A 72,089-nucleotide genomic window follows, 5' to 3' on the forward strand; every position below is an offset into this window, starting at 1 on the left:
CTTGACAGTTGGTCCACACATGCTTTGAGTACACGTCCTGGTAATCCGTCTGGTCCAGAGGCTTTGTGAATGTTGACCTGTTTAAAGGTTTTGTTCACATCGGCTACCTAGAGCGTGGTCACACAGTTATCCAAAACAGCTGGTGCTCTTGTGCATGCTTCAGTGTTGCTTGCCTCGAAGCGAGCACAAAAGGCATTTAGCTCGTCTGGTAGGCTCGCATCACTGGGTAGCTTGCGTCTGGGTTTCCCTTTTTAGTCCGTAATAGTTTACAAGCCCTGCCACATCTGACGAATGTCAGAGCCGGTGTAGTAGGATTCAATCTTAATCCTGTATTGACGCTTTGCTTGTTTGATGGTTCGTCTGAGGGCATAGCGGGATTTCTTATAAGCGTATTGATTAGTCTCCCTCTCCTTGAAAGCGGCAGCTCTAGCCTTTAGCTCGATGCGGATGTTGCCTGTAATCCATGGCTTCTGTTTGGGATATGTACATACAGTCACTGTGGGAAAGACGTCGTCAATGTACTTATTGATGAAGCCAATGACTGAGGTGGTATATTCCTCAATGCCATTGGATGAATCCCGGAACATTTTCCAGTCTGTGCTAACAAAACAGTCCTGTAGTGTAGCATCCGCGTCATCTGACCACTTCCGTATTGAGCGAGTCACTGGTACTTCCTGCTTTAGTTTTTGCTTGTAAGCAGGAATCAGGAGGATAGAATTGTGGTCAGATTTGCCAAATGGAGGGTGGGGGAGAGCTTTGTATGCATTTCTGGCGTAAAGGTGGTCTAGGATTTGTTTTCCCTGGTTGAACATGTGACATGCTGGTAAAATTGTGGTGAAACTGATTTAAGTTTGCCTGCATTAAAGTCCCCGCCACTAGGAGCGCCGCTTCTGGGTGAGCATTTTCTTCTTTGTTTATGGCCTTATAGAGTTGGTTGAGAGCGGTCTTAGTGCCAGCTTCGCTTTGTGGTGGTAAATAGACGGCTACAAATAATACAGATGAGAACTCTCTTGGTAGATAGTGTGGTCGACAACTTATCATAAGGTACTCTATATCAGGCGAACAATACCTCGAGACTTCTTTAATATTATAGTAGACACCAGCTGTTATTGACAAAAAGACACACACCCCCACCCCTCGTCTTACCAGAGGTAGCGTCTCTGTTCTGCCGGGGCATGGAAAATCCCGCCAGCTCTATATTGTCTGTTTCTTCATTCAGCCACGTCTCGGTGAAAAATAAGATGTTACAGTTTTTAATGTCCCGTTGGTAGGATAATCTTAATAATAGGTCATCAATTTATTTTCTAACGATTGCACATTAGCAAGGGGAATGGAAGGCATTGGGAGTTTACTCGCTCACCTCCGGCTTCTCAGAAGGATCACCGATCTGCGTCCCCTTTACGGGCATCTTTTCTTCACGCAAAAGGCGTGGATCTGGGCCTGTTCCAGTGAAAGCAGGATATCCTTCTCGTCGGACTCGTTAAAGGAAAAAGTTTATTCCAGTCCGTGGTGAGTAATCACTTTTCTGATGTCCAGAAGTTCTTTTCGGTCATATGAGACGGTAGCAGCAACATTATGTACACAATAAGTTAAAACAATTGCACAATTGGTTGGGAGAATATAAAATGTCAGCCATGTTCTTCGGCACCATCTTAATAACATCTGGTACACTGTTGTACACTGGTCTATATGTGTGTGCGTGTCTATGCTGCATCACTCCAGCCTTTAGCAGCACCTCCTAGTACAATATAGTTCAGTGCAACACACACACACACACACACACACACACACACACACACACACACACACACACACACACACACACACACACACACACACACACACACACACAAACACAAACACACACACACACACACACACACACACACACACACACACACACACACACACACACACACACACACACACACACACACACACACACACACACACACACACACACACACACACACACACACACACACACACACACAGAGGGTGCCACTGCTGACACACAGCCACTTAGTCCCTCAGGCCCTATTCCCTTTTGGAACATCACAGACATTTTTGTCGCACCATATGTTTGGGCAAATATAAGCGCTATCCTGTACTATTTTAAAGAGGGAAGAGAGATGAAAACATTTCGCCCGGAAGCCTCTCAGCCTTATGCCAGTTGGATTAGTCATCAAGTCACTTGCAAACAGTGAGATGAAGGATCTTAAAAACCCTACTTTACACTCTTAGCAGGACAATCAGTTCCCCCCTCCATCACTTCCCCCCTCCCTCCCGGGTAAGAAGACCAAGAGATAGAGATAAGTAAATTACATAAAACAGACACATGCCATTCTGATCCCACTCGAATTGTGGATTACCTCTTTGATTAATCACACACAGTTTAATCTGACGACTGAAATTATAGTTCCTCTTTCAGCAGGGGAAATACGCTTATTTGATACGAGGTAACGGAATTATTCGTTTTTCTTCTCTCCCTCGGCTATTCTTCATTGCTAGCGGATTGTAACTCAATTATCTTTCTGTCAGACGATTATCCCCAGGCTTAATTTAATCTTCATTACTCCCAAGTCATATTTCAATTAAACATGCTATCATAGTGTTAACACATACTTAAACCTGTTATTCCTTCCGTTAATTTCCCACTCAATGGTGCTGAGGGGGTAACAGATGTCATAATTATGCACTTATTAAACATATTTCACACAGTGGAGTGCCGGGCGGTGGCCCTAGAACATTCATCTAATGACAACATGCTTTAGTTGTGATCTATAATACACCGCCTGCTTAGCAACCTGCTTGGGCCCCTAGCTGCTTAACGGTGACACACAGATGTCAGCGGCCAAGGTAAGGAAGGTAATGCATTAGTAGATTACTCAGCACACTCATTTCACCTCGTGGAGAGGCAAGGTCGAAGCCTCTCTAGATCAATGTCTCTACATCGAGAAGGATGCCAACACAGAGCCAGGTGGTTCCCCCAGGGGGTTAGAGAGGGGTACAACACCCCCTTGGCACTGACAGGAGGGGTAATGTGCCAGTCACTCTGCCAGTGTGAATGCTACCAGTTAGCTACAGACAGTGTGATTACAGTCTGACTATTTACTGTTAGAACATGGATCCCTCTCTGGAACAGTATTAGGATCGATCCCTGCTTCACCTGGAAACATCTGGACAGGGGAAAAGGAACATGTCAGTCATTGATAATAAGACATTTTAATTGTATTTCTTTTTATTTTACCTTTATTTAACCAGGTAGGCCAGTTGAGAACAAGTTCTCATTTACAACTGCAACCTGGCCAAGATAAAGCAAAGCAGTGCGACAAAAACAACAACACAGAGTTACACATAAACAAACGTACTGTCAATAACACAAAAGAAAAGAAAAATAGAAAAATCTATGTACAGTGTGTGCAAATGTAGAAGAGTACGGAGGTAGGCAATAAATAGGCCATAGTGGCGAAATAATTATAATTTAGCATTAATACTGGAATGATAGATGTACAGATGATGGTGTTCAAGTAGAGATACTGTGGTGCAAAAGAGCAAGAGGGTAAGTAATAATATGGGGATGAGGTAGTCGGGTGTGCTATTTACAGATTGGCTGTGTACAGGTACAGTGATCGGTAAGCTGCTCAGACAGCTGATGCTTAAAGATAGAGAGGGAGATATAAGACTCCAGCTTCAGAGATTTTTGAAATTCGTTCCAGTCATTGGCAGCAGTGAATTGGAAGGAAAGGCGGCCAAAGAGGTGTTGGCTTTGGGGATGACCAGTGAAATATACCTGCTGGAGCGTGTGCTACAGGTGGGTGTTGCTATGGTGACCAGGGAGCTGTGAAAAGAAGGGGCTTTACCTAGCAAAGACTTGTTCGAGGCTAGCTCCAGGCTAACTGGTGCTTGCTTCGGGATAGAGATGTTAGACAGGAGTAGCCACACGGATAGCAGCTAGCTAGCCGCGATGATCCGGAGTAAAAGTTTCAAAACTTGCGGTAGGAATCCGGAGATGTGGTAGAGAAAAGCAGTCTGATATGCTCTGGGTAGATATCGCGCTGTGCAGGCTGGCAGGAGTTGCCCGTGCTGAGGCTGGCAGTCCGAGTTAATGGTGATGACCACTAGCAGTGGCTAACTGACTACTAGCTAGTAGCTAGTTAGCTGGCTTCTGAAGGGGTTTCCGGTTCAAAAGTGTAAAAATAGCAGATCCATACCACATTGGGTGAGGCGGGTTGCAGGAGAGTATGTTCAGTCCGTAGATGGATAATGAGATTAAAAATAATAAAAATATATACGAAGAAAAACGATATATACAAGGGACGGGACAAGACATTCAAAACAGACAACCCACTGCTACGCCATCTTGGAACACATCGTAGTGACATCAAGATAACAAGAGATCTCAAGATAACAAGAGATCTGCTGGTGTAGGTCTCAAGTCTGTTATTCAAAGATTACTTATTGACAGCATCTGCTATTAAATCCTTGATCTTCATTCAGATTATCTATTTACATCTATTATTTTCCTCAGGATAAGAAACTGTAATCTTTCCGTAATCTTAGTAGATTGAAAAAAACATGTTAAGCATTAAGTTAAAAGACTGAGCATGTAAACATATTGCTTTTGACAACAACAAAATCTTCATCTTTTGAAGGATATCGACTGGCATCAAACTCCAACCCTACGTATCTTTTGCTACAATCCATGAAACACACACAGCTAGGGATCCTCCTCTGCATCTCACCCAGCATGATGACCCACCAGCACTGTTGCCAGTTATTGAGCCTCTGACTAAGAGGAGACAATAGATTACCAATACCTCTGTCTGAGACACAAACAAACAACAAACAAACACAAATAAATAAATAAGCAGCAACGGTGCTCAAAAAGCAGAATGCTTTACAAATAAAGAAAATGTCTGTGAAGCCCACAGATAGGAAATGTGTGGGACAGGAAGGAAATGTGCTGCACAGACCTCAGCGCCAACAGACCTGCCAACCAACCAGCCAACAGACCCACACACAGCGGAACAGCTCCAAGGCAAGCCTCTCAGACATTATAAGTGGAAAAACATGAAATGTATAATCGCTAAAATATTATACAAATTACAGTAACAAATTAAATTGCAATATTAAAGGTTAATATATTGTGAGATAGATATGTGGATAACACATCACTAGTTGAGATATAAAAGTGGAAGAATTCACAAGGCATCACAGTCACAGTTCCAGGGTTTCTCTTGGCCCTCACACACTCTGCCGGACACTCTAACAACAGTATTAACCAGGTTATGGATGCTGTGTGCCGTTTAACCAAATCTGGGAAGTATTTGAAGTTGAGCTTTGTAATCTTTACAATCTCTAAGGGAAATCCTGCGACTCATTTTTACAATCAACAGTAATATGAATCCTGTGTGAGAGAGGCCCGGGGGAATTGGCTGCTCTGGAGGAGATTGTATACAGGCTGAGAGTTAAAGGAGTAGGACAGGATGACATACACACACACACACACACACACACACACACACACACACACACACACACACACACACACACACACACACACACACACACACACACACACACACACACACACACACACACACACACACACACACACACACACACACACACACACACACACACACACACACAATAGAAGCCTGTTTGGGAAAGACCTGAGCAAAGACAACCAGGCTCAATAGCATACTGATGAGATCCATGATAATTTAGATAGAGAGAGAGAGAGAGAGAGAGAGAGAGAGAGAGAGAGAGAGAGAGAGAGAGAGAGAGAGAGAGAGAGAGAGAGAGAGACGCAGAGAGACGCAGAGAGAGAGACGCAGAGAGAGAGACGCAGAGAGAGAGACGCAGAGAGAGAGACGCAGAGAGAGAGACGCAGAGAGAGAGAACGAAAGAGACGCAGAGAGAGAGAGAGAGAGAGAGAGAGAGAGAGAGAGAGAGAGAGAGAGAGAGAGAGAGAGAGAGAGAGAGAGACGCAGAGAGAGAGACGCAGAGAGAGAGACGCAGAGAGAGAGAACGAAAGAGACGCAGAGAGAGAGAGAGAGAGAGAGAGAGAGAGAGAGAGAGAGAGAGAGAGAGAGAGAGAGAGAGAGAGAGAGAGAGAGAGAGAGAGAGACGCAGAGAGAGAGACGCAGAGAGAGAGACGCAGAGAGAGAGAGAGAGAGAGAGACGAAAGAGACGCAGAGAGAGAGAGAGAGAGAGAGAGAGAGAGAGGAGAGAGAGAGAGAGAGAGAGAGAGAGAGGAGAGAGAGAGAGAGAGAGAGAGAGAGAGAGAGAGAGAGAGACGCAGAGAGAGAGACGCAGAGAGAGAGACGCAGAGAGAGAGACGCAGAGAGAGAGAGAGAGAGAGAACGAAAGAGACGCAGAGAGAGAGAGAGAGAGAGAGAGAGAGAGAGAGAGAGAGAGAGAGAGAGAGAGAGAGAGAGAGAGAGAGACGCAGAGAGAGAGACGCAGAGAGAGAGACGCAGAGAGAGAGACGCAGAGAGAGAGACGCAGAGAGAGAGAGAGAGAGAGAGAGAGAACGAAAGAGACGCAGAGAGAGAGAGAGAGAGAGAGAGAGAGAGAGAGAGAGAGAGAGAGAGAGAGAGAGAGAGAGAGGAGTGGACAGGCTGTGCTCACTCTGCTCCATGGGAGAGGTAGAGACAGAGCTGCATTTCCTATTACACTGTGACAAATACTCAGACCTAAGAGAATATTTATTTCCCAAAATTATAATTCAATACAAAGAATTTTAAACTATAAAAGATGAAGAAAAAATCAAATATGTATTGGGTGAAAAGCCAAAATGTGCAATTTTGGCAGCCAAATATGTGTCCTCCTGAAACAACCTGAGGGACAGCCAGTGAAAAGTGCAAAGTAATGTTGATAATATTTCCAATCTTGTTTTGTTTTGTCTTTCATACCAGGTCATGTGTCTTCTCAGTCAGGTTGACACTCGTCTACTACTGTTGCTTTAATGTATTGTTGTTCTGATTAATATTGTTGTTGTAGTTGTTGTTAATGGTAATCCCATGTCCACTACTACTATTATTATTCCTGTTGGTCCCACCATTTATTTATATATAAATATATATATATATTTTGTATATACAGTGGGGAGAACAAGTATTTGATACACTGCCGATTTTGCAGGTTTTCCTACTTAGAAAGCATGTAGAGGTCTGTAATTTCTATCATAGGTACACTTCAACTGTGAGAGACGGAATCTAAAACAAAAATCCAGAAGATCACATTGTATGATTTTTAAGTAATTAATTTGCATTTTATTGCATGACATAAGAATTTGAACACCTACCAACCAGTAAGAATTCCGGCTCTCACAGACCTGTTAGTTTTTCTTTAAGAAGCCCTCCTGTTCTCCACTCATTACCTGTATTAACTGCACCTGTTTGAACTCGTTACCTGTATAAAAGACACCTGTCCACACATTCAATCAAACAGACTCCAACCTCTCCACAATGGCCAACCAGAGAGCTGTGTAAGGACATCAGGGATAAAATTGTAGACCTGCACAAGGTTGGGATGGGCTACAGGATAATAGGCAAGCAGCTTGGTGAGAAGGCAACAACTGTTGGCGCAATTATTCGAAAATGGAAGAAGTTCAAGATGACGGTCAATCACCCTTGGTCTGGGGCTCCATGCAAGATCCCACCTTGTGGGGCATCAATGATCATGAGGAAGGTGAGGGATCAGCCCAGAACTACACTGCAGGACCTGGTCAATGACCTGAAGAGAGCTGGGACCACAGTCTCAAAGAAAACCATTAGTAACACACTACGCCGTCATGGATTAAAATCCTGCAGCGCACGCAAGGTCCCCCTGCTCAAGCCAGCGCATGTCCAGGCCCGTCTGAAGTTTGCCAATGACCATCTGGATGATCCAGAGGAGGAATGGGAGAAGGTCATGTGGTCTGATGAGACAAAAATAGAGCTTTTTGGTCTAAACTCCACTCGCCGTGTTTGGAGGAAGAAGAATGAGTACAACCCCAAGAACACCATCCCAACTGTGAAGCATGGAGGTGGAAACATCATTCTTTGGGGATGCTTTTCTGCAAAGGGGAGGATGGATGGGGCCATGTATCGCAAGATCTTGGCCAACAACCTCCTTCCCTCAGTAAGAGCATTGAAGATGGGTCGTGGCTGGTTCTTCGAGCATGACAACGACCCGAAACACACAGCCAGGGCAACTAAGGAGTGGCTCCGTAAGAAGCATCTCAAGGTCCTGGAGTGGCCTAGCCAGTCTCCAGACCTGAACCCAATAGAAAATCTTTGGAGGGAGCTGAAAGTCCGTATTGCCCAGCGACAGCCCCGAAACCTGAAGGATCTGGAGAATGTCTGTATGGAGGAGTGGGCCAAAATCCCTGCTGCAGTGTGTGCAAACCTGGTCAAGAACTACAGGAAACGTATGATCTCTGTTATTGCAAACAAAGATTTCTGTACCAAATATTAAGTTCATCTTTTCTGATGAATCAAATACTTATGTCATGCAATAAAATGCAAATTAATTTCTTAAAAATCATACAGTGTGATTTTCTGGATTTTGTTTTAGATTCCGTCTCTCACAGTTGAAGTGTATCTATGATAAAAATTACAGACCTCTGCATGCTTTGTAAGTAGGAAACCCTGCAAAATCGTCAGTGTATCACATACTTGTTCTCCCCACTGTATATACATATATATTTGATTTGTATTTTTTGATGTATACTTTGACAATGTAAGTAATAATGAACTTGCCATGTCAATAAAGTCAATTGAATTGAAATTGAATTGGAGAGAGAGAGAGAGAGAGAGAGAGAGAGAGAGAGAGAGACAGACAGACGCAGAGAGAGAGAGAGAGACGCAGAGAGAGAGAGAGAGAGAGAGAGAGAGAGACGCAGAGAGAGAGATAAAGAGAGAGTGAAAGATACTCAACCAATCCGTCTCATTTCAGTGCATTGATTATGTGTTTTACGTTGAAGCAGTAAGATGGACATATGAAACCTGACTCTGGATGCTCAGGGCTACTGGTCAGAGAGGCGGAGGGAGGGAGTGCAGGAGGCAGCCCCCGAGGAGGGGTCGGTGTGGTGGACAGAGGGAAGAGGGGAGGGAGAGGCAATCAGGGGTTATTGTCAGTGACAGGGCTGCACCTTGATGGGCCAGGCGTTGCTTTGTTTGTCACCTCACCAACCTCAATCCATCAATCATCTCCTCTAGACCCACACGACCAATCAATCAGCTGCATGCTGCACCCAGTGGAGGGACGTCTGTCACAGTGTCACGGCAACGGCCTGGTTCAGGTTTCACCAGCCAATCACAAGTGTCACAGCAACTTCACTATCTCATATCAACATAGTTAAAGTGGTAAATATTTGACTGGAAACTCATATTTGTTTTCAAGAAAAGCATTACTTTGCTTATTGTTTATTTTGGTAATTTTCACTAGTATTATGAAGTAATTGATAGTAGTAAAATAGCAGTAGTCAGACTAGAGGTAGTAATATTAATGTGGTAATATTTTAAATAATACAGTCTTCAACTGAAGTCTAGTTTTAAAAGGCTACATCAAACACTGTCTTTCTTACCTCTTCCGTTCCATTTTACATTACATATTTGGTGCGTATTTGCTTGTTAACTCTTAACATATGTACCTAGCTCCCAGGCATTATTCACACACGTCTGGAAATTCTTAGGAAATGGCAATAAGTCACGGAAATGTGTAAAGAACTCTGGCAATTTTCACTTCAACGTTGTCAGTGAGGTACACTCTCCCAGAAGAAAGCATCTCATTTTATTTGTAGCATGTAGCAGCAAGAAAAGTTACACGTTTAATGAACAACACCTCCTGGAGGTATTTTTTGATTCCCAGACTCTTTTTTTCTGGCGAACATGTTGTTATACATTTATTTACATGGGGAATTTGTGCCAGTCAGCAACTGGAATGCTTCTAATTTGGACTGCATGTATAATTATCGAAAGCAAGGCACGCAGAAAAAAAAGTATTAAGAAAAAAAAGAAGACATTATAATGAGTATGACGTCTTTATGCCTCATTTCATTAAAAAGTACAACACATTGAAGTGATTTTTTTTTTAACCCAAAATGATCTTTATATTTAATTCTGAATTGTTTTCATACGCCTGCTTGTATAATTGTAGGAGGTCTTTTGAAGGTGAGTTACATTAGAAGAGGCTCGTCTCTCCCTCAGAGCCTCAACTGTTGCTGCTGGTTCTTTTTTCAGAACATTAGGTTGCAGCCTTAGGGATGCTTTGACCAGCGGATCAATGGATCTGCTTCTCTTGTCACCATTAATTTGGACTGAGCGAGGGGTACAGGCTCCAGCCCCAGCCCTCGTCTGCCGCTGGCCTGCCTGGCCGGCCCTGCCTTCACCTGGGCTCCTCTCTCTCTGAGCTCCCCTGACAGCTGGCTGCCACCAGCCACAGACACCAGCAGACAGGCGACAAGTCCTTGGGCTCCACACACACACACATGCACAGATGCACTCTAGAGTAGCCGTCGTGGTGCAGTTGAACACTGACGCCAAACACTCTCTCTCTCCGTCTCACTCTCTCGCTCTCCTTCCCCTCCCTCTCAGTCTCTCTTCCTCCCTCTCTCTACTCCTTCCCCTCCCTCCCTCTCCATCTCTCTCTTCTTCTCTCTACCTCTTCCCCTCCCTCACCATCTTTCTCTTTCCTTCTCTCTACTCCTTCCCTTCCCTCACCGTCTCTCTCTCCTTCTCTCTACTCACTCCCCATCTCTCTCTCTCCCTCCCTCTCTCTACTCCTTCCTCTCCCTCACTGTCTATCTCTCTCATTCCTCTTCCTCTCAGTCACTCTCTCTCTCGTTCTCTCTACTCCTTCCCCTCCCTCTCCCTCCCCCTCTCTGCTCCTTCCCCTCCCTACCTCGCCGTCTGTCTATACATCTCTCCATCTCTTGATCTTGGTCACCCTCTCTCTGTCTGGGTCTATCACGATGTCCCTCTACTCTTCTCTCTAGTCAGTGTAGTCAGAGAGCAGTAGTTCAGACAGTTGGAGGGGGACCAGTCCCTCTACTCTTCTCTCTAGTCAGTGTAGTCAGAGAGCAGTAGTTCAGACAGTTGGAAAGGGGACCATTCCCTCTACTCTTCTCTCTATTCAGTGTAGTCAGAGAGCAGTAGTTCAGACAGTTGGAGGGGGACCAGTCCCTCTACTCTTCTCTCTAGTCAGTGTAGTCAGAGAGCAGTAGTTCAGACAGTTGGAGGGGGACCAGTCCCTCTACTCTTCTCTCTATTCAGTGTAGTCAGAGAGCAGTAGTTCAGACAGTTGGAGGGGGACCAGTCCCTCTACTCTTCTCTCTATTCAGTGTAGTCAGAGAGCAGTAGTTCAGACAGTTGGAGTGGGACCAGTCCCTCTACTCTTCTCTCTAATCAGTGTAGTCAGAGAGCTGTACTTCAGCCAGTTGGAGGGGGACCAGTCCCTCTACTCTTTTCTCTAGTCAGTGTAGTCAGAGAGCAGTAGTTCAGACAGTTGGAGGGGGACCAGTCCCTCTACTCTTCTCTCTAGTCAGTGTAGTCAGAGAGCAGTAGTTCAGACAGTTGGAGGGGGACCAGTCCCTCTACTCTTCTCTCTAGTCAGTGTAGTCAGAGAGCAGTAGTTCAGACAGTTGGAGGGGGACCAGTCCCTCTACTCTTCTCTCTAGTCAGTGGAGTCAGAGAGCAGTAGTTCAGACAGTTGGAGGGGGACCAGTCCCTCTACTCTTCTCTCTAGTCAGTGTAGTCAGAGAGCAGTAGTTCAGACAGTTGGAGGGGGACCAGTCCCTCTACTCTTCTCTCTAGTCAGTGGAGTCAGAGAGCAGTAGTTCAGACAGTTGGAGGGGGACCAGTCCCTCTACTCTTCTCTCTAGTCAGTGTAGTCAGAGAGCAGTAGTTCAGACAGTTGGAGGGGGACCAGTCCCTCTACTCTTCTCTCTATTCAGTGTAGTCAGAGAGCAGTAGTTCAGACAGTTGGAGGGGGACCAGTCCCTCTACTCTTCTCTCTAGTCAGTGTAGTCAGAGAGCAGTAGTTCAGACAGTTGGAGGGGGACCAGTCCCTCTACTCTTCTCTCTAGTCAGTGTAGTCAGAGAGCAGTAGTTCAGACAGTTGGAGGGGGACCAGTCCCTCTACTCTTCTCTCTAGTCAGTGTAGTCAGAGAGCAGTAGTTCAGACAGTTGGAGGGGGACCAGTCCCTCTACTCTTCTCTCTAGTCAGTGTAGTCAGAGAGCAGTAGTTCAGACAGTTGGAGGGGGACCAGTCCCTCTACTCTTCTCTCTAGTCAGTGTAGTCAGAGAGCAGTAGTTCAGACAGTTGGAGGGGGACCAGTCCCTCTACTCTTCTCTCTAGTCAGTGTAGTCAGAGAGCAGTAGTTCAGACAGTTGGAGGGGGACCAGTCCCTCTACTCTTCTCTCTAGTCAGTGTAGTCAGAGAGCAGTAGTTCAGACAGTTGGAGGGGGACCAGTCCCTCTACTCTTCTCTCTAGTCAGTGTAGTCAGAGAGCAGTAGTTCAGACATTTGGAGGGGGACCAGTCCCTCTCCTCTTCTCTCTAGTCAGTGTAGTCAGAGAGCAGTAGTTCAGACAGTTGGAGGGGGACCAGTCCCTCTACTCTTCTCTCTAGTCAGTGTAGTCAGAGAGCAGTAGTTCAGACAGTTGGAGGGGGACCAGTCCCTCTACTCTTCTCTCTAGTCAGTGTAGTCAGAGAGCAGTAGTTCAGACAGTTGGAGGGGGACCAGTCCCTCTACTCTTCTCTCTAGTCAGTGTAGTCAGAGAGCAGTAGTTCAGACAGTTGGAGGGGGACCAGTCCCTCTACTCTTCTCTCTAGTCAGTGGAGTCAGAGAGCAGTAGTTCAGACAGTTGGAGGGGGACCAGTCCCTCTACTCTTTTCTCTAGTCAGTGGAGTCAGAGAGCAGTACTTCAGACATTTGGAGGGGGTCCAGTTCTGGGCCAGTCTCTCCTGCTACACCCGCCACTGCTGCAGTCTGGAGTCATTCTGTTTGAAACCACTTGCACGCTATCCACACAAACACATTCACATTTGCATGTCATACACGCACTCAAAAAATTTAGGACAATTTTGTTATCATGAGATTCATGATCAGTCATTAAATTACAATTTTTTCTCATGAAAAATACAAAACTCAGATATGAAACTGAGTAAACCCAAATATATAATTTTACGGCTACATTAAAAATGTTTACTATTCAGGAACAAGAGCTCCTAAATATTCAGTTGAGTTATTGTTCCCACGTGTTACAGAATGTATTGCACTGTATGTAAAAAATGAACAAACATGGTCTTTGTGTCAGCCATAGGAAGAGACGGCTTTGTTTTATCGTCTGTACTTTATTACAGTTTGCCATCTGCACAGAGGTATGTTAATAGCTAGCTGTGACTATTTACACATATGAAAAAGCCCATCCATCTGCTGCATTGTTGTCGTCGGTCCCACGTGGATCCATCCCACCTTTTATACCAAACAACTGCTGTTTATGTCACAGGGTGACAGAGAGAGCGAGAAACTAGGTGACACCTGCACCTTACATCCTGGTTAGTGTTGTATTGTACCGTACATATGCACCTTACGCACCTCACCTCAACATATTGTCTCATGCTCAACACAGCAGTAGGTTCAACTATACAGTGCATTTGATATACACCCAATGGGAGATTGAGGTTTTCCACTTTGTTTAATACTATGTCAGATTGTGTATTTGAATGTGTGAAAAGAAAGCTAGGGTTTATTTTGTAATGGATCAAAAAGAGATATATGGCATAGACCTTGGACTGAGAACAAAAACTACATTTACTCAAACTCTGCCAGCAACTTATCATTTAAACATTGGTGGATGACTACACATTCTTCCACACCATGGTCTAAGTGCATTACCATACAGATACAGTACAGTCAGAGAGTATTTAGAGAGTCGGGCCAATGCAGTTTCTGCATTATGATGCATTTACATGACACCTCAACATTCTATAGCAGCCATGTTCCTTCCCCATTAACATTACATGTGGAATATTACAACAATGCTTTGTAACTCAATGTCTAGAATTAGAACAATATACAACATTGTAAAAGTTGGTCCAACTCTCTAAATATATGGCTCTGAGTACAGTACACTGCCCATAGTGTGGCAGAAGGAAGCATTATCCTCTGAGGGAGAATACAATGCTTTAACTCCAACAATAATAGGATGAAATGTGGTTATGCATAGCTGTTATTCTCTACATAAAACTATTGCTGCTCAGGCGTATTCATATCTATAAATTACTGGAGTATACAAGTACATATCGATGAATTACCAATAAATGTAAAACAAGGCGCTTCATATCAGAGGTGAAACTACAGTAAATGTTGATTACAGACATGGGATAATACATCAGACAGCAGTGTACTATAAGCCCTGTGTTTGGCTGCTGTAAGTAAAGTCTAAATCAACCAGAAAGAGAATGTATGGGTCAGTCAACCATAGTAATAACCCTGCCAGACAGCAACAACAGCATTAACAACAACACAAACAACAAACAGGAAGACTTAACCACGCTGTCAGCCTGGTAAACAGTAAACAACCAGGCCAGAGACACATCATAGCTGCATGTTCTACTCTGAGCTCTGCCGTGATTGGTCCAGGTCTAGCTCCAGACCAGGAAGGAATGCCCTGGTGCTATCGAGGGCAGGTGGAAGGCAGCGTGCCAAATCCCCAGCCCAGGTACTGTAACTGTACAGCCATGTTGTGTCTGAGGTGAAGGAACATTGAAGCATTAATCCCCACCTGACACTAATACCTGATGTATGATTGACCTTAAAGCAGCAGGACACTAGACTAGCTACAATACATGACAGTTAGAGCTAGTCTCAGTCAGTCTAGGACATATGGCCAGGACATTAGCCCTTTACCCTCTACAGGGATAATCTCTCCGCTCTGGCAATGCTTTTTCTTCACAGATTTCTTCTGGCAATAATTACAAGACAGCATTACCATATTGAGACAGATTTAGAAGGGGCCTTCGTCACAGGGATGCATGGGGGAGGGGCTTTGCTGCAGGAAGTAAGGAAACATAATCTACTGTAATCTAGGAAAGTCGTGCCAGACAAGGGAGGGAGGGCCCTGATGGTCTGATGGTATGAAAACCTTATGGTATTTCATTTGATTCACACATGCAAACATGTGCCTGACCTAAATAAATTATTAATGCTGCTAATATTAATATTGACACAATCACATTAAGAAATTAACATTGATAGCAGGCATATGGTAGTTTTAATTAAAATATTTAACTGTCTCTGTCCTGTAAACTGTATGCATGTATTGTATTGTAGATCATGTACACTAATAACATAATTGTCAAGACAAGATTCTTGACCACTTGAAGCAAGGTTATTCGTTAGAATGTTGTCTGTGAAGGTGTCTGGAAAAGCAGAATCTCACATGGGCTACTCAGTGGGTCCATTGTCTGCCTGCTGTATATCTTTTAACAAGACCAAGAAACCCCAAACAAAGCCTGGGAGAGTGTGTACAATCTCAGCCAGTGTGAACAGACTAGACTGAGTAATGACTAGTTTAGAGAGCATAGACGTCTTGTCCTGGCTGCTCCTTGAAATAATCCAATCTGCCTGAGCCTCCCATGACAGTTTCTCAGGGCAGGGCCACACAAACCAAACTGTGCCCTAACACAAAGCCAACTGACTGCTCTGCACTCCAAGCTCCTTCAACCTCCTTGATTTGCAACCGACCCCCAACACACACACTAAACTAAACCCTCTTCTCCAACAGCAGTGATAGTGGTGAAACCAACCCCACAACTCTCCTCTCCTCTGCTTGGCAGGGCCCGGCTTGGTCACGTAATGAACAAATTCACTGCGCATTACTCTGGACTTGATCTCTGGCAAAATAGTGCTGGAACAAACAATTTGGTTTGTCAACACCTTTCTCTGGACTCCTCCATCAATGTCAGGGGTCCAAATCTAAACAGCAAAGTGCATTTGACTGCAGGACCCCAGGCTGATTAGACATCCCAGCTCAGCAGATTGTCTCAGACAGGACAGGCAGCTCTGATTGCTAACCCGGCCTGAAAATAGTCTGCGCTGCCCCGGGATTAGCATGAATATTTTGATATAAATCGATAAGCAATCTCCACTCCATAAGAAATGCCAGCAGCCTTCATTTGGCTGATCAAAGGTACATCAGCAGGCGGGCGACAGCTGGCTATTGTTTTCAGGCAGGGGCTGTGGGAGGGTGTGTGAGGAGGGATTCCATAGGAGGGATGGAGATAGATCCATGGCTCCACGGCTCTGGTTCTCTCCACTCCACCTAATCGTGGAAACAATCACTGCTTCACAGGATCCCATCTCCCAGGGATGGACTGACTCAAATGAGGGTGGCAGAGGGCCGAACCACAGAGGGAACGAGTTAATTTGTTAACCATTACTGCTGTGGCCTGACTGGCCTTGTTGCTGGCTGCTGCGGCGGCCGCCACTGACCTGGAAGTAAAGGGCCAGGTCAGTGTATCTAGCCTATCTGGTTATACCTTCTTTGGACTTAAACAGATTTGATTGGATTTGACACGGCTTTACCAGTGGTTCTGATCTGATCACATTCTGAATGGTAATAAGCCAAGGAGTCACACAAACCGTTATAAATCCTTCTAATTTTCAATGTCAGAGGCTCAAAGATATACTTTTTGTTGTGCACATACTCTGACTACTAAATGTTTCATCCTCGAGAGCAAAGACTTGGGAAGTCTGGGAAAAGAAGAAAAGCAGACACTGTAGTTCTGATACAATACATGAAATCTTTCAGACAAGCTGTCTTTATCAGGGTTTCACAATATCTAGCAAACAGCATATTACTATTTCACATTTGACACCTTCATTTTCACCTTTATAGTTCATTCATCTAACTGCAGGAAGGGGGACTGACCACTCCCCTCCCTGCACACCCCTACCTACCACCATCATTTCCCAGTCCCTATAAAAGAGTGCAGGTGTCATCCATACGCTGAGCAGTTAACTAGCACAGAGTGAAGTGAGACCACACCATACACCACTGAACTAAACTAACTGTCTAACTGACTGACTGGGGGGGCTGCTACTATTAACGTTGGCCACATGGGACCAACGTTAACACACAGGGCTGTGGGAACCAGTGGAGGGAATAGTGGAGCAATTGTAAATTGCAGGTTTAATTCATTAGCAAGTGTCACTTTATTTCAGGGCAGGCCGAGCAGGGCGATTAAAAAGTGGTAATCAGGATTAATTAGGAGAATATATATTTGAGGATTAGCAGGCCTAACCCTTACACGGCCCTGGCTGCCTGCAGCTAACGCCCTCCCTCCCTACCTCCTTCTCTCTCTTTCTTCCTCTCTCCTTCCATACATCCTTCTCTCGTCACATGTGCGACAGCTCTCCCACCCATATCTCCCTCTCTCTCTGGCCCCCCCTCCCTCTTTTCCTGCTACAACTCGGCTCCTGAACTAGGCTTTTGGCAATAGGCAATAGCCCTAGACATGCCTCTGGGCTCTCGCCCTAAACTGACACGACTGGGACACATTGGGACTGCCTACACAGAATGGGCTCTGGTCCTAAACTGACACGACTGGGACACATTGGGACTGCCTACACAGAATGGGCTCTGGCCCTAAACTGACACGACTGGGACACATTGGGACTGCCTACACAGAATGGGCTCTGGCCCTAAACTGACCCGACTGGGACACATTGGGACTGCCTACACAGAATGGGCTCTGGCCCTAAACTGACACGACTGGGACACATTGGGACTGCCTACACAGAATGGGCTCTGGCCCTAAACTGACACGACTGGGACACATTGGGACTGCCTACACAGAATGGGCTCTGGTCCTAAACTGACACGACTGGGACACATTGGGACTGCCTACACAGAATGGGCTCTGGCCCTAAACTGACACGACTGGGACACATTGGGACTGCCTACACAGAATGGGCTCTGGCCCTAAACTGACACGACTGGGACACATTGGGACTGCCTACACAGAATAGAGCCAAGCTGACGATGCTGCTTAGTAGATGAACAGTTATACACAGACTTGAGGGAGACATAAGAGACACATGAGTATGTGGTTTAAGTTATGGAGACATTACAAATTAGGTTACGATGATCTATTTACAGTGGTGGAGAGGGGGTCTTCATAAATGAGGAATTCCATGTGCAGCACTTGTGTTTATAAGCAGAGAGTAATTGTTTTGCCCAATCCTATGTCCTCACAAATTTCAGTCAGGCCTTCTATGGTCTCTGATTTATTACAGAAATCTTCCAAACTGCCGGTTATCACTGTGTTTATATTATTACTTCAACATGTTTCAGTTAACATAACCTTGAAACACTCCAGTTCAAGTGCAGGGATGGGGTTGTTTTGCTTGCAGTGCAGAGCACAGCATTGAAGTTAGCAGATGACGCATCGCCTCGTTCACTGGCAAAGATTCAGACCAAATCTTTCATCCTGCCCGTCTCTCCAGTGAGGTCGGGATGGCCTCTTAATGTTGGAGCTCAAATATAAATTCAACAACTGGGCTTTATTTTCATTTTGCTTCAATGAGAAAATAATACAGCACTGGCTGCCTTCAATGTTTTTGGAAAATCTATAAACAAAAGATAAGATTATATCATTTTTGTGGGCAGAATTTATCTGCTGACTTTCAGGTGGCCTCCTCTCAAAGCACAAAAGGTGAAATATAGACAAGGCCACAGCATAAAATAGCCTTATGATGGTATACTTAAGGTTGACAGACACCCTACTGTAGAGGCTTTGAGATATAACTGCATTTCTACCAGTTATGAGTAAAAAGACGACACACACATAGCACGTTAGATTTACCACAGCTAAGAAAATATTTCTGTTTTATAAATGATATATGAGAAACTTCTTAGAACACACTTAGCAAAGACTATGCAGCACTCTGCTGAATGGTTGAATAAAATGTGACTCAATAGTGTTTTCATGTGCATTTTACATTACCCGGTTGGTCCATTAGGCAGATATTAGGTGGTCTGTTTTTGTCAAGGAAATTACAAACTAGAAAATGTAGGTAATAATGAGAACACAGGCAATATTTTTTACCCAAATGGCCAAGGTATAAAGAGAAAAGAGAGGAATATCCAGAGAACAGGAAGTATCCAGTAGATGCATACAGCAGGGATACATTATAACCTGTTAAAATACTTCCTCCTCTCATCAGATACTTACAAACACAGTTCACTCCGTCGCCAGTATCTAACGATTTCTGTGGATCTGAAAACAGGTTTGGGTGAAGCTGAGGACTTAAATAATAGCAGGAGTGGTATTGAACCTCTTCGGAGAAGATCAAATGCGGCTTTCATTAGTTTAGTATAGCGCCAGGGCTCATTGATGACTTGTCAGACAGTCTTTCCTTCAATACGCAGCGAGAGGCTCTAAAAATCCTCCTTTTACTGAGCCCTCTCGGCTGTAAATTCAACACAGTTCGATACTCCCTCTCCCCTCCCTCTCCCTCTCCAATAGCTCCATTATTTCTTCCCATGGATTAACCCCATGCTGCTGATCAAAAGGAGAGCTTCTCTGTATGTCTGGTCAGGCCGAGTCCACTAGCTCCATTAGACACTCATAATGAACACTTCAACGTTATTATTATGGAAAAATCTATTGTTTGTCCACAGGTACCATATTTAGTGGGAAAGCATGGTATTCTGGAGGATTAAGGAAATGCTTTAGGGGTTTTCACTGCTCTTCTGCGAGAAAGAAGAAGAGAGGGAGGGAAGGAGGGAGTAGGGGTGAGATTGCACTACAAAAATCAAGGGCCTTGTGAACCTTTTGTGGATAGAGACTGTTACCAATTAAGACAGCATGAGGAGCACAATATGACATTGTCACGCAATAAACAGACCTCTGCTGCTGCCCACAGCAATACAAATTGCATCACTCCTTAAAGGGCTAATCAGTATCATTGTCCCAGTGCTCTACACTGGCCTGTGCCATAAAATAAAAACAAGTGGATTTGTATCGAGGACTAGCAAGATAACAATCATATTTATTTATATGCACTTTATTGAAAAAGATGACCTGTTCGTGACTACAATCCTTACTAATTCATGCTGCATTAACTTGTCTTTGTACTTGAAGTGTACTTACAGTAAATATGATACACACTCCTTGCCTAAAAGCCTTTACATAAAACTGTCATCAAAGAGCATATTAACCCATCTTTGTTTACACGAGGCGAGTCACAGAGAAAAAGACAATTTGGCCGCAGCGGTCGTAAAGCACCCGGCTAGATGGTCTCCGTTGCATGCATACACACTGACACTGGCAGACAGAACGCAGGCCCGGGGCTAAATCACTGGGGACAGGAGCATTTAAGAAGGAGTGTCACATTTCTATGTAATAAATAGCAGAGATTGATTTGACCTCCCAGCCAGGTCTTATACCAGCCAGTTTACTTATACACAAGTTAAGAAAAATGGAAGCTGCCTCTCTCTCTGGGGATCCATTGCAGGGAAATCAGATAGCCCCCATAGTGGTTTTAAAGGGATACGGCGGTACACCAGCAGTGTCAATATGGCCCTACTCTGCTCTCAGCCCAGCCCAGCCCACACTCCTTCCGCAACACAGTAAGAGGAACGGCGGGGGGAATCAGAAAGAGAAGAGCCCAGCCACAAACATTTCCAGCTGTTACTATCTCAGGGTTGGATTCAGAGATGGGTCTGAGAGGGGAGGAGGTTAGAGGGTTTCTGTTACTTATGGGCAAACAGATCTGTTTCTGCATTATTCAACAACAGACACTCGCTCGCCTTAAATTCCAAATGTTGCATTTTTTTGCCACTAGCTTTAACATTTGAAAACGTAACAATCTCTCTCATCTAGGTGAAAAATAAAATGAAATCACTATACGAAACAAATCATAAATATTTTTCTATATGCATCGGTTCAGCAAAATTTCAATAACCCTAATCATTTATACCATGGATAGACTACTAGCTGTAAATATTGGACAAGAGAACAGGAAACTAGCAGGTGTACAAAAGACTGAGAATCTGAGTGGCTCACTATACGGCACAGAGCCCTTGCCTCTCCTACAGCACAGCCCTGCAACCTGAAACAGGGGGTGTTGTTTCTGTGAGCATTAACAGTGACAGAGGGAGAGGAAATTGCCTGAGACACAGGGCAAAAATGTATGTAAAAGTCTGGCTTCCAGCTGCAAAACGGGCTTAGAAACCCCTAGCCTGACGACTCAAACTAAATTCTTCAGCTGCTCTGTCGTTCGCTACATACTTTAGTCTGAGACTGCCATCATTGAACTTGTTTCTAGGTTCTGGCCTTTCTAGAGAGTTCTTCCTAGCCACCGTGCTTCTACACCTGCACTGCTTGCTGTTTGGGGTTTTAGGCTGGGTTCTGTACAGCACTTTGTGACATCAGCTGATGTAAGAAGGGCTTTATAAATACATTTGATTGATTGATGGTGTGTGGTGACGAGGCCGCACAAGGGGCATTGTACATAACAAAGTAATCAGGGATTGGATTGTCTCTAACCAAACTGAGTATCAAAGCCAATGACGAATTTTCAAACCGCTGCTTTACCCACGTGTGTTCTAGCTCTGCCTCAACCCATCGGTTTCTAGACCAATCAGACGTCGGGGAGGTACTCAGATTAACTCATTAAACTAACGTTCGTGGGTGTGGTACAGTGTTTGGCCAGATCAAGGAGTGTGGGTAACCAGGCAAAGAAACCCCAATGGGCCGGCATACTGTCTAATACATAAAATGGCTCACTTCCAAACTGCATATCCTTTCCTAACCTGCTTCAGTCCCTGTCATACCATGAGGCAGGGTGACAATGACAAGGTTGGGTATCTAAGGTATAGAAGAGGCATCTCTCCATGAGAGAGGAAATGATACTCCTTCACACTAAACCCTGGGAATAAACAGAAGCTGGTCTCAGTGGACAACATGTGGTGCCCATAAACACACTTCCTATTTACTGTAATTCTGTTTTCAAGCCACATGAATGATCATTGACGCAACACGCCATGACAGTGCTTTCAAATATGTCACTATACCAAACAACACAATAAAAGTATGTAATTACACCAAATAGGAGCTACTCTTTGAAGATGATTCCATCTTTATGATGAAATGCTTCATACGAATATTGTGAGGCTGTCATGGAGGCCTGAGCAGGCAGAACAGAAGTAAGCTGCAGTACGTGGATAGAAAGTGCAGTTAATAAAGCATGAGATTTTTTGGGAGGACCACAATGGGGCTCGGTAATTCTTTATCAATAAACACATAATCAATTCAAGAAGGGGAGATGGAACCTTTTAAACCTCATTTAGGAGAATGAGTAGTGTAGAGCAGCACTGTCATTTATCCTCCTTCAGGTTGTCAAGGTAGCACCTTCTGGACATAGAGTAGGTTGGCGGGGTCAGTGAGACACGCGCATTGGGTCAACAGAACTAGATACTGTCATTCTGTATGTGGATCTGTCCTCTGTGGGTCAATCTACATGTCATCTCTGTAATTCAATGATGACTACACCTCACCATAAGATACTGTATGTATTTTGACCCCTCTGGGAATTTCTAGTTGCTTCCTCTCATTGTTACTGAACAAAACATGTATTTTTGAATATAGTATACATAGTGATTGTACTGGAGAAAGAAACTGTGAATGCAGTGAAAACGGTGGGGATGAAAAGTGACTATCTAACCTGGTTCATCTCTCCTCAGTCAGATAGTCGTAGTGCAGAGTGGAGAGAAACAGGCCCGGTGATGAACGATGGCAGCAGAGTCAATGAAAAATCAGCTGGGAAGCACAAAGCTCTTAATGCTTCAGCCATATTGGTTGCTGACTGGAGCAAATAACATCAGCATAGCACTTATAGAGACCAATCATACATTTCAACCAACCAACAACACACACTCCCAGGCTACGGAGGAGCCGCAATAAATTCTTTAGCCTGATTAAACAGTAAATTCTGCATGCCTATCAGCCTCCCATTAAGCATGGGGGCTGCTTTCAAAAACAACATTTATCAACGTGGAGATATGGTGCGAAATATCAGTCATCGATTGTAACTGCTTATGACAGTTTACACAGCTTTATATCTGCGGGGAACGAGCGCTGATCTATCAATTACGAGCAGACCTTGCAGCATGCTAATTGTGCATTTTCCCCTCTAATGCATTTCCAGTGTTATCACATAGGCTAATGAAACCAAACAGATCAATAAATATAAATTATACATGCAAAGATGTACTGCTGTGAACATAAAGCCTCTAATTAATTGCACTTGATTAATTTATATACTTTAATTATCTCTCTGAGCTGCAGATGGCATAAATATCTGTACAATCTGCTTATTGCTATGTCAGTCATAAAACGGCAGACACAGTGAAACTATTAGCGCTGGGCTAGCTTTGTCACTGGAAAACACACAGTATGCTGAATAAGAAGACTTACCTCTGAATAATTTAAGGTGAGAAAATGCAGGCAGGGGAAGACTTGATCACTATTTCTAATGTCTCTGTTGTTGTAATATGGTGAGTGGTCTGTCTGATGACCTTCCACGCACAAAGCAAAATTACCACTGCATTTACAAAGCCCATTTTTTAAGGACCTTTCTGTAAACATTTGGAGTAAAACATTCAACATCACTCAGTCCGTACATTCCTGCAAACCATATACAGCTCTGTAGGGGCAGAGCAAAAATAAAATGAAAAAAATATAATATTGATATCTAATTTCTTGAACAATGCATTTACAAAGTAATTTCTGCCTGTACTTGTTTTGCATCATTAAATCTAATATATTTTAAGAACACAACTTGCTTTAGTTAAGTTGAACTCTACTAACCTCAGGCAACTCAATGTATTTTTATTGTACACCTCAGTACACTGCAAGGTAAGATATGAAGTTGAAATGGCCAGATAAGTACATCTCTGAAACAAAGGTGAGGTGAGGAAAGAGGTGAGGTGGGGAAAGAGGTGAGGTGGGGAAAGAGGAGGATACTGGGGCTTTAGGGGTTTACATCTTGATGCGGCGGCTAATTAGGGTTTTAGTATAATTACCCCAACAGGGTGCTTGGCAGAATAATTACCACAAAGACATTATAGTGGAACATTATCGTGTCCAGGTACAGTAAATATGCCGAGAAACAAGGTGACGACTCTCTCTTCAGTCGGATCTTTACTAAATAAGGTGTTCTACACCCCACATGTGCCAAATCCAACTCTGTAAAATTACAGTGCCCGTTTTGTAACAATTGCAGCAATCACTGATAAAAAGCTACTTTCAAAGTTTCCGAATGTAGTAATTGCAGGTTGGATGAATGTTTGGAACTTGGAAAGGATAATGTGTTCTGTCCAGCTGTTTCGATGTGATGACACAGTACCCTAGGCATACAGTACTGTACACAACTAGGGAGTTCTGAACTCTGAACAATCAACATTTTATGTAAGTGACTCAAACTGAACCAATTCAGCTGCCTGCCGTTTCACTCTACTTTATGAAGTAAGTGAATACCTGGCATGGGGTTGTGTGTAGCAGCATTGTGTAGGCGACTCCAGACATATAGTTTAGACAGCATAAATGCCTCAGTGTCTATAAAAACACCTGAACTTTTTGGCGCAACTTCAAACATACCCTGTGCACTCTGTTTACCCTTAGAGACCCTTTCATGTTGCCAGATTCCTCAAAAAAATTATCCTTCCAGCGGTCTGTTAACTGAATGTGTGGTGTCTGAATCTGGTATGGAGTTGTTAAATGCGTACTGCTTTCAGATTATCCGCTGGCTAGACGGATGGCGTCCATGTTTAGAATGGAACACCATCCAGACTGGGCATGGCTCAGAGGGTTTAGCAGTGTCCAGTCTGAGGTCTCAATGGGGAGGGCAGGGCAGTTTATTGGGAAACGGGAAAAGATACATGAAGATCAAGTAGAGAAACAGGGGACAGACAACACAGGTGGTGAGATGGACTTTGACCTGAATGCCAAAGGATTGACATAGCCTGCTGTACTGTATCTCTAAAAGCAGATGTTTAACATTGGTAGATAAACAGCCATCACTCCTGCCTCTGTTCAGCTCTTCATTTTACACTATAATCCACAAGAACAACTGGAACTGGGAATACATTGCAGCTTCTAGCCAATACCAGACAAATCATTCAAATACTGAGTCAAATTTTCTGATTCATGTTTCTTTTTTCTCCCTCTCCCTCCAGAGCCTGGTTTTTAATCATCCTGATATGATATAGTCACTTTTAAACAATAATGATCTCGGGAGGAGCATCATTTGGGAGTATGTGATCAATCAGCCGCTCATTCAGCTTTAATTCATGTAGATGCACACCTAATACTCATTACAAAGATGCAATTTCCAGCCAGTCAGCCCAGATTAATGGGATGCAATCTCTCTCCAGTGCTTCCTCCACACAGTGGCATGCCTTCAGAACGATAGATGGCTTTCATACAGACAACACTCAGTCCAAAAGACTCATTTATTCTGAGGACATGTTTATGACAAACTGCTTAGCTGACACCTTATTAATCGGAGATAGTTTTAAAACGATGGGGAGGACTATAGGAAAGTCAGAATGTAGAGGTCGTTTTCACATTTCAAACTCTGTTACACTGACTTAAAACTGCAATGAACTGCAGTAAAACTGTAATGATGTGTCAATTAACCATTCCACCTACACAAGAACCTTCAGATGCACTGTTAATGTATAGAAAACAACATCTACAAATATTCAGTACATTTTGGGGACTAAGGACGTGACACATTGGATCACTGAAAGCTCCTCATTCATACCCATCCTGCCACCAGTTGTATGGAGCTTGACTGTTGCAGCATTCTCCTTATCTGACAGCTGAGCCACACATGTTGGGCTACATGTGTACTGTTTGTGTGTGTGTGTGTGTGTGTGTGTGTGTGTGTGTGTGTGTGTGTGTGTGTGTGTGTGTGTGTGTGTGTGTGTGTGTGTGTGTGTGTGTGTGTGTGTGTGTGTGTGTGTGTGTGTGTGTGTGTGTGTGTGTGTGTGTGTGTGTGTGTGTGTGTGTGTGTGTGTCCTGTGTCCTGTGTGTATATGTGAGCCTGTGAACCCTCCCCTGTTTAACAGGACTGGCTAGAGTGTGTAATCACATGGACAGGCACACTTCTGCCTGAGTATGACTTTCGGGAACCGTGAGTGCTGAGAGTTCCACATACCGATGGGCTGAAATCACATCTACCCTACTGATCCTATAACAAAGCAGAAGGTTTGTGTGTGCCGCGTCCCCTCCTCTCCAGCTGGCTGGCATGAGGGGATGTTGTCCACACTATTCACAGTGGGGGTACAGCTGGGTGGCATCCTGACTATGTCAGTTTCAGTTAGAAGGTATGCAGTAAGCTAAATCATAATTTCCTGTATACCTTTAACACACAGGTATATGTTTTTTTAAACATTGTTAATTAAATATAAGATATAAAATAATAATTAATTATTATTACATATTACATATTAAAATATGTATTAATTCAAGCATAAGTAATAATTTCATAATTAATTAATTACAACATAAGGCTTACAGAAACATTAAAAATAAGTACAGGACACAGAAGAGAGATTGAGATGAAGAGCTTGACAAGAGACAGATGAGGAAGGCGACCAAGAGAGAGAGAGAGAGAGAGGCAGGGGTGAGGAAGCAGAGAGTGGGAGCTGAGGCAGGATGAACTGTGCAGTCAGGCAGTCAGTCAGTCAGTCAGTCAGGCAGTCAGGTAGTAAGTCAGTCAGGCAGGCCCACTCTGGTGGCCTGGAGAACATCTATAAGCTGTGCATTTTAATAGAGATATTTTTAGTCTCTAATAGTAATTTTCCTTGTGATGTGCAGCTTTGATTTCACTCTTATCAGCTGAGGCTCTTGGTGTAGCTGAGAAGGGTATTACTGAGTGTGTCCTCTAGAGCTCCAGGTAGCTCCAGGAGGTACAGTGGAGGAGGTATAGTAGAGAGACTGGAGAGAGACTCTGGGGCACAGCACTCATAGTGGGCAGGAACAGGCGCGGCCAGCCCAGCCTCGGCCCTCCATAGGCCCTCCCCTCCCCTCTGCAGCCCAGCCTCAGCCCTCCATAGGCCCTCCCCTCCCCTCCCCTCTGCAGCCCAGCCCAGCCGTCTGTTTTCTTAGCATTAATTGGGTTTGGTGCTGGAATCCCCTTCTCACAGAGCACGTAGTTAGGCTCACTCACACCCAACCAGCCAGGCATCCAGTCAGCCAGGCAGGCAGCCGTAAAGACAAGCGTGTTTAGCAGCAACAATTATGATAATTGCTGGGGAGCAGTCAGCTGAGGGAATAAGCAGATCTGATTAAGGGCCCTTCTGCATGATCAAATATTAATCTGATGTGTCTTCACCCCGACCTGCCTGGAACATAAGAGGCTCTTATGGTCTTATGCATTAACAGATTTAGCGCAGGCTGAACTCATAGCACCTAATAATATTGGACAGGGCAAGTCAGAGGCAGTAAAGAGATCTTCCAGGAACTGAATCTACTTACAATAAACAACAGAGTAAAAATAGCACTGGAAAATAATGAGGATAAGCTTTATATGACAGTTCAATTATTTTAAACTAGCTATGACAGTAAATACCTATTAAATAAGATTCCCAGAAGGACCTGTTGGATTCTGTACAGATAGTTTGGCTAAACTTTTTATAGAACAATACGTCCTAAAAGCTTCTCCACGCAGGTGCTGCCCTCAGCAACACTCATAGTTCATGGCCTAGGTTGCATGCTCTTCCTGATTATCCTCCTGGATAAGAGATAAGAATAAGACTTAGCTATGCATGTACCTCATAGACTTTTAATACACATTAATGACAAGACTCATTCTATAGAAATAATTTATTTTAAAAAATTATGAATGATTAACTATCAGCATCATCATCAAAGGATGACAGAAAGAAGAAGAAACACTGAGTGTTCTGAAGACATTTGAATATATTGTCACCTGATTACAATGCAAGTGGCATGTTTCAGTCAGCATCCACAGTTCTCAACATTCGTGCATCACATCAAACAGGATAATAACAAACCTTTCCTGTAAAACATTCAGATTTTACATGCACACCATAAATCTACAGTATTGTAACACAGATTAGTTCCCTAATAATTACTGAGCACATCATGGTTTACGACACTAGCATTTAAGTTTCTGTTAGCAATTCGAGAGCTTGGGACTATAATGTTCTATTTGCAAAAATATATAATTCTGAGAAAATTTGGTTTAAAGTGCCGATCCCTCACTGCTTTAAAATTGTCAGCGATTTTTATCTTGTATTCTTTTGAACTTCACATGAATTGGGTTTTTGGAGTATTATATAGGTAGAGAACAGTGAACAGAACAATGCTATGTCAGTAACAACATTTTTACAAAAAGCAGATAGAACCTTATAGTCCCAAACTTTCGAAAAATGGATGGTCAATCACACAGATTAGTTCTCTAATAATTACTGAGCACATCATGGTGTACGACTATAGCGTTTAGGTTTCTGTGAGCAGTAATGGATGGTCAGTCACTAACGTTTTAAGTTTGAGTTGCTATCTGGCTTCATTTATTTCTATGCTATTCTCTTGCCCTCATGCCCCGTCAGAGTTTTAAAGGCTGTGCATGGAATAGACTAAATCCAGTCTGCTCTAATGCTAGACAGCGACCGACTGGCAGCTAAAGCAGATTAGGATGATATTAAATCAAAACAAATGCCTGGCATTTAACAACACAAAAAAGCTTGAAAGAATCATAGGATTATATCTCTGGATTATTATAACTCCTCTCCCCCTCGCAACTCAGCGACAACATGGGGGAGACCAGCAGATTAACTCATCTACTTTAATCTCCAAAGCATATTTAAATCAATATAGATTTTGTAAATAAGAAAGATAAGGCTTAATCAATACATATAATCTAAATTCAAAACATATTGTTTGCTCTGTTGAGCATCAGAACAACAGATGTCCCTGACCTCGTCATACATGGGATAAACATGCTTTAACCAATGGCCTCATTTGACTCTGCTAGACAGTACAAGTAAGGCAATGTACCACTGAACACATGCCAACCAAGGGATGAGCCAAATACAATCTCTTGCTTATCATCAATAAAAAAATATATCTCTAGTTTGGATCTGCGAGGGACATTTGAAAGTTCTCATAGAAAAGAAACACAAAATGAGTCGAGCAAAAACAAAATGTTAAAGTTAAAGGGATAATTCACACAAATTACAAAATTACATATTGGTATCCTTACCCTGTAAGCCGTCTATGGACAAGGTATGACAGCAGTCCATGCTTTGGTTTAGTTTCCCCGGCAGCACTTCCACATGCTAATCTTTTAGCATTTGTGGCACAAATCCCATTCAAGTCATGGGACCAATATTAGCATTTTTCGTGTATAATTTTCAAAAACTCTATTAGTGACTTTAATAAGCTTCACAATCAATTGTACATCATTTAAGAAAATGCTGAATTAGTCAAATGTTAGCATGTGAAAACAGTGCCAGAGAAACTAAACCAAACCTGAATTGCTGTCATAACTTGCCCATAGACTGCTTGCATGGTAAGGAAACCTATGTATCATTTTGTAATTTGAGTTACCTATTGCCCTTAATAAAATGCAGTACCAGTCAAAATTTTGGACACACCTACTCATTCCAGGGTTTTTCTATATTTTTACTTTTTCTACATTGTAGAATGATGACCTGGCCTCCACAATCACCTGACCTCAACCCAATTGAGATGGTTTGGGATGAGTTAGACCACAGAGTGAAGGAAAAGCAGCCAACAAGTGCTCAGCATATGTGGGAACTCCTTCAAGACCGTTGGATAAGCATTCCATTTGAAGCTGGTTGAGAGAATGCCAAGAGTGTGCAAAGCTGTCAGCAAGGCAAAGGGTGGCTACTTTCAAGAATCTCAAATATAAAATATATTTTGATTTGTTTAACACTTTTTTGGTTACTACATGATTCCATATGTGTTATTTCGTAGTTTTGATGTGTTCACTATTATGTACAAAATAGTAAAAAATAAAGAAAAACCCTTGTATGAGTAGGTGTGTCCAAATTTTTGACTGGTACTGTACATATACGCAACTATATATATACATATATATATACAGTTGAAGTCTGAAGTTTACATACACCTTAGCCAAATACATTTAAACTCAGTTTTCACAATTCCTGATATTTAATCCTAGTAGAAATTCCCTGTCTTAGGTCAGTTAGGATCACCACTTTATTTTAAGAATGTGAAATGTCAGAATAAAGTAGAGAGAATGATTTATTTCAGCTTTTTTTCTTTCATCACATTCCCAGGGGTTCAGAATATTACATACACTCAATTAGTATTTGTAGCATTGTCTTTAAATTGTTTAACTTGGGTCAAACGTTTCGGGTAACCTTCCACAAGCTTCCCACAATAAGTTGGGTGAATTTTGGCCCATTCCTCCTGACAGAGCTGATGTAACTGAGTCAGGTTGGTAGGCCTCCTTGCTCGCACACGCTTTTTCAGTTCTGCCACACACATTTTCTATAGGATTGAGGTCAGGGCTTTGTGATGGCCACTCCAATACCTTGACTTGGTTGTCCACAACTTTGGAAGTATGCTTGGGGTCAATGTCCATTTGGAAGACCCATTTGCGACCAAGCTTTAACTTCCTGACTGATGTCTTGAGATCTTTCTTCAATATATCCACATAATTTTTCTCCCTCATGATACCATCTATTTTATGAAGTAAACCAGTCCCTCCTGCAGCAAAGCACCCCCACAACATGACGCTGCCACCCCCGTGCTTCACGGTTGGGATGGTGTTCATCGGCTTGCAAGTGTCCCCCTTTCCCTCCAAACATAACGATGGTCATTATGGCCAAACAGTTCTATTTATGTTTCATCAGACCAGACGACATTTCTCCAAAAAGTACGATCTTTGTCCCCATGTGCAGTTGCAAACCGTAGTCTGCCTTTTTTATGGCGGTTTTGGAGCAGCTTCTTCCTTGCTGAACGGCCTTTCAGGTTATGTCGATATAGGACGCATTTTACTGTGGATATTGATACTTTTGTACCTGTTTCCTCCAGCATTTTCACAAGGTCCTCTGCTGTTGTTCTGGGATTGATTTGCACTTTTTGCACCAAAGTACGTTCATCTCTAGGAGACAGAACGCGCTTACTCCCTGAGCGGTATGACGGCTGCGTGGTCCCATGGTGTTAATACTTGCATACTATTGATTCTACAGATGAATGTGGTACCTTCAGGCGTTTGGAAATTGCTCCCAAGGATGAACCAGACTTGTGGAGGTCTACAATTTTTTGGCTGATTGGCTGATTTCTTTTGATTTTCCGATGATGTCAAGCAAAGGGGCACTGCGTTTGAAGGTAGGCCTTGAAATAGATCCACAGGTACACCTCCAGTTGACTCAAATGATGTCAATTAGCTGGAATTGTGATACAGTGAATTACAAGTGAAATAATCTGTCTGTAAACAATTGTTGGAAAAATTACTTGTGTCATGCACACAGTAGATGTCCTAACCGACCTGCCAAAACTATTGTTTGTTATTAACTTCTTGCGACTACAGGGGTGCTGTTTTCTCATTAGCATAATTGCATTACAGATTAAACGGCTTCCTACTAAATTCTTTATCGTACAATATGCATATTATTACTATTATTGGATAGAAAACAGTCTCTAGTTTCTATAGGCGTCGGAATTTTGTCTCTGAGTGGAACAGAACTCATTCTACAGCAATTTCCCTGACATGGAGTCAGATTTCACACATTTTGGCCCCTGATCTGGAGTCAGTTTAAAGGCCACTGTGAACGCTATCAGGATACGGACACTGCTTACGTCTTTCTTCCCCTGGATGCCTTTACGTGATGACGATTTGAATGGTATCGATTGCGCAATCACAGCCCCTATAAAACAAAAACACGTGTAGGTAGGAACTCTTTTCCAGATGCGTCGGGCGCACGGTGGACACCGACCTGCTCTTTTTCCAAGCATTAGTGTAGCCAGTTATATTTCTCCGGTCATGTTTCTACTCGTTATAGGAGTTAAAAACATCATAAGGTAGTTAATTTAAACCGTTTTATAGCAATTTATATCCGTTTAGTGCGACTTTGGGACATTTATTTCTGAGACACTGTGAATCTCTGGGCACGGTTCCAGTTCATGCCGAACGCAATGGGCATTTCTACATGGCAAGAGGACAGCTTTCGACCAAAAGACGATTAGACCCAAGAAAGGATTCTTTGCCCAAGATTCTGATGGAAGAACAGCTCAAAGTAGGAACAATTTATTATGATAAATCGTGTTTCTGTCGAGAAATGTTAATCGCTTATGACGCCATCTTTTTAGACGTAGCTTCGCTTGGCGCAAACTGTATTGAAAAGTAAGGATAATTTAAAAAATGTAAATCAGCGATTGTATTAAGAATTAAATTGTCTATCAATCGCTGTCCACCCTATATTTTTTAGTCACGTTTATGAGTATTTATGTATACGACTAGATCACTGTCTAATATGGCGCACGACATTGTCTGACCAGCTGGGCAACTTTTGTCATTGTCTAACCACGATTTTGGTGGCTAAATATGCACATTTTCGAACAAACTGTATATGTATGTTGTAATGTGATGTTACAGGAGTGTCATCTGAAGAATTCTGAGAAGGTTAGTGAAAAAATTTATATATTTTGGCGATGTTTACGTTATCGCTCTCTTTGGCTAGAATCAATGCTCTGGTAACGTTTGCATATGTGGTATGCTAATATAACGATTTATTGTGTTTTCGCTGTAAGACACTTAGAAAATCTGAAATATTGTCTGTATTCACAGGATCTGTGTCTTTCGATTAGTGTATGCTGTGTATTTTTACGAAATGTTTGATGGTTAGTAATTAGGTAAACACGTTGCTCTATGTATTTATTCTAGTCCATTTGTGACGGTGGGTGCAATTGTAAACTATGATATCTACCTGAAATATGCACATTTTTCTAACAAAACCTATCCTATACCATAAATATGTTATCAGACTGTCATCTGATGAGGTTTTTTCTTGGTTAGTGGCTATCAATATCTTAGTTTAGCCGAATTGGTGATAGCACCTGATGGAGTAAGAAACTGATGGAGTTAGAAAAGTGGTGTCTTTTGCTAACGTGGTTAGCTAATAGATTTACATATTTTGTCTTCCCTGTAAAACATTTTAAAAATCTGAAATGGTGGCTTTATTCACAAGATCTGTATCTTTCATTAGGTGTCTTGGACTTGTGATTTAATGATATTTAGATGCTACTATTTAATTGTGACGCTATGCTAGGCTATGTTACTCAGTGTGGGGGGGGGGGTGGGGGGTGATCCCGGACCCGGGGTAGATACTCGTGAAAGGTTAACAGGACATTTGTGGTTGAGTGGTTGAAAAACGAGTTTTAATGATTTCAACCTAAGTGTATGTAAACTTCCAACTTCACCTGTATATACGCATAGGATGACGAGTCTCTGCTCTCTGCTGGATTACCCCACAAATATATGTTTCTCCGAAAATATAGGTTGTGAAATAGTTTTTATCCACATTGAACCCAAGTGATAAATTCTAATGATTTGGTCAGCAAGTCGTTGATTACCCCACTATAAAGTTGTTACAGAGCCAAAGGGAACCCCCTGAACAAGGCAGTTAACCCACTGTTCCTAGGCCGTCATTGTAAATAAGAATTTGTTCTTAACTGACTTGCCTAGTTAAATAAACGTTAAATGAAAATAAAATAAATAAAACCCAAAGAAGTTACATTTTGATTTGATTGTATTTGACAAATCATATGCCTTTTTTTTAAAACTCATATTGTTTTTTTTTATTGTTTTTTTAACACTTGTGATACTGTACTATGCAATCCAATGAAATCACAGATTTGTTTACAAATGCCATTTTTCTGTCTTAGAGAGAGAATTATCCTGACTAATACGCGAGTATCCCAGATGCTTGTGTTGCGTTCGAATAAAAAGTAAAGCAACTCAGCGCTAGTTATTTCAGTACAACTTGGCTGCCAGAGGTACTGAAACACAATATGACCACAGTGAGAGAATGCATGTAAATACAGTGGGAAACAGGCCAGGGATATTGACCCGACTTTGAGAAGCAGCCATATACAAACAAGTCTGAACATGTGAAACAGACTAAAGCAATGAAAGGCCACCACACCATATTCTTTTCCAAATAAAGTTGCACGGCAGAGAGACCCTCGTTTTTAAGTGGCATTCCGACTGAAATGTTAGAAACCAGATATATTTACTACAATAAATATGTCAAACATATATTTTCTTTTTAGATGTTATTTGCTATGGTTCAACAAACACTACATTCAGGACTTTGAAAATAGTCCAATAAATAGTACAATAGCTGTCTATTTCTGTTTGAATTTCATCTAATGGTATGGCTACAATATATCATGCAACTGATGTGTAAAAGTTCAGTAAATTGGGATAGAAGGTTAGAAATAAAGAACATGTATCCTTTGCAAACTGTCGCTGTTGACACTTCTGCACATCTCATCATTCTCTGTGGTTTGTCCAATTTGCTTTACAAACGTCAGCACAAAACTAAGCAGACTTCAACTTCAGACTTCAGTACAATAACATAATATTTCTAAAATATATGAAGCTAATTGGGAATGGCTAAAATGAAACAAAACTGCCAGAGACAGCTGGTGTTAATATGCATTTTCCAACTACTTTGTGATAGATAAAACGTAGCAGTGTGCCTATGGACTCCTTAGGTGTGATTCTCTTTGGAACTGGTGTTCACTACTAGACAGGTGCTCTACCTGTGCTCTGCTGTAGCAGCAAGGTATAACACAGTAGTTCCCCCAATCCATCTGCTCTGCCCTGCACAACACTACCCTGGTCACCGTTGTGTAAATACTGGATCAACAGCTCCACAGGACCAAGCAACACCACTCAACACAATTCACATGAAAGAGCCAACTAGAAACCATGGGGCAGTGTCCTATCCCACAGCAGCACCCTGGGGTGAGGAGGAACTAACTCATTACAACCTCATGACTAGATAGGATATAATGGCACACACACACACAGGCAAGCATTAACACACGTATTCTAACAACAGCGTGGGCGTCTACACACACTAACACACTGACTAACACAAAAACAAACTGACATCCACTCTTGTCATGTCGGAATCATTTGATTCCAAGGTCGGTGATCGTCAAATATGTGTATGTTCAGATCAACCCCTTAAACAATGATTCTATATTTATGGTGAAATACAAAATATTGAATACATACAGTATATATGAATGTAATGTGTATTGTCAATGTCATTTATCTTTCTGTGAATGTCATACTTTTTACATTATTTTCACACCTACAGTATTCAGTCTAATCCACATCCATGCATTATATAAACATGCATTATTCCGTTTATCTACAATGAACTATAATAGACACTCACAATACGAGTAAAACAAACTATAAACACCTATATAAAGTTAACATGCTGTTCATATTCTGTTATTCTCTATTCTATTCTATGGAATGTGCACCCCCAAAAAACCATATTGACATGAAATTGGGAGAATGAGGTCATGTATTTGTCTAGAGAAAACAGACCATTATTTTAGTCCTTTGGACAGAGAGAGCAGGGCCTTCTGCTGTCAGTCTGTGGTCATTCCCCTGCCCAATATAAACACAGAAATGGGAGACCAGATTGAGTAGTTTTACGACACGCTGCATGCACCCTGACGCCCCCGACTGACTGACTGACCAGTGTGAGTGACCACAGTTTATCTGCCTGGCTGTGAGAGCGGAGGAGGGGAGTCCTCCTCACTGACCGCCCCAGCCAGAATGACCATATCAGGGTGGGTGAAACACATTCTGCCGAGCCAATCTGAACAAGCTGTGTAGACAGAGAGACATACAGACCACCTCTCGTCCTCTACACTATGTCTCTTGCTGTGTCCTGTCCTACAATTGGATTATTGCACTCCCTGACCCTTCCAATTCTAGACAGCTCTCATAGATTTAATATGCCAGTGGAATTTGGTATATGAGTTCATTTAGATGTAAACCTCATGACATGTGGCTTGTGACATCCTGTCTGTCTGTAGAAACAGAGTCATTAACTCTGTGTGTGCTCATTAATTGCCTTTCTGTTCAAGCAGAGCTGAGGAAAGCTGAGCTGGCCGAAAATAAAAGACAAAGCAGGTATCATTGCTTTTCATTTTTCTTTGACATCATAATTCATATGATAGTAGGTGTATCAGTACAGTAGAGACATACAGAGGCACATGACTGCTCTTCAGAGTCCCACCCTGCAATGGTGGAATCTGAACACTAAATAGCATTAGCATAAATCATGAGGATTTATTTCACCACCAAATCCATCCAAATGTGCTTTATTTTAACATGCATAATCCTATGTTTATAATTCTATTAACTGATAAATCAAGTACTGTTAACTGATTAATTAAGTTTATTTACTTATTTTTATTTCACCTTTATTTAACCAGGTAGGAGTAGAGTACAAAGCAGCAAGCCAAATCCACAGCGGAAACTTGGTGACAACAGTCTTGTTCTGCACAGACAGACAGGAAAGTAGACCAGAGTACTCTTCAGATGGAACCTAGATCTGAAGTAGCTACTGAGGAAAGCCAAGCCAATCAAAGTGTGTCCCAGGAGGTGTACTGTTCATACAAATACTGGGATGTTTTGTTTCCACAGTCTAACATGTAATCACACTCATCAGCAGCACTCTGACATGGATACTGTAATTCTGGTGGAGAGAGGAAAGTCTGCCTTTCCATGACTTAGACAATGTCTTGATCATATTTCTCTTGATAAAACAAATAGAAAACCATTTGTGCTGTGTTATTGTGAATGAGTTATTTCCATATTTTTTTACACAACAATTATACTAAAATGCTTGTATTTCCTGAACATATTAACATGTCTTGAGTGGTAAACTAACAATATTATTGATGGATGATTGTTCATTTCATACTTATACATTTACAATAACATTTACAATAAAATATACATATTTTACACTTCTATTTAGCTGAAAATATAAAGAATATATAAATAAAGGTACATAATGAAGTCACTTTATGTGAAGCTTAACTGATGATGATACAGTAACAGTTACATAAGTTGAATCACTTCCTTTTCTTTGCAGAACACCCTTTCAATGGAAAATACACAATGAATATTAATCTATCAATTTCAATTTAAGTATATTTTAAAACACTTTTGAAATAAATTATTTATAACTTTAAAAGTATATCTGTTATTAATGATATTATTGATATTATTATTACAATTATTTCCTATTATCACCAATTATAGAAGCATTTTTACTATTACTATTATTAGCATTAACATTACTTCCAGTGGTATGCACATGGAACCTGGCCAGGCAGGTGCATGCAGCTAGCCCACAGTGTGGTATCAGGTATCCCCTTGGCCTTTCCCATTTGTCATGCTGAATGAGTGGTCTGCCTGACTGCACTTTCTCATTCCATTTCCTCCCAGGCTGTACTGAGGCCCTACCACCCACTGTAACGCTGTCATTTCTTCAACCCCTTTCCATTCACATCAAGTGTGAGCAATAATGCTCTCTCACATTCCTGTTCTCAATGGCTTACACGCTATGCCCTCTCTGCTCTGCTCTGAACAGACCTACCTCACCCTTACAGGGTACAGACAAATTACTCGACAAAAAAATTGAAACTGTGTCTCAACAATTTAAAACAGACATAAAAGTCATACAAGTAAGGATATCAAACAATTTAAGGATATCAAACAACAATGAACATAAATGAACATAAATTATAATTTATAATATTATTATTATAATACTATATTAAATATTTCACATGACAAATCCTAGCTAAATAGCATCTATGTTCCATCTGACAACAAGGCCCAGTGGCTGATGGCCTGATGTTCAGCTTAATCATTAGCCCTTAATATGAACAACCAGCATGCTCTCCTCTCTCCTCAGCCCAGACACCTCTCCTCTGTGTGCTTATAGAAATGTACGTCAGTGCTGCTCTTACTTACATCCATAATGCCATTCAGCGCAGCCTCTCTACAGAGCTCTGATCTTTAGCCCATGCAGAACATCCTACCAGCTACGTTACGTTCCATCAGAGTAAGCCCCTACACAGCCCACCGGCAGACACCCTCTCTGTAACTGGAACAAGTAACTGGAACGGAAAACATTATCTGAAAGCAAAGCAGCAAAAAAAGAAAGATCACATCAGAGGGAAAGTAAGGTAATCACAGAACACCCCGAGCTCAACCAATAAAGAAAGTTTTCTTTTTTTCTCCTTTTTTCCTGCTAAAGAAAACCAGGAAATCTCCACTTATTTCAACAAACATTTGCTTCAACTCAGGAACTAAACCGGACTCCTTTAAAAAAAAAAGTGTGTGGTGTGTGTGAGCGGATGCAGCATGTGTTGTCTTGTTCATCCTCTTGTAGGGGGATTGTTAAGAGACTGCAGCTCCATCTGCTGGCAAACCAAGGGTCAGCAAAGAGGGGAAGGAAGAGAGAGAGAGTCAAACAGAGAGAGAGGAAAAGAGAGAGCAGCGAGAGGTAAACAAAGGGTGGGAGAGAATGAATCAGTTACTATACCACAGTCCCAACTTGTATAACATCCCATCACAAATGCTAAACATCCCACTTCCCAGGTGCATCTGGGAAAAACCCCTGACCTCACACGACACATATTCACATTTCCAGGCTTCACAGCACAGCTCCACAGAGTTCCATAGAGTTTCACAGCTCCACACACCCAGCTGGCAACAAGTATGCCTGGGACATAAACAATCTTTTCTGTCTTACCCTCATTTCCCTTCGGAGGATCCAGTTGGACGTCTAATAATGAGTTAATCAGGCTGATTGCACATTCATCACTGTGATCTGTTTCTTTTTATAACTGAAGAAGGGAAGCGTGTTTTACTTGGGAAATGAAATATTTAGCGACCTGTTCCTGTGCCCTCAGACTGGACAGAGAGAGAGAGAGAGAGAGAGAAAGCCTGCAGCTGAGTCAACAGCAGCAGGGCCGGCCCGTGGTTGAGTGGACAGGTACCCAAGCCTCCTCCCTAGCCTCCCAATCCGCCCCCCCCCAGCTCTCAGCCTCCTCCGAGCCTTCCCCTAGCCTCTCAATCTCCCCCCAGCTCTCAGCCTCCTCTGAGCCTCCCCCTAGCCTCTTTCAAGCCTCACCCAGGCTCCTCAGCCCAAAAACCATTAGGTGTGTTTCCTTGGAGAGAGGGTCAGAGTGGAGGATGACAAATTAATGTGTGTAATTCATGTAACGGACGTCTAAGTCGTTCTCCTCCTCGGACGAGGAGGAGCAAGGATCGGACCCAAAATGCAGTGGGTGATGAATAAATGATGAATTTATTTAGACAAGACAAAACACGAAATACACTTGAATAAATTACAAAATAACAAAAACGACATAGACCGACCTGAACATGGGAACTTACATAAAACGAAGAACGCACGAACAGGAACAGACTAGACAAAACACGAAATACACTTGAATAAATTACAAAATAACAAAAACGACATAGACCGACCTGAACATGGGAACTTACATAAAACGAAGAACGCACGAACAGGAACAGACTAGACAAAACGAAACAGTCCCGTGTGGTACAAACACTGACATGGAAGACAATCACCCACAAACAAACAGTGAGAACAGCCTACCTTAATATGGTTCTCAATCAGAGGAAACGTCAAACACCTTCCCCTGATTGAGAACCATGTAAGGCTAATTAACCATGAACCTAAACAAGAAACAAATAACATAGACTGCCCACCCCAACTCACGCCCTGACCATACTAAACAAATACAAAAACAACAGAAAACAGGTCAGGAACGTGACAATTCAGCTGTTCCCCTTTTACTGTTCCACATCAATTAGCAGAATAGGCAATTAAGATTGAGTGCCGTGTCGAACACATAATTGCATTAAATATGCTGTTAATATGTCCATTGTTATAATTTCCGAGATAGGAGAACATAATTTGTGAACAAGGGAAATGACTCAAATGGCTTGTCTCCTGTTCATTCATACTATAGTTTCAGTAACATCGCAGCTCTAATGTGTGAGGAGTTCACTGAAAGTGCTAGCAGCCTACACGTGTTGATTTTCGAGCTAATTAGTTATGGAAAATTATGGGTGCCCTGTGAGGAGGCATAATCAGACTGGGTTCCAGCTGTGCCTGTAACTCCTGAGATTAATCCACTAGGCTTTAAAGCAGCAGCATCCAATATATAGTATACACTGATTTACTACTGAATCCTCAACTGTAAAGCCACACCACTGCCTCATGCTACCCATAGTTATAGGTTGGTTAAAACTCCAGTAGGCAACCAGAGTCTCTCAGTGTACTAAAGACATTTAGAGAGAATGATTAGGAGATTCCTCTGTAGCCAGCTCTCCTCTGTAGACCCTCAACCCACAGTTATTGGACCTTGAGGATAATTAGCTAAAGGATAGTTCTCCATGCTTTACTGTGGCTCCGAACAGACAACATCAAAGGCTGGTATGAAGACCACTAACTAGACCAGCGGGCTGGAGAGAAATGTTGGGAAAATGAAGCAAATCAATGTTGAGAGGAACTGGGGGAATCATGTAAATATCTATATTCATCATGGGGGAATTGTCTAAGTAGTCCGCTTTCATTTTCTCTGAGTAATTTCCAAAAAGGAGCAAGATTAGATCACCTTTGAGATTTGAAAAGATTTTTAAGCACAGATCAAACGATACAAGGATTACCGACTCAATACAAATGGGGCTTTTTATGACGTAATTGGGAAAGATGTAAGAGATATTGAATGTGTTAATTCAGACTACTGCTGCTGATGTACGACTTAAACTTTCACAAACAGGACGACTGTGAAAAGGTAGCTAGCTATCATAGCTAACTGAAACAGACAACAAATGACACCATACTAAAGAGCCTAAAGCACTTGCACCTAAAATGTGTTCAGTGAAAAACATGAATGCATGCCTCAGAAATCTCCTGTGTGTGTGTAATGAGAAAACACAACATTTTCTCAGCCATATGTTCATAGTCTCACCTTTGCTAAATATACTTAAAGCATTTATGCCCATTAATAAGGTGTGAGAGACTTCTGAAGGCAGATTGCATACAGTAGAATGTCAAGGTGGTAAATACAACATTAGTAGTCAAGTATTTTTTTCCCTCATGGACTACAGCACCTATTTAAATGCATCTTTCCCCTGATTATATTGATGTCATTGTTCTTTTGTTTAGTGAATCCCTCAAAGTCCCTCAAATTGAAGACTCAGGAGTTCAAACACCTTGGAAGTAAAAATCGAGTATGATTGACATTTCCTCATCTTCCTTAGCTTCTGCTTGCTATTAGAAGACTCAGGATAGATAGATCAAGATAGATTGGTTGTGCCTAATCACGCTCTATTGAAGTTTCCCTCCCAGACCCTTTTCAAATGACCAGCAGTCAGCACTAATGCGCCCATATTGTTTCTATAAGTGTGAATTGATTTATATTGCTGCAAAGCATCCCAAGACATTGAGAGAGAACCATTGGAACCCAATACCAATTATACATGTTTGTTTCTGGGGAAACGGCCACTCAGGACATTGGATCAATTGGGAGACATCAAAGGTCAGAGCAATACATTTCTGCTGAAAAGTTAGCAATAGCTAATAGCGTACCATCAAGCAGTTTCTCTGCTGAAATGTTATCATGCCTTCAAGCAGCTTCCCCGCTGAAAAGTTAGCGATAGCGTGCCATCAAGCAGTTCTTGGTCTCTAGAGACCGCAGGAGCGGTAAAGACATTCTTAATGATCGGCTATGAAAAGCCAACTGACATTTACTCCTGATTATTATTTGACCATGCTGGTCATTTATGAACATTTGAACATCTTGGCCATGTTCTGTTATAATCTCCACCCGGCACAACCAGAAGAGGACTGGCCACCCCTCATAGCCTGGTTCCTCTCTAGGTTTCTTCCTAGGTTTTGGCCTTTCTAGGGAGTTTTTCCTAGCCACTGTGCTTCTACGCCTGCATTGCTTGCTGTTTGGGGTTTTAGGCTGGGTTTCTGTACAGCACTTCGAGATATTAGCTGATGTACGAAGGGCTATATAAAATAAATTTGATTGGATTTGATTTGATTCTTCTGCTGAAGAGTTAGCAATAAAATGTCATCAAGCAGCTCTGCACTGAAAGGAGTCTGTTTGATCTGTTCACAACTCTTCAGTAGAGGAGAAGCAAAGACGCCGTGCAGGGATCTGCCTCACAAAGCCGACGAGGGATGTTTCCTTGGGTACATGATGCGTAGGGTAGGGTCACAAATCCATGCACACTATGGGTGAGGTAAAGGTGTAGGGCAGTGAAAATACTGGCACTACCATGGCCACTACCACCCACACTGTACTGTAAATAGACACATATAATATCAGAGGTATGCAGCATTAAAACAAACCTCTGCTGCGTGCCATGTCCAGGGCTGAAGGCTCTGAAGGCAGGCTGAATGGAAGGCTTTGAGATCAAGCTGCTCTGGTCTCTGCATGCCTACAGTACGTGTCGATAAAGGCCCCGAGTCCCCGCCTCCCCACGAGGCGGGAGCCATCGATTTTCATATGTAGATCTAATTAGGGACCATATTAATTACCTGGCCCTCAATTTCCCAACTGGAAACTAACACCAGGCCTGCAGAGAGGATTTCCTTCTGCAAGCTTGCTTTATAGATTGTTGCTTTTTTTATTTTTTTATTTTACTACTTGAGTCTCTAAGGAGCATTTGAATCCATATTCATTTCCTCTCTGGCAGTTATGCAGCTGGGTATGAACTTAACTATTTCACTTTTAATCTGTCAGTAATTTAGTAATGTGTAAACTAATTATGCACCGATATTAATGTAATTGGTTCTGGGAGCTGTAAAAAAAAATCTATGTGTTTGCAGGAGAATGCATTAAATTGAATTGAGTTATTATAATCATGTGTCAAGTGCTGATTATGTTATGAAACTAAAAAGTAGATGTCAGCCACAGGTCAATAACAGCAGGCCTCCTGGCTCCATAAAATCTATGCTGCTCCATTCGATAATGTGGAAGGAGGGAGAGAAGCACATACCCTCCTCTCATCCCTCCATCTCTTTCTCCACCCACCCATCCACAATTCTCCAGGGTATTTGTTAGGGTGGCAGCTTTAATACATTTCCCCAGCAGATCAGTCATAACCCTGTGTCTGGAGCGTGGGCAGTATTGATATGGTTTCACATAAAAAGCTGTGATCTGCCTCTCAGGGTTAGCCAGACTCATGACATCAGGGAAATTAGTCCTCAAACACTGACAGGCGGACAGATTCAGGCCGGTTTACAGGTCAGACAGGCTCCCATAGACAGATCACAGCCTCCCTTGTCTGACTATTTTGTTTCTCACCGCCTGTCTGTATACCAAATCTCTATTATGGGAAAAACATAATCTTTCTCAGGGACAATGATCAAAACAGTGAAATGCTAGAGAGATCAGAGCGGAGGCATATTGTGATTGACTGCTGCATCCTATGAGATACTCAGTGTTTTTCTGTTTGAACCACCACCACTGGCATGAAACATTATCCGCAACTCGATCAATATAGAACAACAGCCAATCAAAGTGCTTGAGGCATTATCCCTGGTGGGATATGAGAGAGGAGGGGGGGGGGAGAGAGAGAGAGAGACAGAGAGAGAGAGAGAGAGAGAGAGAGAGAGAGAGAGAGAGAGAGAGAGAGAGACAAAAGAAAGAGAAAAAGAGAGAATCTGCTAAACACAATTCTATGATAGGAAGAACACATTAACTCTGTTGTCTATTCTGAATTTGAATGAATGATTAAGGCCTTAGGACACAGAGGGAGGGTTGGTATAGTCTCTTCACACACAGCTTGAAGCTCTCACTAGTAGACTTTCTCCACTGTTACCAGGACCATGCTACAGGGCTGAGGCGCCTTCACTAATACTCTACACGTGGAAGAGGGAAGAGGCACTGAGACCACACAGGCACATTAACACAACCGCTGATTCCACCAGGGGTCTTAGAAAGCATAGCAGACTATGGCAGGTTGGACCTAAGAAAAATATATCCTGGTACATGAACTGTATGCAAACTACTGTTCACAACCCCTATTAATATTCTACAGACACACACAACAGATTGTCCTTTATCCCAGTCTTCACTTCAAACCTCAAAACCTCAAAAATATATATTTCCAGAGCTCTTTGTATGATAATTGGGAAACAAGTTGTTTTAAACAAACAACAACAAAAAAGCAATGAAAGAGTTTAAACAATTGAAAATGACTTCCCCTTAACCCTTCCCCATTATTTTGTTGTTTGACAGTCACAGCATCGGCCTGTGTTAGCCTAGCGCTAACAATCTCTGGTAACCATTATAGCTGTCAAGGTTTATGATTGATAGCCTTTGTTTACAGTGTTTTAAAAGAGAGACAGTTTTCAAAACATAATTTTCCTGCTTACATAAATAAGTAGGCTTAAATTGAACACTAATCAGTAGTAAAGCATTATGTAGTCGCCTCAAAAGGTTCAATAATCAAACAACAATAACAGTTTCCATCTTTACCATGAAATTATGTCCGTTTTAAATATCCACTCATACATCTTAACTTGACAGGTTTCAGCCAGCTGTGACGATTACGGACGTAAATAGTGTACTTATCCTGACTGTACGTACTCATCAAGGGAGTGGTTTGGATTGCCTCATAGGAGATTGATTAAAATGGCACATCTTGAAAACAAAAAAGTATGCGTTTTTAATTACTAAGCATTACTACATACATAAACTCAAGAAAACATTTTCACTTTAGATTGAAGTTTGATTTGAAATGGGGAAAATGTAATTCAGCATGAAAACGAAACATTACATGGGAATGTCTCCGGATTTTGATTATGATTGAAATACAAGCGTTCATGAGAAATTGTAACTTTGCGGTAACAGCATTTCAAAAAAATAAAACAAACTCAAATGACCAGATTTTTAAACACTTTTCATTTTCTAAGAACAAAGGCAGACATTTGTAAACTGTAGTCTGCCTCTCTGTCTGATCATTTTCAGACACGTCTAGCTAGCCTGTGACATGAGGGTCAATGAGAGTTGATTGAAGATTGTATTCCATTGAGGAGGCATTAAGATGAGACTACATTCTATACTGTGAACGAGGAGTGTATCTTCTTCTCGTACCTCCTACCATAGATTTCTACAAAGGCTGGCACAGCAAACCTCTCTCTCAGCCTCTCAAAGGGCTTCTTTGTTATTTTGCTTATGACTCTGTCTGCCTAACACACCACTTATGGGACTTTTCATTAATTATAGATGCATTTTCCTCCTTGTTCAACCGTCGTTTACTCAAAGAAGACAGGACAAGAAGAGAGAACGGTCCTTTCTCTGCATCTTTTTACAAATCCATACCTGATATCATTATTTAGGGTAACATGACATGTAGCTAATGCACACTGGACCCATCTGCTTTGATGAATGGCTATAATGAACTTGTCTTCTCCTCAAGGAAAAGAACAATGGCTATTTTCTGATCTGAGCAGCTTTGTATTGGCAACTTCAAAATCCACCCGGTGTGGATAAGACGGGATGTCTGACAGTGGTTACCACAATGATCACCTGTGTCCTACTGAGGGTCTGATCTGTGGGTTAGCCAGCCCAGTACTACTGAGAAACGACATGCTCTCCCTCCCTCCCAAATCACTCTAAACCTCTCTCCTGTTTAACAAATTGCCTCTACTACAGATTCCTTGTCTGGGGAGGCTTGATCAGGCTTTGAAGTCTACAGGTCAGCACAGGGCTAGTTATTTGAAGTCACTGCTGACTGAGGTTTGACTGGGCATAGGCACAGGGCTGGCACACCAAACAAGATGAGGCACAAGCATAGTCCATGATTAGCTTGTGGTATAGGTTCCTCAGATGTTCAAAAAGGTCCTCCTAACTTCAATTGAGAATGTATTTTAAAATTAGATAAAATTAAATATTTGGTAGATACAAGATCCACGTAAAATTGTTTACTACATGTATGAATATCACATTACATAAAAATAAGCATTTGGATCAACTACACATGATAAGACTTTTGTTTTGTTTTGTCTCGAGAGCTCAGAGTAGCTTTTCATATCTTACAATGACACATCTGCTGTGGCCACCCATCTAGGCTAACTTCACCCTGCGGGCTGGTTGGTTAGGTTGGCCACTTAACTTACTCTCTCCCCAGTTGCCGGGCAGGGCAAGGAAGGGAGAGTTCAGTAGACCCTGGTGAATGATTGGCTCATGGCAGAATAGGTCATGCAGCAATGATTCTAGAGAGCTAAGGTCACAGTCAGATGATGAGGTTAATTAATCTTGGTTTGCACTCTTGCTCGTAAATGATTTCCTTCCATAATTATGCCACACCCCACCCTCTCTCAACCCCTCACCACCCCACCCTATCCCACTCTCGTCCCGTCACCCCCTCTACCCCTGCCGCAACACTCCCAAACCGCCATGCGTGGCACATAAACTTCCTATTTGAGAAGAGCTGTTTGGAAACACCTCATCCTGTCTGTCTCTGACAGCTGTTTATGACGCAGTGAGATGGAGAGGAGACGGCAGCGGCTGCACCTTCCCTTCACACCAGCCTGACCCCCCCTCCCCTCTCTCTCTCCTCTACAACCTGTTCATCCTCCTCACACCACATCCACTCCAGCTAGCAGGAAGTCAGAGAAAAGTGGAGGGAAAGAGGGAGGGAGAGAAGGATGGAAAAATAATAATTAAGTGACTCATTAATTCTACATAATCACTCTTTCTGACACACGTTTCCAATACTTCCTCTGAGCTAAGCTCAACCCTGTTACCAAGCTGAGGCCAGAGAGAGACACACTGGCACAGCTAGTGTGTAACAGCCTCAAAAGGGGGTGTGTTACAACAGAGAAGAGACAGACAGAGGAACAGTGACAGCGACAGACCCAGAGACAGATTGTGAGCCTGAGAGAGTGAGACGCCAACACAGCTAACATGTAACAGCCTCAAACAGACAGACAGACAGACAGACAGACAGACAGACAGACAGACAGACAGACAGAGAGTGTGATCTGGGGCCTTGGAGACCTACTGTAGCATGTGAAAGCCTCGTAGGGGGGTACGTTACACTTGGGAAGATATTGCAGAGACAGGTGGAGAGAGGAGACAGAACGAGAGAGAGACAGAGACAGTGACACAGAGACAGACAGAGGGGCTGCGAGAGGCCTCCTCGAGACCCCAGGGCGTTAACAACAGAGCTTGATTTACCCCCCATGCTCCCCACACTGTGCACTAGAGGAGCCAGTGCCATTGATCGTGGCTGCAGAGCTATGGAAGCCTCCATTAGGGCTGGGGCAATAGAACTGTACTGCTATTGATTCATGGGGCTGGCCCTGTTAATATTATTTATGGTGGAGGGCTACACAGCTCTCCGGCAGAGTAAGCCCCCCATAATAAGTGGTAATTGATGGCGGGGGAGGCATAGCCCCCCCCCACTCTGACCCCGGCCCTGTGAAAGTCAGATGGATTGCCTCTAACACAGTTATGATTGATATGATCAGATTACATAACCTGCTACACAGGGCATGTGGGTCTCCTCAAGTGGGGCGCATTGATTTTTGATTAGGACGGCACTCAACACATCACAGAAAAGGCCGGGGAAAATACTTCCCGCAGGCCAGGCTTGCTCTTCATGGTTTCCAGAGGGATTTTTACTCTTATATTTTCTGCTGCTGCGGTTTCTGTGATATAACAGTACTCCATAAAAGATAAACGGCAGGCTACACAGTTAATATCATCGGGGATCTTACATCACATGACAGCCCAGAAGATCTTTTATCCATTTTGCATGTGCAGTATAAACCCCTAAATGTGTCAGTGTTAACCAACACTCTAATCTTGATTCAAAATCACTCGAGCTGAGGTCGTTTGACCCCTGAAATGCAATGACATACAACTCCTAGTCTTGAGTTACCCCTTTATCAGTTGTCTTTCCTCCCCATCATCCCCCTCTTTCTTTGTCTGTTCCACCCCAGCGACCCCTCGTCCCCTGCATTGACCTGAGCAGAAGCAGCTGTAAGTTTGTGAACAGCAGACCACCATGACAACGGCCATTACTGTGTCATTTCCTCCTTCTTTTATCTCAGGGAAAAGTGACCCTGGATTTGACCTTCCAATCAAAACATCCTTTGTTTGAGCACAGAAATTAATTCAGCATAGAATAACAGTTATCAAACCAAACGCCCAAGGCCCTACTCATCAAATCTGATTATGAAGAATTATGATCCCATTACAATTTAAAAAAAATCTTCCTAGTCAATCTATACAAACACAAAAGAATGGCCTACATTAATCAAAAATAAGGGAGGATGTCCTCATCTAATCACAATGGACAGCCCATGAAGTGGAGCAGCATATTGGAGCACTCCATCTTAACAATATCGGCCCTTAGCCACATGACAGGAAGACTCTCCTGGAGTACCTGTGCAGTAAATGGGGATCCACAATGGCTCAACTGTTGCATGAATAACTTTTCAGCCCCCCTCCTGAAGATCTGCTCAATTACTCTAGACAGATGGGCAACGTCCAGCAGAACTCAATGGTTTTCTGTGAGACAGACGTCGTTTTCATTCAGGCTGCGCACTGGGATGAAGTCAAAATGTGTATGAAAAACATATTAGAGTTTCCCTAGAGGTCTGCCATGGTTCTGTCCCTGGTGCAAGGTGTTAAAGAGAGGATATGGATGGAGGTGTGTGTGTGTGTGTCTGTGTGTGTCTGTGTTTGCGTCTGTGTTTGCGTCTTTGTGTGTGTGTGTGTGTGTGTGTGTGTGCGTCTTTGTGTGTGTGTGTGTCTGTGTGTGTGTGTGTGTGTGTGTGTGTGTGTGTGTGTGTGTGTGTGTGTGTGTGTGTGTGTGTGTGTGTGTGTGTGTGTGTGTGTGTGTGTGTGTGTGTGTGTGTGTGTGTGTGTGTGCGTGTGTGTGTGTGCGTGTGTGCGTGCATGCGTTGCAGGACTAGCTGTGATTAATGCCTCTTCATGACTTTTCTGACACCTCCGGCTGTAATGGCTCCCTATTTTAGAACACGCCTAATTATCATTTCATTTCATTTAAGAATTCTGCCGTTGTGGTGATACAACTTTTTTTTGTTGGAGTAATATTTAGTCTGCACACCACGGCAACTGGTGAACGGAAAAATGTCAGGGATGCAGGGAGAACTAACAAGGTAGTTATACGCCTTAAGAGATTTTTAATTTAGCCGGGTCATGATGGTAATTGAATGCAAATAGCAGGAAGGTATCAGTACTGCTGCTGTGTTGCTGTGTGAAGTGACCCTTGGCTGACCAACTGGAGAGGAACAAGGCAGGAGTTATGTGGCCTGGGCCAGGGCACTATACACCTGAACCAAAGAGACCACTTATTCATAACCATAATATTTCTACATTCCACTGAGGCAACGTCAAATCAAAACCAAATAAAGCCAAAGAAAATGGAGCTGTTGAGGGAAATTGGGTGACTTTTTGAAAATGAGTTTAAACTGAGAGGATATAACAAGCTATACAGGGGTGGAAAACAACACTAACATAATGTAAATCATATAGTGGAAGAATACAAAATTAAAGGACAGGACATATAGTGCAATATAGTATATAATAATAATAATATGTATATATATATATATACAGAGGATTCGGAAAGTATTCAGACCCATTGACTTTTTCAAGGATCTCTCTGTACTTTGCTCCGTTCATCTTTCCCTCGGTCCTGACTACTCTCCAGGTCCCTGAAAAACATCCCCACAGCGTGATGCTGCCACGACCATGCTTCAACGTAAGGATGTTGCCAGGTTTCATCCAGACGTGATGCTTGGCATTCAGGCCAAAGAGTTCAATCTTGGTTTCATCAGACCAGAGAATTTTGTTTCTCATGGTCTGAGAGTCCTTTAGGTGCCTTTTGGCAAACTGCAAGCGGGCTGTCATGGGCCTTTTACTGAGTAGTGGCTTCCATCTGTCCACTCTACCATAATGGCCTGATTGGTGGAGTGGGGCAGAGATGGTTGTCCTTCTGAAAGGTCCTCTCATCTCCACAGAGGAACTCTTGAGCTCTGTCAGAGTGACCATCAGGACCATTGGGTTCTTGGCCAAGGCTCCCTGAACAAGGCCCTTCTCTCCCGATTGCTCAGTTTGGCCGGGCGGCCAGCTCTAGAAGGAGTCTTGGTGGTTCCAAACTTCTTCCATTTAAGAATTATGGGGGTCACTGTGTTCTTGGGGACCTTCAATGCTGCGTACATATTTTGGTACCCTTCCCCAAATCTGTGCCTCGACACAATCCTGTCTCAGAGATCTACAGACAAATCCTTCGACCTCATGGCTTGGATTTTCTCTGACATGCACTGTCAACTGTGGGACCTTATATAGACAGGTGTGTGTCTTTCCAAATCATGTCCAATCAATTGAATTTACCACAAGTGGACTCCAATCAAGTTGTTGAAACATCTCAATGGAAACAGTATGCACCTGAGCTCAATTTCAAGTCTCATAGCAAAGGGTCTGAACACTTATGTAAATAAGGTATTTGTTTTTTATTTGTAATACATTTTCAAAAATGTCTAAAAACCTGTTTTCACTTTGTCGTTATGGGGTATTGTGTGTAGATTGATGAGGAAAAATGTAATTAATCAATTTTAGAATAAGGCTGTAACATAACAAAATTTGAAAAAGGTCAAGGGGTCTGAATACTTTCCGAATGCACAGTATATATATATATTTATATATACTTATACATATATATCTATATATATATATATAAATATATATATATTTATATATATATATATATATATATATATATATATATACAGTTGTCGTGTCTTTGACTATGCCAGATTAATTGCTATGACATGCTATTCTATAAAATAATTTCTCCGTAATTAATATTACCTAATCATGTAAATGTTAATTAACTAGAGAGGGACACCACAAAATAATATTTATAGAGCTGTTATCTTTCGAATAAACTCTTAAGGATTTAGTAAGATTTTACATCCATAACAGTCACATTAATCGTCATTTTATTCAGTCTCATCGGAAAGTTGTAAATCCTTGATTATCTGCAAGAATCCTGGCTAACAAGTGGAATCAGCAATACAAAATTGGGTTTAATTATTTATTTACTAAATACCTAACTAATCACACAGAATCACACATACACAATGAAATCATAACTTGATCACAAATTACGTCACAGAAAAACGTCCCTAGCGGGCGGAATAGATATGACAGCTTGTTACACAAAGAAAAGGGGCAGGGTTTTAGTGAAAGAGCGGGAGACTGGAACAGAGGCGAAGCTGTGCTATCGTAAATACAGTATCTTATGCATTCTAAATTACCGCCCATTTGAAGAGGAAAATGCAATAAATATTTACTCTGAGCTGCGCTTCAATAGGTTGGTGGTAGATGGAAGACCGTATCGCCAACCCGAGTCTTCTGTCCTTTGAAGAATGTCTCTGGTGCCTTACTGGATACGCTGCAGGAACGTTGTGTGGGTTGGGTGCAGGAACGTCCTTCCTAACCTGCGTTTAGCTGTTGCTAACTCAACGGCTAGGAGATATCACTTCTGTAGTGAATACGAGTTCAAAGTTCATACCATTCACAATCAAAGTCCATGCTGCTGTTGGCTTAGTTCTGTAGTTATTATCTGAACCATTCTGACACCGGACCGTCATCCTAGTGTACCCGGAACAGAAAGTTATATTCTTGTCAATGGCTTTTATAGTGGAGGGAGAGGGGTGTGTCTGAAAAGTTTATAACCCATGCCTCTTCACAGGGGCGGGCCACTGTGAGCAGAGGAACACTTATGAAAGTCCAGATCTCTCATTTGGAAGCTAAAATTACATTTCACCTCTTCACAAATAATGTCATATTCAAACATTTGAATTAAACAACAATTCCATGTGAATCCGATACCTCTGACGTTTAGACTTTCCACAGTAGAGTTTATGTGATTCTATCATTGATGAGAATGTGTCAGAGGGCAACCGAACTGACATAATATACCTTAAGTACCACCGCATATGTTCAGTTGATCGGATTACCAGAATATAGTTAATTTCCCCCCACTTCTGATGTTCCCAGAATCTCTATGTTAACCCATGGGTTTCCTTATGTCACATCAGTTATAGAAGGGAGAGAGAAAAAGGGGGAAAGAGGTATTTATGACTGTCATAAACCTACCCACAGGCCAACTTCATGACAGTCCCCACATGTTGGGTTCAATCTTGCGATTAACCTGCATGTTGCAAACCAACATACAAATGACCGTGGGTTGTCCTGGTTGTGGACCATCGTTGTGGTCCCCATCTGGTGGTCGACCCGGGTAGGGTTTCTGCGAATGAAGTTCTCTCCATGGCTGGACAGCAGATGTCCAGTTGGTGATCGCTGTTGCAGTCCCCCCTCTGGTGTGGTCGACCCGGGTAGGGTGTCTGCAAATGAAGAAGTCTGCTCCATGGCTGGGCAGCGTCGTCTGGTCGTCCAGACTGGAAGATCTGGGCAGTAACTTCGGCAGATGTTAACAATGCACACACACTCATGAAATATATCTTTACATTTCCTCCCAAATGACTGGCGTTGTGGCACTAACTGATGGTTCTATGGGGAAGTTGTTTATGGCTCTATCACTTTCTACATGCCGAAGAAAATTAAACAAATTGAAATGAAAGCATAAACAAAACAAAATATAGTTATGCCACCTTAACCATCTAATTGGACTGTATTCTATCTGCGTCCATGGTCTTAGCAAAATGACCCTATCATGGCATTGTCTAATGTTCATGGCCCTTCTAATTTGCGGGGTGTTTGTTAACTTATGGCTGCAAGGCAAAGTGTTGAGTAGCCAGTGAAATCGTGCCCATTTCAAACGGCCTCCTACTCAAATCTTGCTCGTACAATATGAATATTATTATTATTTTTGGATAGAAAACACTTTCTAGTTTCTAAAAGAGTTGGAATTATTTCTCTGAGTGAAACAGAAGTCCTTCTGCAGCACTTTTCCTGACCAGGAAGTGAAATGTCAAAAATCGATGCTCTTTTCAACTTGATGCCTATACATGGTATTGACACTTAGGAGTCTGCTGACACTCTATATACCTTCCTATTGGTGTAAAGAGGATGTCAGAGAATAAATTTTTGTGCTCCTCTTGGTCTGTGGTGGAAAAAAAACTATTTCTTTGACCTGACCGTCCACTTCCGGTACTCTGAAGGAAGTGGGATTGACTTCTGTTTTGCCTTGGTAACGAACGGCTAACGTCTCCGGCTCGAATTTTTTTTGATACATGTGACCATATCATCGTAATGTATGTTTTTTCAATATAGTTTAATTAGATTATTGAAACTTTATTCGGGAGTTTTGCCGTGTTCCGTCCTCTGACTGTGTTTACGTTGGAGAAATTTATGCCACTCGGCTAGTGCCAATGCTAATTGAAGAGGGAAATTTGCCATTCTGAATCGAAACAACGACTCATCTGGACAGAGGACACGTTCTTCAACATTCTGATGAAAGATCAGCAAAAGTAAGACCCATTTTATGATGTTATTTCATATATCTGTCGTGCATGTGAACTGGCCGTGGGCGCCCAATTATTTCTGTCTATTGTAGCTACGCTAATATAGCGATACATTTTGTTTTCGCTGTAAAACATAATAAATAATAATAAATAAATCGGAAATTTTGTTTGGAATCACAAGATGCCTGTCTTTCAATTGCTGCAGACTATGTATTTTTCAGAAATGTTTTTTGATGAGTAATTAGGTATTTGACGTTGGTGTCTGTAAATATTATGGCTGCTTTCGGTGCAATTTCGGATTGTAGCTGAAATGTAAACTATGGTTTATACATGAAATATGCAAATTTTTCGAACAAAACATATGCTATACAATAAATATGTTATCAGACTCAAAAGCCTCAAAAGCTGTGCTTGCAAGCCATGACAGATAGATGTCTTGAGTACGGAGCGAGAGATTCAGTGATGAGATTTCTTCCGCCTGCTTAGAAATCACAACTTCCATCTTCATCACCCGAGTTCTCTCATCATTCATTTGGTCAGCGACTTCAATGAGTTCTGCTGATTTGTCATCCAACTTCGTCATTGTGTTCATCAACTGATCGTCTTTGGTCTGCAGAATTTTGAGTAGAACCGTGTTACTCTGAGTAACGTTCATTAAAACTGTCTGCATGTTATCAAATTGTGCGCTCCTATTTGTAGATAACTCAACAGATTTATCTAGTTTGGAGTGGACTACCTCGTATTTAGTTTTGGCTAATTCGAGTTGTTCCTGGAGACAACGATTTTGTTGAAGAGTTTGTGCTCGTTCATCGTCATAAGTATTTGCAATTACTTTCAATTGTTCAGATTTCAAACGCAGTTCCTCGACTAGCAGAATGTTTTAATTTCCTGCTTTTGTCAATAGTGGCTCAGTTCTCTCTACCTGTCCCCTGATGTTAGCCAGTGAGCTATCGTGTTTTAGCTGTGCACAGTGGTATTGGACCGATGCCACATTTTTATGGCGATACATCAGTGCAAAAGTGGGGAGAACCGTCACGAAGCCTGCGCTTGATGGTTGATTTTGGAGAGCGCTAACGGCATAATTAGGGTTGGTATCGCTGCTGAGGTCAGAGATCAATCCTTTTATGGGTGGAGGTTCACTACTTAGCGGAGGAGTGGTGACCCCCTCCTTTAATAGCTTGCACATTATTAGAAAAGTTTAGAGGAAAAATGTTCCCTAAATTTATTCAAAGTTTGGAATTCATTGGAAGCTGCAAAGACCAGTTTAATCTATTTATAGATGTTGACGAACTACCAGTACTGTACCAGTAATGTGGAAGTTGGACGTGAATTAATTTACAAAAGCAAATTGAATTAATTAATCAATGCCAATGATTAATCCTACCCGTATAGGCGATTTGTGAATTAAACTTTAATTAACCTGAGAAGTGCTTTTAATCTAGGTTAATATGAGAAGTTTAAAAGTGTCTCATTTGATTGGAAGAACATTAAATTATGTTCAACAATTTGACTTATGAAATTGAATGAGACGATAATCCATACAATCTCTGTTGATTGGATATCATAAGTGTAAACAGCAGACCAAATGTTGGGAACATTCAACACTGCGACACTTCTCCCTAAGGCCGAAACCACATGGGATTCCCGCTGGGGCGGGGCTTCTGTCAGTACTGGATTACTGAATGGGTTTTGAAAAACCCAAATTTTACTGATTAATCAATTTATTGATAAATCAAACCTGTATAGGCAATTTGTGAATTAAACTTTGATTAACCTGAGAAGTTGCTTCATCTAGATTAGTTTGGAAAAAGTTTGCAATGTCTTATTTAGAGAACTCAACAATTTGGATATTATTTAAAATATCTATTTCAGAATGTAAATGGCCAGATTTACACTTATTAGTTCCATTGGATAAGACAGTGATATTCGTCCGAATATCATAAGTAATGACTTGAGTGTGACCTGAAGAATTCTTCATGAACGAATATACTGGGCACACTTCAGTGGTCACTGACTTCACACGCTGCAATAAAACGGAACTACCCGGTGCGGGACTTCCGTTCCACGAGGCGGAGGAATTTCAGCGTGGCACCAGAAAAACAATAAATTGCTTTTTTCCCTTGTTAGCTTTAGCACCTCGTGCCAGCTAACCCTCCTTTGTGCCTGAAAATGTAGCACGTAGGATTCCCTTGGCAGGGAAAAGGTTTAACTTATAATGTATTATGTTCAAACCCTTTTCGCCGTTTTTTGACGATGTTTTAACCGGAACACGCGGTAAACACGAAATGCACCGTGGTTTCCTCGCGTTGAATCGTGCGAGAGAGAGATAATTATCGCTGGTCGCGCTATATCTCCTGAATTTCAATCGGCTGGCTCTTTGTCCTCGCTCGAGAAATTAATAATGACCTGCACTACCAGCGTATGAAACGCGCCAGGCAGAAATAGCCCGCACTATTTCTCAGATTTCTATAATTAGCTTTCTCAGCCTCATACAAGAAATGTATTCGCTTACGTTATCCACTGACTACGTCAGAGAACAGCGCGGGGCGGGGAATCTCCTCGCACACACACCCAACAATGCTTGTCTATCACTCCAAAAATGTGTATAATAAACGTGGTATATTATGTAATCTGCTTTTCGATTTTATACAGGCTGAATCAAAATGAAAACCTCATTCTATCTTAGACTCCACGCAGGGGGCACCAATATGTCGTGTCTTTGACTATGCCAGAATAATTGCTATGACATGCTATTCTATAAAATAATTTCTCCGTAATTAATATTACCTGATTGAACTAATCATGTAAATGTTAATTAACTAGAGAGGGACACCACGAAAGAATATTTATAGAGCTGTTATCTTTCGAATAAACTCTTAACTTCTTGCAACTATAGGGGGTGATGTTTCGCATTAGCATAATTTGCTCTACAGATTAAACTGCCTAGTACTCAATTCTTGCTCGTACAATATGCATATTATTATTATTATTGGATAGAAAACACTCTCTAGTTTCTATAGCCGTTGGAATTTTGTCTCTGAGTGAAACAGAACTTAATTTACAGCACTTTTCATGATAGGGAGTCAGATTTCAGACATCTTGGCCCCTGATCTGGAGTCAGTTTAAAGGTCCGTGTAAATGCTATGGAGAAACAGACACTTCTTACGTCTTCCCCTGGATGTCAGTACGTGATGACGCTTTGAATGGAGTCGATTGCGCAATCAGTGCCTCTATAAATCACCAAATACCGGAAGTAACTTCCTTTGGCTGCCTGCGCCTGGTGCGCGAAGGACATCGGACTCGCCTCCTTCCAAGCTTTAGTTTAGCCAGTAATATTTCTCCGGTCATGTTTTTACCCGTTATAGGTGTTAACAGCATCATAAGGTAGTTAATTGGAACCGTTTTATAGCAATTTATATCCGTTTAGTGCGATTTTGAGGCATTGCTTTGTTGTGCACTTTGAAGCGCCGGGCACGTTTCGGGGTCCCGGTCGAACGTTAGTGGGCCTTTCGACAGACAAGAGGACATCTTTCGACCAAAAGAAGATTAGACCCAAGAAAGGATACATTGCCCAAGATTCTGATGGAAGATCACCTCATAGTAAGAAATATTTAAGATGATAAATCGTTGCTCTGTAGAAAAATGTTAAACGCACGTTCCGCCATTTTGTTAGGTGTGCTTCGCTTGGCGCAACCTGTATTGAAAAGTAAGGATAATTTAAAAAATGTAATTCCGCGATTGTATTAAGAATTAAATTGTCTATCAATCGCTGTCCACCCTATATTTTTTAGTCAAGTTTATGAGTATTTATGAATAAGACTAGATCACTGTCTAATATGGCGCACGACATTTTCTGACCAGCTGGGCTACTTTTGTCATTGTCTAACCATGATTTTGGTGGCTAAATATGCACATTTTTGAACAAACTCTATATGTGTGTTGTAATATGATGTTACAGGAGTGTCATCTGAAGAATTCTGAGAAGGTTAGTGAAAAAATTTATATATTTTGGCTATATTTACGTTATCGCTCTCTTTGGCTAGAATCAATGCTCTGGTAATGTTTGCACATGTGGTATGCTAATATAACGATTTATTGTGTTTTCGCTGTAAGACACTTAGAAAATCTGAAATATTGTCTGTATTCACAGGATCTGTGTCTTTCAATTAGTGTATGCTGTGTATTTTTACGAAATGTTTTATGATTAGTAATTAGGTAATACACGTTGCTCTGTGAATTTATTCTAGTCGAGTTGTGATGGTGGGTGCAATTGTAAACTATGATTTATACCTGAAATATGCACATTTTTCTAACAAAACCTATCCTATACCATAAATATGTTATCAGACTGTCATCTGATGAGGTTTTTTCTTGGTTAGTGGCTATCAATATCTTTATTTGGCCGAATTGGTGATAGCTACTGGTGGAGAGAGAAAATGGTGGACAAAGAAAAATGGTGTCTTTTGCTAACGTGGTTAGCTAATAGATTTACATATTTTGTCTTCCCTGTAAACCATTTAAAAAATCTGAAATGGTGGCTTTATTCACAGGATCTGTATCTTTCATTAGGTGTCTTGAACTTGTGATTTAATGATATTTAGATGCTACTATTTAATTGTGACGCTATGCTAGCGATGCTACTCAGTGTGTGTGTGTGGGGGGGGGGGGGGGGGGGGGGGGTGCTCCCGGACCCGGGGTAGATACTCGTGAAAGGTTAAGGATTTAGTAAGATTTTACATCCATAACAGTCACATTAATCGTCATTTTATTCAGTCTCATCTGAAAGTTGTAAATCCTTGATTATCTGCAAGAATCCTGGCTAACAAGTTGAATCAGCAATACAAAATTGGGTTTAATTATTTATTTACTAAATACCTAACTAATCACACAGAATCACACATACACAATGAAATCATAACTTGATCACAAATTACGTCACAGAAAAACGTCCCTAGCGGGCGGAATAGATATGACAGCTTGTTACACAAAGAAAAGGGGCAGGGTTTTAGTGAAAGAGCGGGAGACTGGAACAGAGGCGAAGCTGTGCTATCGTAAATACAGTATCTTATGCATTCTAAATTACCGCCCATTTGAAGAGGAAAATGCAATAAATATTTACTCTGAGCTGCGCTTCAGTAGGTTGGTGGTAGATGGAAGACCGTGTCGCCAACCCGAGTCCTCTGTCCTTTGAAGAATGTCTCTGGTGCCTTACTGGATACGTTGCAGGAACGTTGTGTGGGTTGGGTGCAGGAACGTCCTTCCTAACCTGCGTTTAGCTGTTGCTAACTCAACGGCTAGGAGACATCACTTCTGTAGTGAATACGAGTTCAAAGTTTATACCATTCACGATCAAAGTCCATGCTGCTGTTGGCTTAGTTCTGTAGTTATTATCTGAACCATTCTGACACCGGACCGTCATCCTAGTGTACCCGGAACAGAAAGTTATATTCTTGTCAATGGCTTTTATAGTGGAGGGAGAGGGGTGTGTCTGAAAAGTTTATAACCCATGCCTCTTCACAGGGGCGGGCCACTGTGAGCAGAGGAACACTTATGAAAGTCCAGATCTCTCATTTGGAAGCTAAAATTACATTTCACCTCTTCACAAATAATGTCATATTCAAACATTTGAATTAAACAACAATTCCATGTGAATCCGATACCTCTGACGTTTAGACTTTCCACAGTAGAGTTTATGTGATTCTATCATTGATGAGAATGTGTCAGAGGGCAACCGAACTGACATAATATACCTTAAGTACCACCGCATATGTTCAGTTGGTCGGATTACCAGAATATAGTTAATTTCCCCCCACTTCTGATGTTCCCAGAATCTCTATGTTAACCCATGGGTTTCCTTATGTCACATCAGTTATAGTAGGGAGAGAGAAAAAGGGGGAAAGAGGTATTTATGACTGTCATAAACCTACCCACAGGCCAACGTCATGACACAGTACCATGCCTTTGTAGAAAATACATAATCTCGACAGCTAAAACCAACAATGTGATGTCAAAACAAGTTTAGATTTAGGTTAAAGAAAGTGTGCTTTATAAATTTACCTGATTTTGCTAACCATTCATTTGGACAAAATCAAGACACCAGTGCTCCTGTAATGCTTTTTGTATAAAAACATATTAAATTACAGCTCACGTTGTGCAAATTCTGAATTTGCAATTGATAGAGATTAATCACAGCAAATCATACGATTAACTCAATGGAAAAAATATATAGTTTGACAGCTCTAATATATAGCTCTAATATATAGTTCTTAAGTTACATAAAAAATTGCTCAATTCCTATTGCCATTTATGATTTTATTGCATGTGTGGGCAACCTTCCAGATACAGTAGGATTGATTACTCTAATGGTTTCAACCCACCCATCCCTGTGCTCGCTCTCTTCCTCTCTCTCTACCTTTGACCCCACAGCCATGCTCTTTATCCCATCCTCTCCCTCATCAGCACAGGGCTGTAGAGAATATGAACATTATGAGGTTTGGGTTCAGATCATAAAGGTTCAACAAATCAACCACTATGGATTTTGTGTTAGTGGAATCCATAGCTGTTGAACGAGGGTCACGATTTCAGATTTTCAAATACACTCCTGCCTCTAATTCATACTACCAAGTTAAACCTCAGACTGTCTGTGTTATGGGTATTACAGTGATGGGGGAATGGGACAAAGAATGAAGGAAGGAAGAACACACAGCACTTAACAATATAAGTTATAGAAACATTTATCTCACTGTAATCAAACTTCTATAATGCAACATGATTTTCCAGAAAGAAAAGGAATAAGATAAAGTCATGTTTATTTGATTAAAGAGTCATAATTAGAGCTAATTGATCATTAAACTAACTGTGAATGTGTGAGCAGCACCGGGCTAAGCCCAGCAGGCCTAAGAGGCTTCACTCACACAGACAGATACACACACGCATACACATCCACAGTCCACACACACCTCCACAGTCCACACACACCTCCACAGCAGCCAAGCGGGCCTGCAGAGGTAAAACACATGTCTGTTCAGTGCCGGACAGCCTGGCATGATTAATGATCTCCAATTAAGGCCTGGATGGCAGGTTTCATGGATTCATACCGCTGGCCGGTCAGTCCATCCACCCCCCAAAGATAATCTGTCTCAGGCATGCCTGGACAGCCCTATACTACATCTACATCAACAACAACACAAACTCACTCAGCTTTCCTCCTCCCAGTCCCTCTGCAGGGACAAGACTCTATGTTGTCCAGACTGGACCGGACTGCGGCTTTAAGTGCCCAGTACCACGGCTCACTGTCAACACCCTGAAAGAGAGAGAGAGAGGTAAACTATGTTCACAGGTAATGAGACTTAATAGTCTTTGTGTATGTGTCCCCTGTTAGCCTAATCTTCTGAGCCACCCTGCTGCTATGCAATGGAGGAACTGAACAATAAAGGTTAAATTAAACTTAAAATAAAATAAAACAACTGTGCCTCATCTACAACTACCTACTGTACCAACATATCAGGACACAGGCTTTCAGCTACTGTATTTGTTAAAGGGATACTTTTTGCTATGAAGCCCTTAATCTACTTCCCCAATCAGAAGAACTCATAGATCCCATTTTTATGTCTCGCTGTACAGAATGAAGGAACTTAGAGGTAGTTTTGCGAGCCAATGCTGACTAGCATTAGCGCAACGACTGGAAGTCTATGGTAACTGCTAGTATGCTAGCTGTGGTAACTACTAGCATGCTAGCTGTTACCATACACGTCCAGTGATTGCTGGAAACTGCTAGCATGCTATCTGTTACCATATACTTCCAGTCATTGTGCTAAAGCTAGTTAGTAATTGTACTAATGCTAGTTAGCAACTTCCTTCAAACTAGACGTAGAAACATACAAATGGTATCCATGAGTTCATCTGACCCTGGGGAAGTAAATAAAGAGCTTCATTGACAAAACTCTGAAGTATCCCTTTAATTTAATTAATACTGTATTAAGTATATGCCATACCGTACCATATAGTAATAAGTACTGTATCTGTAGCAACTCCAATGGCACACGTTTCCACATTCTTTCCTTAATTTAATTTATAACAGGGATGGGCAACTGGCAGGCCGCGATCCCTCTTTTGAAGGCCCGCGGGGGAAAATCAGTCAGAATCTCGAATTACTGTTCAGAGTTAGAATAGTAGAAGGTGCAATTTAGAAATACTAGAAGGTGCAATTTAGAAATTTGGTTGTGCAGCATCAGTTTTTCTCTTGTTATGTCAGTCACTGACAGTCAATTAGCCCATGTGAGCTAACATATTTTTAAATTGGTAAATTAGTCCAGCGGCCAGCTATCTAAACGTGTAGTAATCATGGTCGAATCACCAACCGGAGGCCCCCATTGATTTTGTTAGTCACTCTCACTCAGATATCATATTAAAAACTGCAAACATTTCTCTCCACCCTATGGCAAAATGTGTAGAATTGCAGGAAATATGCTGTAAGTGCTACTTTTTCTCTCTGCCCAGTGACAAAATTAGCAAAATTGCATTAAATGTATTATAAAATGGCAAAATCTACGATCTGCCCCATAGAGTTAGTTTTGCTTTAAAATCGCAAAACATTTTCTTTATGCCCAATGGGAAAATGTGTGGATTTGCAGGAAATTTTTAAACTTTTCTCTCCCCTGTCAAGAGGGCCGCTAAAATATTTTGCTTGCAAGGTCGGGGTATGGATGTGTGTACGCAGATCCGCAAGTTCAGAATTTTTTGTGGCCTCCACCCCATCAAAGTTGCCCATCCCTGATTTAGAACAATTAGGCCAAAGCCACACATCTGTAAAGGAAAAGTAGATATTCCAACCAACCATATATCCTTGTTGATTAACCAGTTCTTTCCCCTATGATTTAATCACATTTTCTTCCCCTAGGGCTAGGCATTTGGGCAATATGCAGATCATTGGAATCGGCGTTGGTTTGAGGAATCCAAGTGTGTTCATGGAGTTCTGCCTCTGCTCTCCAAACCGCTCCGTTATTAGGGCTTGGAAAGCTTTCAATGGGAGGGGGAGGGAAAAAATCTGACAACAATTAAACACAAACCGCGTTTGTACTTGGTATGGAGTAGCTGTTGTATTCCAAGCCCAGACGGCCTATGGGATGCAGCGGAAATGCCATTAAAAGGAGAAAGGATGCGTGAACAGCTGTTTTCAGTGACGGCTTACACTGCATGCCATGCTTCCCTTCTGTAGTCGTGGGTCAGAGTTACCACAAGCCCCCGGCACACCTTCTAAACTCTCTTCACATGGCACACACATGACAGTGTGATTCCATCGTGTGTGCGTGTGTGCGTGCACATTAGTGTGTTTCTGTGCACACGTCAGTGTGTGTGTGTATGTGTCTGTGTGTGTGTCTGTGTGTCTGTGTGTCTACGTGTGTCTACATATGTGTGTATGTGTTTGTGTGTGTGTCTGTGTGTCTGTGTGTCTACGTGTGTCTACATATGTGTGTATGTGTTTGTGTGTACATGTGTGTGTTTGTGGATGGGGAGGCGCCTCCCAATCAAGTCCGGTAGCCCTTCAGGGTCAAGCGCCTCTGGACAAGGGGAGGCCGGTTCCAAGTGCTAGGAAACACACTGTTTGTTTTATCATCTGCTTTGCCTTAATGAAACACATTCTACAGTACAGATTTACAGTGACGTAACATGGCCCTCACAGACCTTTACAGTGACGTAACATGGCCCTCACAGACCATTACAGAAACGTAGCATGACCCTCACAGACCATTACAGTGACGTAACATGGCCCTCACAGACCTTTACAGAGACGTAACATGGCCGTTATAGTCCATTACAGTGACATAACATGGCCCTCACAGACCATTACAGTGACGTAATATGGCCCTCACAGACCTTTACAGTGATGTAACATGGCCCTCACAGACCTTTACAGAAACGTAGCATGGCCCTCACAGACCTTTACAGAAACGTAGCATGGCCCTCACAGACCTTTACAGAAACGTAGCATGGCCCTCACAGACCTTTCCAGTGATGTAACATGACCCCCACAGACCTTTCCTCTCCGGTAAAGAAAGAGACACTCACACATACAGGAGTGCTTCATTAAGAGTCAGTCAGAGCGGAGGTCATTTGCATAATGTGTGTGTGTAGTCAGTCAGTGTTGTAGGCAGATGGTTCCTGTCTGAGAGGAGGGTTATGGTTTGGGGAGAGACTGCATGGAAGAATGTGATTAAATCTGTTTATGGGCCCCATCACTGCCCCACGAGAGTCGGACCACCTGCAGCCTGGAGATCATTACGCCAGGGTCACGGGATATCCTACATGTAAACCCTGAGTCACTTCACCTCAAATTGGGTGTAAAGATCCCATTTCCTCTGGCCATGGACAAACTGAACCACCTGCAGTGAGCCATGGCCATTGGATATGATGTCGTCAGGGGCTACGGCATCCATTACATTTCCATTATAAGACTATGATAGGGAGAGAGCAGGTATGGCAGGTCTCAGGGAAGACAACGGAGGATAGCAGTGGATAATGGCAGACTAGTTTGACTAGTTCCTGTATTTCTGTAAGTGAGTGACTTGAGAAATGTGTGTTTATAAAGTGTTTATAAAACTGGGCTATATAGTTTACCTCTCTAATGGTGGGCTACTACTATCCAAGCTATATGTGTAATGGTAAAACGCCCAAATCAACAGTGTTTAGGACAGAATATTTTGAAATGGGAATAAGAGTAAACAAATCTGCAACCCACAAGCAATGTCCAATGATACCATATGTCTATCTCTTCATCTCCCCTGCTGCCCTCTAGGTTGATGGTCTGGTCTGTGTTCAGGCTCCTCCCACAGCCAGTCAGATCATGGTGCAGCACCTGCTCTACTCTGCTGGTGGCTTGTTGTTGGAGAGACGTCCACTCTAGATAAGACAGTAGTGTCCTCCTCTTATTACTGGAACACTGCTGTCTCCACAAACACACTGAACAGACAAGACAAATCTGGACCTGCATGGAGAATGGGAAGGGTAGTGTAGTAGTGTCTCTGTGGTGAGATGTGTATACTGTATTCTGCCATATTCTTAAAATGTAATATTGTTCTTCACAAAATGTTGGTAAGAATCTATATCAATTCAACATGAGAGCACCACCAGCAAGGCCACATTTAACATCTGATAGTGGGAATGCTATTTATAGTTAAAGATTTCACAAAAGCTTTTAGACATATTTTTCATAATAATGTGTTTGGAATTGGGCAAAATTACAACTCATTATCATGAGGCACCTGAATAAGCTGGAGAGTCAGAGGGTTAGAGGCTAAGACAGCCTGGTAAATTACTTTCTATATTAGTATGGCAGAATACCGTTTCAAAAACGTCCAATTGCCAGGGCTCAATTATCCTAAGTGCTAGACAGGTGAAATAGCAGACAGGTGAATTAGGCGCTAGTTTACCACTCATTGCACGGTGCCATAACGGTATATTACAGGTGAATTAGGCCCTAATTTACCACTCATCGCACTGTGCCATAACGGTATATTACAGGTGAATTAGGCCCTAATTTACCACTCATCGCACTGTGCCATAACGGTATATTACAGGTGATCCAGCCAAGGCACTGAAACACCAGTAAACTCTGCTCTAGGAGAGGAGACGCAAAATAACGTAGGTGTCATAATAATACACATTAGAGCACAAAAACACACATGCAAATACTCACATACACACCTGCACACACCTGCACACACACACACACACTTTCCCCTGACTGGGAGGCAGATCAGCGAGCTCAAGCTGTGTCTTATATTAGATTGATGCGTCCCATCTTCCTGACAGGTCTGAATCATGGGCCCAGCCACACACACCACCAGCAGCTCTGGAATGTCTGATAAAATGATATTAATTCCACACATTAATGAGATTAATGAACTTGCGACGCTCAAAGCAAGAGGAACCAGGTTCTCTTTTTGTCTGGCCCTGAAATAATAACACCAAGGTAATTATAGAGCATCCATCAATCTAGCATACGCAACACCGCCACCGGACAGTCTAATTATCTCTCAGCATTTCTGAACTGCTCTCACTTTTCTCTCACCACTCATTTGTATTGTGTGATATGTTATTTTTTCATTAATGGAGGAAGTCCATTATGGCTCTGCGGCGTGTTACAGTGGCTGTCTTACAGAGCTAGGGGAAGTATGATGGAGAGCTGAGGAGCTGCAGATTGAGAGATCCAAAATTCACATGATTGATGGTGATGTCACCCAGTAAGAGGTGTGCATCACCTAGTTTGACAAAGTGCTCTTAGCTATCCTCTCTAAGGAAATAATGAAGATGTCTACAGCCAATATAGTCACCCAATATAATCACGATATTCAAGTAGATAATTAACATTTCCCTCTCAATTATTTAATGTTGTTGACTTCTTTGATTTACGGCAGATACAAATCAAAACATTTGACTTAAGTTCATTGTGCTTCCACTGCAAAATTAAGTTAAGGCTTTAGTGTCATATTACTATGTTGTTTGTTTGCTGTCTGGCTTGTTAAGCTGCCAAATGGATTCGTTATGGTGTACAGTATTCAAATAAACATTTACAACCCTTTTTTTCACAGCAAGCTGCAGATTTGACATTCTGGTGCTAACTTCTGGGTGTCTTTGGGTGTGGCCGCCAGTCGGCATAGGAACGTTTGCCACTTCCTGCTACCCCCTCACACGCCTCTGCCTACTCCCACCCCCACCCGCCTCCATGCCAATCAGCCAAGGCAGCTGCACAAACACCCACAACAACACTGCTACTTCCCTCAAACAAACTCTTCGGCCATGACATCCGTACTGGAGTGGATTTCCAAAACAATAATAATTAACCAAGCTAAGCTGAGCTGTGCTGACTGAGGGGGGAGCAGAACAACGAGAATGTTTTTCATTGGCTCTGACTGACTTCCATCCAATTCAGGCTAATTGTGAAGTGTACATACAGGCTGAGGCCAGGGAGGTGCTTCCTGGAGCGTCCCTCACTAATGGCTGAAGAGGATGGTCATTTCAGCGTAAAATGTAATGTCCCCCAGCTGTCCAAGCAACAGGGATCAAATCCCTCCTCCTCCTCCCTCCATCCCTCAACCCTCCATCTCTCATCCCTCCATCCCTCGTTCTTTAATGACCACACTGCAGCCAGCAGCCAGCAGAGATGTCAGCCCAAAGGGCACTCCTCAAGACTGGAAGCTATGACTGTACCATCTGCTTTATCCCTGCTCTCCAGTTAATACAGTATTCCAGGTACTGACTGACACAATACACTACTACACATGTACAAATCATATTGCATATTGTACAGTCAATAATACACTTTTTCCAAATATTGAGAGAAAGGTTGATGATATGCACCCATTCAAATGTCCCTTAACAACCCCTGAACATCTATTGAAAAATGAGTGAGTATCCATTAATCGCTGACCTTGCAACAAATCATGTGCTAGACAGACAGTGTTATGATGTGTATAGTGTTTCAGCAAAAGGTTGTCTTGGGGGCATCGCCATCCAGTCTGATAAACACTCTTTAGCCCTCCGTCACAGGCTATGGAAGCTGACAAGCTAACTTACAATGTGGATGCCTCCCAAATGGCACCCTATTCAGTGCATTACTTGTGACCAGGGCCCATAGGGAGGCCACTAGCTGTGCACTCTGTAGTAGACAGGGTGCTATTTGGGATGTAGACTGTGTGCTTGGGTTACAGCTGTGGAGCCAACCGCCAGACAGGTTAACAGTAATATCTCCAAGTGGTTTAAACTTTAATTTCAATAAACTCATGAACATTTTAGACTAGTCATTCTCCGAGCTCATTTCAAGTACCTCACGAATGACTCATAAAAGCCTGTTTCTTTTTATAAACACTGTAGAAGTTATTTATCGAGCCTGGCATTGGGACACTTATTCAGAAGTGTGTTCCCCTCCTTTGTTTTTGCTTAGGAGCCATATAGCTGTTCAGCGTTGACAGTCAGCTAAACAACTGGTAAAGGACATACAATGAGACCTGTGGGACGAGTATAGCAGTAGGACCTGAGAGAAGACATCCATATCTGTAGAATTTAGGAAATACTACAAGTTTGATGAAGTACTTATATCAACGTACCAATGAGTATGAATGGACCAATGCGTAGATTACAATGTATATGAATGGACCGATGCGTAGATTACAATGTATATGAATGGACCAATGCGTAGATTACAATGTATATGAAGGCTATATAGAGAGCAATTACAAGACCAAATCACCAAACCCTCAACAACAGCCATAAACCAACTAGGACCATCATCAACTACAGTCTTTGCCTACATTTCAGATGCACAAGACACATCTTTCCATTCAATTTGTCATGTTGTCTCTGATCCTGGCCTATATTTCACCACATCATTATGTTGTCCCCAGAGGCAGAGGGCTGGGTTGCCCTGAGGGTCCAGGCTGAAGAGACGAGAGAAAGCTCCCCTCACAGACAGACAGCTGTGGCAGACGGCACCATGACACTGGGAGTGGGATGAAGCTGTACACGATGACACGCAGAAGCACATCTTCTCTACAAAACAAATTACTACATGTCACCATAATGGAGGACCTCTCAAAATAAGTCTCTGGTGTTCATTACTATGAGGTCACCACCATGATCACTGGATGGGGGCAGGGATGATTACAAAGTAAATATTGGATTTCTAACTTATAAGAGAAAGTTGATACCATGTTGAACAATAAAGACAACACACAACATTAAAAACAATGACAACTAATGTAGCAAAATATGATGTTAAGCCTGGGTAAACAATCAAGTCATTCTAAAAGATGGAGCACCAGGCCTAAAGAGCCTAGCCTCTCATAACTCACTGAAGACATAGGCCTTGACCAATCTGCACAGTAAGGAGAGGCTTGCTTCCTTGGCTTCAATACTGCAATCCAGTCTATGTGGCGGTCCATGTAGCATCTTTAAGCTGAGTAATTCTCCCAGGTCTCAGATGTATCACCTTGCCAGATCAACTTGTCTGGTTTGGGGCGATTCATTTTCCGACCCCTCTCCCTCCCAAGTTATCTAAATGGATTGTAGAATAATCTGCCGTGCCCTGCAACCATACCACCAAATAATTATTCTGTGTTCAAACAGCTTTGACAGGAAAAATTAGTAACAATCACCCAGAGAGCAGGTGTGTTTTTTCCTTCCTCTTTTTCCCTCTGAGTGCCTGCAGCAGAAATGGTTGTGTACAAGGCTGGTATTGATTTTGAAACCATTTGACAAAGGATAAATAAGATGGGAGAGAAGGGAGGCCTTAGCCATGAGGTTTTTGATCAATCAACATGTCACAGCTGGAACAAAATTCAATTGTTATTTATCAAAATCCCCTACTTGGTTAGGATACCATGCAGTGCTGCTTTGCAGAGCTCTTAAGAACCCATGAAGCTAGCCACACATACTGTACACACGTCATTGCTTTTCAAATGGATTACGTGACTGAAATATTTACTGTGAAAACAATACTTCTAATGTAATGAGGATTGTAAAGATGATACAAGACTAATCATAGTTGAAAGGTATAAGGATACTAGGTTACATAAACATACAGTATGTCTATAACATGGAGAGGCCGAAGCAGAGACGGTAGGAAGAGTATAATACATGTTCGAACCGAATCAAATTACTGATTTTATCCTTGTGGATCTGCCCGGACCATATGGCATTTTACATATAATACACTCCATTGAACTTACTTATATGGCCTCAATAGACTCCATTTCTAACGTTTCCTCTAACGACCATGATTTCTACACATAAAAGGATGGGCCAAAGGTCAGGACCGACCAGTCATTTCACAACCGTACAGACTGATGAGGAGAACATACAGGCAACTGACAAAAATAAACACTTGAGTAAATGAGGGATACAAAGTATATTGAAAGCAGGTGCTTGCACACAGGTGTGGTTCCTGAGTTAATTAAGAAATGCCAAAATGCCCAGATGCTCATTATTTTGGCTACTATGATTAGAAGAAGAGATCTTAGTGACTTTGAAAGAGGGGTTTCAAAGGAGCATGGGGGTTTAAAGTGTGTGTGTGTGTGTGTGTGTGTGTGTGTGTGTGTGTGTGTGTGTGTGTGTGTGTGTGTGTGTGTGTGTGTGTGTGTGTGTGTGTGTGTGTGTGTGTGTGTGTCAGTCACCAGATCTCAACCCAATTTAACATTTATGGGAGATTCTGGAGCGGCGCCTGAGACAGCGTTTTCGACCCCCATCAACAAATGATGGAATTTCTCGTGGAAGAATGGTGTCGCATCCCTCCAATAGAACTCCACACACTAAGTAGAATCTATGCCAAGGTGCATTGAAGCTGTTCTGGCTTGTGGTGGCCCAACGCCCTATTGAAAACTTTATGTTGGTGTTTCCTTTATTTTGGCAGTTACCTGTATAACGCTTTACTCAACATTTGTGATGTGTCTTTTTACGTCAACACTTCTGATTACTGAGGATAACATAGATTTTTGTCATCTAGAAAAGTCATACAAAATGGAAGAACATAAGTAAAGCTGATTTCCACAGCACATGAGTTACTATGTTGTTACACAACAGTCATACCCTTCCATATGTCCCCAATATGTAAAATAAATAAATAAATATATATACACTGCTCAAAAAAATAAAGGGAACACTTAAACAACACAATGTAACTCCAAGTCAATCACACTTCTGTGAAATCAAACTGTCCACTTAGGAAGCAACACTGATTGACAATACATTTCACATGCTCTTGTGCAAATGGAATCGACAAAAGGTGGAAATTATAGACAATTAGCAAGACACCCCCAAAAAAGGAGTGATTCTGCAGGTGGTGACCACAGACCACTTCTCAGTTCCTATGCTTCCTGGCTGATGTTTTGGTCACTTTTGAATGCTGGCGGTGCTCTCACTCTAGTGGTAGCATGAGACGGAGTCTACAACCCACACAAGTGGCTCAGGTAGTGCAGTTCATCCAGGATGGCAAATCAATGCGAGCTGTGGCAAAAAGGTTTGCTGTGTCTGTCAGCGTGATGAGATCCTCAGACCCCTTGTGAGACCATATGCTGACACATGCACATTTGTGGCCTGCTGGAGGTCATTTTGCAGGGCTCTGGCAGTGCACCTCCTTGCACAAAGGCGGAGGTAGCGGTCCTGATGCTGGGTTGTTGCCCTCCTACGGCCTCCTCCACGTCTCCTGATGTACTGGCCTGTCTCCTGGTAGCGCCTCCATGCTCTGGACACTACGCTGACAGACACAGCAAACCTTCTTGCCACAGCTCGCATTGATGTGCCATCCTGGATGAACTGCACTACCTGAGCCACTTGTGTGGGTTGTAGGCTCAGTCTCATGCTACCACTAGAGTGAGAGCACCGCCAGCATTCAAAAGTGACCAAAACGTCAGCCAGGAAGCATAGGAACTGAGAAGTGGTCTGTGGTCACCACCTGCAGAATCACTCCTTTTTTGGGGGTGTCTTGCTAACTGCCTATAATTTCCACCTTTTGTCTATTCCATTTGCACAACAGCATGTGAAATTTATTGTCAATCAGTGTTGCTTCCTAAGTGGACAGTTTGATTTCACAGAAGTGTGATTGACTTGGAGTTACATTGTGTTGTTTAAGTGTTCCCTTTATTTTTTTGAGCAGTATATATATATATATATATATATATATATATATATATATATATATATATATATATATATATATATATATATATATATATATATATATACACAAATCGGGGTTTATTCAAAATTTCTAACTCTGGAAATATTGATCTTGAAAATGTATTCTGTTTAAAATCCCCCCTCAGCTATGTGGCGTATAAAAAAAGTATTTCAAGGGAAGGTATTCCAATTCTGCTGTCTTGAAACAATCATCTCTGTGACACGTCTACTTAAGACAAGGGAAATTATGAACGAAAGCTCGCTTCCAAATGTAAGACTAATCAATCTGAAATGCTTATGACAATTAACATAGTGGGGATGGAGTCAGAGCTGGGTGTTTTGGCAGCTTAGATTTGTATTAAACCTGTACTAATGGGATAATTTTTCTCCTGAAAAAGGTACCCCTTTAAAGCAGCAGCAATCAATTATTATGAATTATGCAGACATTGAATTAAGGTCTAATGTCATTAATATGTCTCATTAGTTTGCATTGACTGAAGGAGACTTCCACCCCTCCTCCTTCCCCTCCCTGCTCTTCCATCAAAGGACGGATACGAAAAAAATAATGAAAATAACATTATTTGCATTCAGCAGAGACTAGAGACGCGTTTGCCTTTATGTCAATGTCAAATGGAGTGTTTGTGATGCCTCTCTGTTGCAGGCAGGACAGGAGAGGAAGGGAAAAGCATGCCAGGGCTTCTTTATTCATCTCAAATATTTCTAGTGATGCATTAGTGTCAGGATGCGC

General features: G+C 42.1%; 1 long non-coding RNA gene across 1 annotated transcript; it reads left to right on the forward strand.

Annotated features, from left to right (window-relative positions):
- The first annotated feature begins 35,829 nt into the window (after positions 1-35,829).
- Positions 35,830-36,687, forward strand: LOC129854468 (uncharacterized). The gene is made up of 3 exons (XR_008759305.1): positions 35,830-35,912; positions 36,216-36,258; positions 36,602-36,687. It is a non-coding gene; the product is annotated as an uncharacterized LOC129854468 (long non-coding RNA).
- Positions 36,688-72,089: the final 35,402 nt, after the last annotated feature.

Source organism: Salvelinus fontinalis, chromosome 4 (assembly GCF_029448725.1).
Source record: "Salvelinus fontinalis isolate EN_2023a chromosome 4, ASM2944872v1, whole genome shotgun sequence".
Classification (NCBI taxonomy): Eukaryota; Metazoa; Chordata; class Actinopteri; order Salmoniformes; family Salmonidae; genus Salvelinus; species Salvelinus fontinalis.